The sequence below is a fragment of the Pipistrellus kuhlii genome, unplaced genomic scaffold, assembly GCF_014108245.1.
Source record: "Pipistrellus kuhlii isolate mPipKuh1 unplaced genomic scaffold, mPipKuh1.p scaffold_m20_p_14, whole genome shotgun sequence".
Taxonomy (NCBI): domain Eukaryota; kingdom Metazoa; phylum Chordata; class Mammalia; order Chiroptera; family Vespertilionidae; genus Pipistrellus; species Pipistrellus kuhlii.
In genome coordinates, this window is record NW_023425449.1 from 23,867,651 (window position 1) to 23,939,739 (window position 72,089).

The 72,089-nt window shown below is 40.0% G+C and overlaps 2 pseudogenes; both read right to left on the reverse strand.

The window, feature by feature from the left end:
- Positions 1-22,171: 22,171 nt before the first annotated feature.
- Positions 22,172-22,808, reverse strand: LOC118718566 (annotated as a pseudogene).
- Positions 22,809-48,001: 25,193 nt separating this feature from the next.
- Positions 48,002-68,944, reverse strand: LOC118718567 (annotated as a pseudogene).
- Positions 68,945-72,089: the final 3,145 nt, after the last annotated feature.

Here is a 72,089-nt window from a genome sequence, read left to right on the forward strand (position 1 = left end):
CAGTAGAGATGATAAGAAGCAGGTATAAACAATAATGGCTGTGCAGATTTCTGGAAAGGGAAGACTCTGGTGTGGGTACCACATTTTGACAAGCCTATAGTGTAATAGATTGTAGGGTGCACCATGATTTTATGTGCCACTGACACACAAAATATTCCCAATCAAACTATGACCTGTTTTAGATTGTGGGGCACATCTCATCTCAGACATATCAAAAAGTAGAAATGTTAGCAGATTAGAATTGAAAAGAAAATGCAATATTTGTCCTTTTATTTATTTATTTTTAAATATATTTTTTTAGAGAGAGAAAGGGAGAGGGATAGAGAGTTAGAAACATTGATGAGAGAGAAACATCGATCAGCTGCCTCCTGCAACCCCCCACTGGGGATGTGCCCACAACCAAGGTACATGCCCTTGACCAGAATGGAACCTGGGATCTTTCAGTCCACAGGCCAACGCTCTATCCACTGAGCCAAACCAGTTTTGGCAGTATTTGTCCTTTTGAACCAGTTTAAGCCACCTACTCTGAGAAGTTTTCTTGCATCCCTAATATTGAAGGAGATGCCCTTCTGAGCACTTTCCTTGCAAGTGGTGTGCTTAGTCTTACTGTATTAGTTATCCTCTCATGTTATTTTGAACTTCATGAGCAAACATCCACACAAGCCTAACATGTACTGGCTCTCTTCTAAGGTCAAAGGTCCAGCAAATGGACTCAATTGGGGAAAAAAATCCTCCCGGACCCCACCCTGGTCGTTTTGTTGTCTTTTGCACAGTCAACTGTGGGTTCCTTGGCAGAGCACCATGGCTTCCCCAGCAGCTGGTGCAGGGCCTGGCACATGCTGAGCACAATGAATGAATTGTTATGAGAATGAAAGGGTATTTCTTTCGTGGTAACTGGTCCAAGCCCTTAGAACTCTATGCTTCGGTGATTGCAAAGAGCCTGCCTCGTTTCTCTGCTCACCCTGACCATTTTGAGCTTTGCTGCTGGACTAATTTGCCGAAGACATTGTTGTTATCTTGCCTTGTCACCCAATGAGAAAGTCCTCTGATCACTGACTCAACCTCAGTCGAGTTCCAGTTCTCTTTCTAAATACTTCTTTGAGGAATCATGATCTATTTACAATTTTTAAGTCACTTCTGATTATCTTAGCTTTGAATACCCACTCCTTTTCTCCTCCCAAATCCTAGCCACACACGAATACCCACTGCAGATCCTAGTTTATCCTGAAGCTTTTCTTAATTGCAATGGTTCTCAGTCGTGCCTTTCATGTCTTATCTCCTGCAACAGTTATAACCTGTACTATTTAATTTCTTATATCTCTCTTATTATACTTGAATCCTTCTTATCTGTCAGATGGAAATTCTTCATAGTGGGAATTTACTAATATATTTATATATTATTTTGCCTACCTGCAGCATATGGCAGATAGAAAATATTTAGGAATAGTTTAGTGAACCAGTGAATGGATGTTAACCACTGGGAAGGATTCCTAAGGCTTTTTTTTGAGTGGGGTAATTCAAAAGACATGAGGGAAAGTAAAAAAAGGCCATTTGTTGCTTTTAATTATTATGAAAGTAATGATCTACATAGTTTTAAAATGGTGCTCAAAAGGAGGGGCGTAAGGGGACTGGACAAAAGAAGTGAAGAAATTAACCAAAGGACATATATGCATAGCCCATGACACAGACAGTAGTGTGGTGAAGGCCAGGGGAGGAGAAGGTGGGGGCTGAGTGGAAGTGGGCAAAGGGAGGCAAAGGGAGACATTTGTAATAGTGTCAACAATAAAAAATTTTGGAAGAAAGAAGAAAAGGTTATATTGGAAAACAGGAGTCTCCTACCATTCTCCAAGGAGGCCAGTGGATGGAGCAGTCTTCAGCCCTCGTTCTGTTGAGAGAGACATTTAAATTCTTTGTGGTTTTAAGTACATGTCTTATAGACAATAATATTTATTATGATATATTGAATGTGTAATGTAGAAGAAGATGCTTTACCTATATTATCTCTAATAATTAAAACAACTATGGCCCTAGCCAGTTTGGCTCAGTGGATAGAGTGTTGACCTGTGGACTCCATGGTATTGGGTTCTATTCCGGTCAAGGGCACATGCCCGGGGTTGTGGGCTCAATCCCCAGTAGGGGGTGTGCAGGAGGCAGTCAGTCAATGATTCTCTCTCACATTGATATTTCTCTATCTCCCTCTAAGAAATCAATAAATTTTTTTTAAAAAAAAAACCAACTATGAAAGATAGATAGGTTCCATTTGGTATTTATAGTATAATAAACTTATAGTATGATGTATTAATGCATTTTTCATAACCCCAAAACAATCCTTCAATAAACATATGGGCCGAAACCGGTTTGGCTCAGTGCATAGAGCGTCAGCCTGCAGACTGAAAGGATCCCAGGTTTGATTCTGGTCAAGGGCATGTACCTTGGTTGCAGGCAGATCCCCAGTAGGAGGTGTGCAGGAGGCAGCAGATCGATGGTTCTCTCTCATCGATGTTTCTAACTCTCTATCCCTCTCTCTTCCTCTGCAAAGAATCAATAAAATATATTTTAAAAAATCCCAAGAAATCTACAATAAATAAATAAATAAATAAACATATGGGACTACATCAAACTAAAAAGTTTCCCATAGCAAAAGAAACCATCAACAAATCAACAAAATGAAAAGAAAACCTACAATGGGAGAACATATTAGCCAATATATTTGATAAGTTGCTAATATCAAAAATTGATAAGAAGCTTATAAAACTCAACACCAATAAAACAAACAATCCAACTTAAAAAAATAGGCAAAGAACTGGAATAGACATTTCTCCAGAGGACATGCAGATGGCCAGTAGACATGAAAAATGTTCCACACCACTAATCAGAGACATGCAAATTGAAACCACAATGAGATATCATAAAAAATTCTCCAAATCATATTTCACATTGTTTATGTATGAAAACAATGGTCACAGTATAAAAACATGAGTGAAGAAGCTACACAATTTCCAAATTCAGTTTAGTAGTCATCTTTGGGGAGAAAGGTGAAAGGATGGGGTGAAGATGGATGAATGGAAAAATGGTGAGGTTTCAAATGGATCCATAATGCACTGTTTATTTTTTAAATTTACATAAACATTAAATTATATTACATAAACATTATAAAATACTTTAATTTTATTACATTTGCATATGTATATGTGTATATCACAAGTTAAGACTCAACTTAATTCGGTCTAACTTCAAACCAGTGCTCATTTTATGCTCTGTTTCCTTAAAATGAAGTGTCTCCACCAAGGAAAAAGCTCTCAATAATAGTGCCCACCCAACCATTACTCCCAGTGCTCAGCAAAGTGCACAGTGGAAATGACTTCCCAGGTCTCATTTACGGGAGAATTCTCTTCCTCCTGAACCAGTTTGAGCTCTGAAAACTGAGTCCGATTCTCATGATGTGTCAGTGTCGCTGTCATGAATGAAGGGTTTGCATTGCAAGTGAGCTCCTAAGCTGAGGACATTCATGGCTGTCATGGAGAGGGAGTCAGCCAGTTTCCAGTAAAGGCTGGGAAGCAGGCTGAGAGGAGGGTGTGGAGGGGATGAAGTTCTTGAGACAGCAGCAGTGACCATGACCTGCTATTGTTAATGGGAAGTGAGCGTGCCAGGTGCCCTAAGGACCTTGAGGGCAGCATGGCTCACACGAGAGCTGCTATCTTCCATTCAAACCACTGCCTAGAAATTAGACTGCAATATCAACCTCTGTGCCTTGTACTCTAAATGGGCTGAAGTGATTACATGGTATCTTGGATTTTTATAAGCAAGGTGGTAGATTTGATGTGGTTTCTAAAAGAAACTTCAAGGTGTCAGAATACTATTAAAAGTTATTGCTGGTCGAGAGAGGAGATGGCAGGATAGACATTTTATTTTAAAAGTTCTCTTTTGCTTGAATTTTTATAAAAACGATTATTTTTCTCTACAAATAGCTTTGGAAAGAGTGAGTGAATCTCTTTTAGTAGTAGAGAGTAACACAAACCTTATGGTCACTTAAGCCTTTAATTTTTAAAACCATTTTTAATTCCCAGAATTACAATACTTTATCACATGTATTTTATCTCCATAATTGTTAAAATTTTCTTCTGTATTTTCAAAGCCAGTCTCAGCTGCCATTTACCATTACCAATATTTAAAAGCAAGAAGAATTTTAGGTCTTCAAGTTTTGTTTTGTTTTAAATAAAAGAATAAAAAAGGCAAAGCAAAATACAAAATTTCATAAGTAAACCTTATTGAATCCATATGTATTTTGGAATAATTTGGAGGATAAACATTTTATGCTGATCCATGGAATGCAGATTTCTGGTTGTACACTGAGTGGCCAGATTATTATGATCTCTAAAACACATAATAATCTGGCCACTCCGTGTATATCCTATACAATAAAAGTCTAATATGCAAATTGTCCCCTTGACCAGGAGTTCAACCAGCAGGCAGGCTGGCCAACTGCCCATGTCCCCTCCCCCTGGCCAGGCTGGCCGGACCCCACCCGTGTACGAATTCATGCACCAGACCTCTAAAACACACACACACACACACACACACACACACACACACACACACACCCCGAGTGGCCAAATTTTATTCATTCAGAGATCATAATAATCTGACCACTCTGTGTAGGTATGTGCTGAGTCATTGTACTATCTGAGACACATGCATATGGTGTATCTCTGTCATATGTTGATTGTGTAGGTAGTCAAAAGCCACAAACTAAGAAATTAGAAATAATAATATCTAACTGGCTTGCCTCCTGCACATGCCCCACCAGGGGAAGGGGGTTGAGAAATCGATCCCTGCAACTGAGGAATGAGCCTGTGACCAGAATCAAACCTACGACCCCTTAGTCTGCAGGCCAGTGCTTCAACCACTGAGCCAAACTGGCCAGGGCAAGTCAAATCTTTATAAGTTTGTTTAGTTGGTGCTTGGTCTCTTTATGATCTGAAAATTCTAAAGAAAAAATTATTAGAGTTGCAACCAAAGTGATTAATTTACCCTTTATTAGACATTTTTATGGAAATGGATAAAAATTATAGAAATTCTTATCATCCAAGTTTATAACTTTATATGTATGTACATATATATTTATAACTTTTATTGTAAGAAATTGGAACAACCTTTAAAAATGATTTTGATAAGTTAAGGGAGAAGATACATTTTTGTTAGAAATTATGAGGAAAAACTTATTTGGCCGTGTATAACTTTTTAAAAAATCACGATTGGCATGAAAGGATATCAATTTTTGTATTCCACTTTATATTCTTAAAATAACAGAATATTTAATTCAACAAAAACATTCTGGTAGTGGGACATTTGGACTGTTCTGGACTCCTGCCCTCTCTGCCCTTTATCATTGCCTGAATTCCTGCGGTAAGGCCAGGTTAATCTTTGCTACTCCGGCAAAGAGCCGCGAGGGGCGGGGGACGGACTCATCTATCTTTGATTGTACAAGTAGGTAATTCCTTAGTCCTCCCAGGGATTTGGGTTGGGTTGGAATGATTTATGCTGGTAGGTAATTTTCTTCACATTTCTTCATTGTTTTGGGAGGCTGAAGTTGAGTAATGATGTCACCTTTCACACCAGCAGGCCTATTTAACTCTACATTTGGTTTACTTAAGTTAATACCATCCGGTAGTTCCTATTTAGATTTTCCCAAATCTTTGAACTTTGCTCCCTCTTTATTCTTGATAAATCTGGGGTCTGCCCTTACCATCCTGCTTGGTCTCTAGGGATTTGCAAATTACAGGTCTGATTTGGTTTAGAAAAGACATTCCACTGCATTAAAACACACACACACACACACACACACACACACACACACACACACACAGTAAAAACCTCCACCCAGCAATTATGGATACAATCAGGGAATAGACTTGAAATGCCAGTTACAGGATAAAGAAAAGATAAATTACTGGGAGTTGTGTCTCCCTGTCATGAAATCTAGTTTTTGACCCGGATGGTAAGGAAGCTTTGTACTGTGCTCGGTCTTTAATTCCTCATGTTGAGGGTCAGCTCCCTCTCTGTTCCCAAGGAGCAGCCAGCTCGCGTGGGCCCAGAGCTGCACCACAGTAACACTGAGCTTCCAGGTATTCATGTGGGTGGTGTGGAGAACTGGAATTGTTCCCAAATCATTCTTAGTGCTCCGTAATCACTTCAGATCTGCCTCATTTGTGGCTGTCATGCAGTGAGGCTAGAGTCATGGAGTTGAGGCAAAAATCCACAGACCTCAGAAGCCAAACTGTCATTTCTGTCTGTCTGGAAGCCAATAAAATCTGAGAGCAAGCTTCAACTTTAGATCCTTGGGGGAGAGAACAGTGAGCTATCTGCATTGCACCAATTCACAATAACTTTTTATTGCAACATAAACAGCATGTGGTGATCAGTGTAAAAAAAAATTGGGAAGAAGAGCAAAAACAAAATTAAAAGCTATTACATTCCCTTCACTTAAACTCACTACTGTAACATGTGTGTGTGTTCTGGATATTCTCATATGTGCTATATTGCATGTGGTTGTTATGACTTATACATAAAGAAAACTTTCCATTCCTATCAGCACTTGCCTAGACCGTGTTCAGCAAACTGCGGCTCTTTGGCCCCTTGAGGGTGGCTCTTCCACAAAATACCTCAGCCTGGGCGAGTCTATTTTGAAGAAGTGGCATTAGAAGAAGTTTAAGTTTCGCAGAAACCGGTTTGGCTCAATGGATAGAGCATCAGCTTGGGGACTGAAAGGTCCTGGGTTCGATTCCAGTCAAGGGCATGTACCTTGGTTGCGGGCATATCCCCAGTAGGGGGTGTGCAAGAGGCAGCTGATCAATGACTCTCTCTCATCGATATTTCTAACTCTCTATCCCTCTTCTTATCTGTACAAAATCAATAAAATATTTTTTTTTAAAAGAAGAAGTTTTAAAAAATTTGGCTCTCAAAAGAAATTTCAATCTTTGTACTATTGATATTTCGCTCTGTTGTCTAATGAGTTTGCTGACCACTGACCTAGGAGATACCAAAAAACTAAATATTGTATTTCATCAGAACTGATTTTAACCAACTGACACTAATTGAGGCTAAACCCAGACTTTTTCTTGGCAATGGGGCCTGTGTTTTAACCAATCTTTTACTGTGGCCTCTGCCTTATTTAGAGTGCTGGTTTTTATTTCCCAAACCACCACACCTTCCCTTTCATCCCCCGACTTTTTCCTCTGAGTGAACTATTCAGTGACTTTCTTTATTGATGTTCATGGCCAGGAAATCATAATTTGACTTTTTATTGTATTTGAAACCTACAATACTTCAGAGGCTAATCAGTAGGCTCTCAATGGTGGTATCCAAATTATTAGGCACAATGAACTGATCACTGCAAAGGTACATTAAGTTGGGCCATTGGATACTTGACTTGGAAAAGGTGGCTTAGGACATGCTCCTGGCTTCCTCATTTCAGGGCTCACCTGGCATTGGCTGGCCTATTGGTTTCTTCCTAGGGGCTGTGAGTTCCCTGTGTCCCTACCAATTTTACCACATTTTCAACTGGGGGATTCTAAATCTATTTCCTTCTGTGTTTTTATAGAGTTATATTTGGAACAATTCTCCTGAAGTTTGTTTATTTTCCCTGCAGATTTGCCTGGATTTCTTAGACAAATAGCTGCTTTTTTTGACAATGTGTAGAATTCACAAGGCCTTGATTTATAATTTTCAGAACATATCAAAGTCTAGAATCTCAAATTTTGTTGTATAAGCACTTCATTTTAGTTTGACTAATCAATATCTTTAATTTTAGCTTTGATATAAAAATTATATTTATTTCTAATTTTTAAGTACATATTATAAATAGTAGAGCTATGAGCCTGAGGGGTTGAGTGTTGTCTATTTCTTCATGTAACATGCTATATCCCACTGGACAAAGTATTTTGTTGTTGGTTTATTTGGTGGGTGTGGGGAGTAAATTGAGTATTTTTTAACATGGTAATTGTCTGTGATATGTGCACACATGCTTGCACACTCAGAATGATCTGCCTGGGGAGGGATATACTAAGTATGTCTAAGGGGAAAATAAAAAAAATTTTGAAATTTCTGTAGATTTTCATTATTGTAGGTAATTATGTCCTCATTACTTACAAAACTATTATCAAACCTGGCCAAGAAAGCAGTTTGAGAGGGGAAGAAAAAAAATCTTGAGAAAAATTCAACAGTGGCACAGCCGAGTTCGCACGCAATATGAAGAAGGTGCCATTATGTGGACATTTGCTGTGCATTTTTTCTTTGTAAAATATTGGGAGAGATTTGTCAATGGGCAGAAAGTGAGAGAAGGTGGTGTGAAGTAGGCTTTTGCAGCCAGTTTCCCTCACAGTATTGTGCAGGGTCATCAAGATAATGCTCAGTCTTTCCCTGGCACCAGGTTCAGAATATTTCCAACGGCAGTGGTCTTACCCTCATCTCTAAAGGAAATTGACCCACCTGAGGGAAGTCTTTAAACTGTAGGGGTGTCGAACTCAATCAGAGAAGGGGCCAAAATCTAAAATCCAGCCTAAATCTCGGGCCGAATGGTTTACTGAACAGTCATAAACTGTCATTGTGATGGAAACGCAGCGGAGTGCAGTGATGACAGCGCGGTGCGGGCCACATTGCAAGGCCTGGCGGGACGGATTTGGCCCGCGGGCCTTGTGTTTGACACATGTGCTTTAAAGGTTGCAAGACAGCCTGGAGAGGCTCAGTTGGTTGAGTGCTGTTCTGTGCACCAAAATGTTGCTGATTCGGGGAATGTGAGCAAGGCAGCCATCTATGTTTCCCTCTTCCTCCCTTCCTCTCTCTAAGCATGTCCTCAGGTGAGGATTAATAAAATAAAACAAAAACAAAATAAAATAAAATAAAATAAAACTAACTTTAAAATAAATGAATAGAAATTAAGGTCTTGAGGCCGACAGTTTCTGCTGTCCTTAAAGGATCTTGTTTCACAAAATAGGGTCGACTCTTACTTTCTTCCTCCTGATTTTTTATCTACCAAGCTAATTGATGCTATTTTGGCTGTCTCAGTACACGTATGACTATGCAGCACCACATGATAACCTGGGCAGATTGTACTCTCCAATCACTATCTGGGTTTATACTCTCCAATCACTATCTGGGCACAAGATGTGCATCCAGAATAAGAGATTATTAAGATCACGAAGTATGGATCCTGGAAAAGTCTCCTCTTCCTCCTTTCAGGCCACTTAAAAGCATTTATCTGTGGGTACTGAGTACATGTTTTATGGACTGAAAATAATTTATGGTAACTTGTGCTTTCTGTTATCATTAAAAGTGAGTTATTATAAATAATCCCAAGAAATAGTTGGCCTGGCTTCAGATGTAGGGGAGATGAAAGTTTATGTACAACTTGCTCTAGTTTGGGACTCTTTAATTCAAGTTCTGCTAGGCATGGACAAACCTTGGAGTCTACCCTCTAACAGGGCAAATGAGTTTCCCTTGAGAAAGTGAAAGTGCCAGAGAGCCATCTATTGAGATCACTTTTCATTACACCAGGAAAACTTTGTATTTCAAATAGCCAAGCTCTAGAAGAAAACATATCGGGAAGAGATAATATTATAATAATAATGATTATGAAAGTAATGGCTAATTTTTTTGGTATGTACTAACTATAGCATCAGGCACTGTTCTGAGGGCTTTACGTAATGAATATTTATTGTAAAATTACTAAGTGTGCCATTTATTTTCCCAAATCTTTGCACAATCACCTTTAATAACTGCAAGGTTCAGTAAAGTAAGTAATGTTATCTGCATTTCATATATTGACATCTTAACTCATTTAGAGAATTTAAACAACTTTTTGGAGGTGAAAAAATATGACAGTATTTCTTTGTACTAAATGGAGTTCTTTTCTTTTGAGCTTTGCTTTTCGTGTTTATATCTCAGTAAGACCATTGTCTTCTTTGGTTGATCCCCTTAGGGGATTGTTCTGTGTGTGTGGGTCCTCTGCTCAAAGCATGTTAATATTTGGGATTTGTCTTCAGAGCCAGTTTGTCACAGAAAAATAAGTCTCTGTGCTTTTTTGACAGTTTGGTTGTTCTTTTGGTATCTTTGCTTGCTTTTCCATTTTATTGGTGTTCTTTTTCTGAGTTAGAGGAGATACACTTATTTTTCCATATAAATTGCAAAATATCCTTTTCTTGGTTTATCATTTGTTTTTTATTTATAGGGTTCCCGTCATGTAACATTTAAAAAATAGCACAATTATTTCAATGCATTTTTGTTTGTTTTTATGGCTCTGGCTTTTGTGATAATTGAATTGAATTTAATTGTTATATTTAACTTGATCATCCTCATTTAAGGGGTTTTCAACAACAATTATCCCATTGCTTTTTTTGTACTTTTTCTTTTTTTCAGAATTTTATCTTTGAGTAACTTATTTTGGTGTAAAAGCTAAGGTAGAGATATGTTACAGGGAGAATTGTGTGCCCCTGAAATTCATATGCTGAAATCCTAACCCCAATACCTCAGAATCTGACCTTATTTGGGAATAGGATTGTTGCAGATGTAATTAGTGAAGATGAGATCATACTGGAGTAGGAAAGGCTCCTAATCCAATATGACTGGTGTCTTTATAACAAATGGAAATGTAGACACACACATGCATGCACACACACATGATCATACATGCAAGGAGAATGTCATGTGAAGACTGGAATTTTGGTGCCACAAGCCAAGGAACTACCAGAAGATAGGAGAGAGAGAGCAGAAATAGATCCTTCCCTAGAGCCTTCAGAGGGAGCATGGCTTTGCCAACACCTTGATTTTGGACTTCCAGCCTCCAGAATATGAGAAAATAAATTGCTGTTGTTTAAGCCATTCAGTTTGTGGTACTTTATTATGGCAACCCTAGCAAACTAATAATACAGGACATAACTCCTCCCACTGGTTATCCCACTATCCAAAACCAATAACCTTCATAAGCCTTGATTTGTTAAAGTGACTTCTGCAATATATTAAGTTCTTTATGTATACAAGTTGATGTCTATAATTTCTAGTCTGTGCCACTGTCTATTCACACAGATAACCCAGTGTTTCAAGCATGCCTGCTTTATGATGTGCTTGGGCATCTGGTAGGACAAATACACCCCACCACTCTATTTTTAAACTCTTTTGGCTCTTCTTGTTTGATAATTTTTCCATACACATTTTAGAATTTTCTTTTTCTTCATTGTTTTTAAATATTACTAAAGGGTTTCTAGATGTGTGCTATTTTTCCATTTACATTTCCTCTTTGGCAAATTATGGGGTCTTAATAATTCTTTAATTATGGGATATTTGTCTCTATTGTTTTTTTCCTCTTCAATATTATATTTTACAACAAATCAACAAATGACAAGTGCTGGCAAGGATGCGGAGAAAAAGAAACCCTCGTTCTCTGCTGGTGGGAATGCAGATTGGCGCAGCCACTATGGAGAACAGTATGGAATTTCCTCAAAAAACTAATAATGGAACTCCCATTTGACCCAGTGATCCCACTCCTAGGAATATATCCCAAGAAACTAGAAACACCAATCAGAAAGGATATATGCACCCCTATGTTCATAACAGCATAGTTTACCGAAATCTTATGTTATTCATTCTCTTGTATAATGATATAGAGGCCTGGTGCATGAAATTCATGCACTTGGGAGGTGGTCCCTCAGCCTGGCCTAAGCTCTCTCGCAGTCTGGGAGAGCGCTTGGGGGATGTCTGACTGACAGCTCCTGTGGGGAGTGAGCCTAAGCCAGCAGTTAGACACCCTTAGTGTTGCCATGGAGGCAGGAGAGGCTCCCACCACTGCTGCTGTGCTCGCCAGCTGTAAGCCCGGTTTCTGGCTGAGCAGCACTCCCCCTGTGGGAGCACACTGACCACCAGGGGGCAGCTCCTGTAGTGAGCATTTCCCCCTGGTGGTCAGTGCGCATCATAGTGACTGACCCTTCTGCCATTCAGTCAATTTGCATATTAGCCTTTTATTATGTAGGATATTTTTTAAATTTGTATTTTTTTTGTAACTTTCAAAAAGAGTATCATGCTTTATGTAATTACTGGGAACTTATTTTCTTCATCCATTATATTGCTAAGTTTCTTCCATATTGATGTCTCCTGTAGTTTATTTATTTTGGCTCCTGTATAATATTCCTTTGTATAAACACACTACATTACTCTTCATGCATGTTTTCTTTGATGGACATTTGTGTTACTTCCAAGCTTTTTTCTGTTGTGTGAAATGGTTCTTTGAACATTTCTTAACTTATTCAATTCATATTTTGCAGGTAGCTTTGAAACATTTATTTATTTTCATTATAGTATTCTATTGTATGGATATTCTACAATTTATTATTTATTCTATTTTTATTTACATTTTAAGTTGTTTCTCATCTTGACTATTATGAATGGTACTTCTGTAAATATTCTTGCACATTTCTCAATTCACCTCTGTTGCATCAAGGTGCATTTGTTGGGTAAAGTCCTAGGAATACACTAGCTGGGTCAAAGGCTTTGTTCAAATTTGGTAGATCAGTAGTTCTTAGAGAGTGGTCCATAGATCCTGAGGTCCTGAAACACTTTCAGGGAGTCCATAGTGTAGAAACTATTTTCATAATAACACTAAGACATATTCACCCTTTGCACCTTGCTGCCATTTGCACTAATGTGGCAAAAGTCATGGTAGGCACAACTACTAGTTTCTTAGGCTGTCTCAAGTCAATGGCTCCAAACGTCAGTGTGAGTCATTGTTCATGGCTTCAGAGCTATGCTCAGGCAGAAAAGATAACAGTTTCATTTGAGAATGTGAGGAAGTAGTAAAAACTACTAATTTTACTAATTCTTAATCCTTGAGTACATGTCTTTTATTTTATTTTATTTTTTTATTTTTTATTTTAACATTTTCTGTGACGAAGAAAGAAGTATGCAAAGAGCTATATACCAATGTATAAGGGTTCACTCAAGGAAGAGTTTATCAAAATCTTGAAAACTTGTATCATTACTTCCCCTTCTAAAACACAAAATAATAGCCTGGCTGGCATGGCTCAGTAGTTGAATGTTGACCTATGAACCAGGAGGTCACAGTTTGATTCCTGGTCAGGGCACATGCTGGGTTGCAGGCTCAATCCCCAGTAGGGGGTGTGCAGGAGACAGCCAATGATTCTCATCATTGATGTTTCTATCTCTCTCTCTTTCTCCCTTCCGCTCTGAAATCAATAAAAAAATATATACATATGAATAAAAAAGAAGAATCTCCTTAAAAAAACAACAACACCCCACAAAACTATTTTTGGGGAAGTGTATCTCTGTAGTCCTATTATTTCATTTGTATCTATATCAGTATTAACTGAATTTATTAATTCTAAAATGTATATGTAAATCCCTTTGGGTTTTCATCACACGAAATCATTATTTGTAAATAACATTTGTATTTCTTACTTTCTACCTCATATAAATTTTACTTATTTTTTCTTCTTGCTTTGCCATCCAGGTTAGACCACCATTACAGCAGAAGTAGTGATAGCAGGTAGCCAGATCTCATTCCAATCCCGAGTTAAGCGTTCAATATTTCACTTTTACCTATGATATTTGTTGTAGGTTTTTTATAAATACCCTTTGGTTGGTAAAAGAAGTTCTTCCCTATTTTTGGTTTGCTAAGAGTTTTTATCAAGAATAGAGTTGAGCCCCGGCCAGTGTGGCTCTGTTGTGCACCGTCCCACGCACCACAAGGTCACCCAGTTAGATTCCTGGTTTGGACATATGCCCAGGTTGCAGGCTCAATCCTCAGCAGAGGATGTGCCAACAGTTTTTCTCTTTCATAGAAGTTTCACTCTCTCCTTCTCCCTTCCACTTTCTACCCAAAACACGCAAACAAAAAACAAAAAAATTTTCACTTGAAAGAAAAGGTATATAAATGTCAAATTGCTATTTTTTTTAAAGAAAAGGAATAGACGTTGAATTTTATCAACTGCTTTTTTCTGCATGTACTGAGATGTTCATATGATTTTACTCCTTTATTCTGTTAATTTTAAAATTAAATAATTTAGTGATGAATTGGTTGGCTAATTGCTTTTGAAATACTAAACCAATCTTGCATTCTTGGAATATACTTAATTAAGTGCAAAGTACTTCTAGAATGAGTGTATTGTTATTTGGTTTGGAAAGTTCTGAGTAAGAAGGCTCCATAATTTTCCTTTTTTTGTAATGTCCCTGTCATTTTTTTGGAATTGAAGTTATACCTGCTTTCTAAAAAGAGTTCAAGGAATGGAAGAGTTTGTGTTTAGAAGAATTTTTTAAGATATAAAAGAACACAACTAAAAGAATTTTCATTTTTTTCTGAAAAGCTACTAGGTGCAGTGTGGATAGGCAAAATAAGTTTTTGTTCTGTTTTTTTTACATCAAACCTTAAGAGTTAATGGCTGACTGTGTCATCCTATGAATAGTCTCTTAGGAAAGCTCTAAAATCTTTAGAAAAATAGATCTGCAAAACTCCTAATGCAATTGTTCTATATTCACTTTAAAGCTCAGGCTAATGATAATAATAGTTTGAATATAGCCATTGTTGTTAGTTAAACCTAGAGTGCACACACTAGGAAAGACTTCTGCATAATTTAGTATTTTCTCTCCTTTAGTCAGGGCTGAATATATATCTATTAGATGCTTCAATATTTATCCTTTAAAAGAACTGCGGTAAACTACACATAACAGAATTTTTCATCTTTATCATTCTTTTTTTTTTTTTTAAAGATATTTTATTGAGTTTTCACAGAGAGGAAGAGAAAGGGATAGAAAGTTAGAAACATCGATGAGAGAGAAAAATTGATCAGCTGCCTCTTCCACACCCCCTACTGGGGATGTGCCCGCAAGCAAGGTACATGCCTTTGATGGGAATTGAACCTGGGACCCTTCAGTCCCCAAGCCGACACTCTATCCATTGAGCCAAACCAGTTTCGGCAATCTTTATCATTCTTAAATGCGCAGTTCAGTAGCATTAGGTATATTCACATTGTTGTGCAACCATAATCACCATCCATCACCAGAACATTTTTATCTCCCAAAACTAAACCTCTGTACCTTTAAACACAGACTCCCCATTCTCCCTCCCCCAGCCCCAGGGCAACATGCTTCTCTTTTCTGTCTGTATGAATGTGATATCTAGGTACTTCATTTAAGTGAAATCATAACAGTATTTGTGTGTGTGTGACTATTTTACTGAGCATAATGTCCATAAAGTTTTACTCACATCATAGCACGTGTCAGAATTTCTTTCCTTTTTAAGGCTGCATAATATTGCATTGTATGCATGTATTATATTTTGGTTTTCTCATTCATCCATCCATCCACTTATTGTAGATTGCTTTCTTGCTTTGGCTGTGAACATAGGTGGACCATGTCAAGTCATGTGGAAAGCACCAGTGAAAAATAGAACAGATTCTGGTTTGGGGAGGTTTACAAGTTTGATGAAGAAGTGTTATTAGAAACAACAACAACAACAATAAATTTCACGTTCTTTTTAAATTATTTATGCCAGTAGTTTGCATTAATGATTTGTAACATATTATCTAGGGAAATGGGTTCATCAATAGCATGCATTCTGACTTCTCATTTTTCTTACAGGCAAAAATGAAAGTAGGAAGTATGACACTGTTGAGAATTAATGTACCGTATTTTTCGGACCATTAGACGCTCCGGACCATAAGACGCACCAGTTTTTAGAGAAGGGAAATGAAGAAAAAAAGATTCTGAAACAAATAGTGTCCTAAAATATTTTATGTGCATTAAAACCCAACATCACAGTCATAAACACATGTAATCAACCCTGTAAAGTAAACAGTAGCATTTAGAACCATTTTAGAGCTGGGCAAGCACACAGAGACCACACAGAGCCGGGCAAGTAAAAAAACTTTTTTTTTAAGTATATGTGTAGGCTATATTTGGACCATAAGACGCAGGGACTTTTCCCCCCCACTTCTGGGGGGGAAAAAGTGCGTCTTATGGTCCGAAAAATACTGTAGCTCTGTTGCTCACTCCCTGTGTTACTTGAAGCCATGTACCGGAATCTCTGTAAAATGGGCTTGAGGCTGTAGTGTTTAAGTCTTGTGGTGTCAGTGTGGAAGCTGAAAAGGGCCTCTGGCAGTGCCCTGCACAGGTGACCTCAGAAGGAACAACCTGATGCCCCTCACCCCCCATTCACTGTGCCACCATGGATGCTCCCGAGTTTCAGCATTCCTGCCGCACCTCCCCCTGGAGCCAGAGATGGGGACCCGCTGGGGCTGGCTTGGAGTGGAGAGACCAGCCTTTCTCGGTATCAGCCCTCGACAAGGGTTGTTATTTTTCCTGTCATGTTTGTTGGGGTCCAGCTCAAGTTTGTTTTTCTTGCAGAAAGGCAGGAAGGCCAATTTGGAACACACACAACTCACATGTCATCGATGATGACTTGGCCCAGCACTTGGCATTGGCTCCTTGACAGTTAAAAGGCACAGGGTGGGCGAGCCCCTGCTGCTGCACCGAGGAACAAGGAAAAGGAGGGAGAATGTGAGATGCTTATCTGTGCAGGCCTCGCAGGCCCCTCCATTCTTTCCCCCTGCGCACGCCTCCCTCAGGGGACTTCTGGCTTCGGCTCACACAATCTCCCGCCTCGAGGGCCCTGCTGTTCGGTGGCCGCCTCCACTCTCTGTCCACCTCTTCCTCTTACTGAATGCGTGAGGAAGCATCCCACCCCAAGGAGAGGAAAGTCTGGATCAGCAGAGATCCATGCAGCAGCCTTGTGGGAGGCAGAAGCAGGAAGAGGGAGAAAGAGCACTTTCCATTTTGGACCCAAGACAATGGTGTGGCTCTTTGAGAAAAGCTTGGTGTTTTTCCACTCAGACTCCAGCAGTGTTGGTAATCACAAGTTTTCACTGGCTTTAAATATTAGGGCACTTTGTGGGATGGCATGTTCTTGAAGTATGTGTGTGGATGTGTGATGAGTTTGGTCCGATCCTTTCCTGGAAAGGCCTTGGACCTTCTCAAGACCGAATCACAGTTGGGGAGGGAGCACTCTTATTCCAGGGAAACTTGCCTGGGTAAAACTATAAATTAAAAATAATACAAACAGCCCAGCCAGCGTGGCTCAGTGGTTGAGCATTAACCTATGAACCAGGAGGTCACGGTTTGATTCCTGGTCAGGGCACATGCCCAGATGTGGGCTTGATCCCCAGTATGGGGCATGCAGGAGGCAGCCAATCAATGATTCTTTCTCGTCATTGATGGTTTCTATTTCTCTCTCCATCTCCCTTCCTTTCTGAAATCAATAAAAATATATTTAAAAAAGAATACAAACAATAACATTTCTAAAATATGATTAATAAACAATAAGAATAAACTCTGTGTATGGGTACTTACAACTGTAAATATACATTTGCCCCACTCTGTATAGCTCAATGGAACAGAATGGAGAAACCAGAAATAGACTCATGTCTACATGATCAATTAACATTTGACAAAGGCGGCAAAAATATACAAAGGGGTAAAGACAGCCTATTCGATAAATGGCATTGAGCCCTGACTGGTTTGGCTCAGTGGATAGAGCATTGGCCTGCAGACTGAAGGGTCCCAGGTTCGATTCCAGCCAAGGGCATGTACCTTGGTTGCAGGCACATACCCAGTAGGGATATGCAGGAGGCAGCCGATTGATGTTTCTCTCTCATCGATGTTTCTACCTCTCTTTCCCTCTCACTTTCTCTCTGTACAATAAATAAATAAATAAATAAATAAATAAATAAATAAATAAATGAAAAGGGTAAAAATAATTTAAAAAAATAAATGGTGTTGGGAAATTTGAGATAGATACATGCAAAAAAAATAAAACTAGACCACCTTCTTACACAATATAAAAAAACCAACTCAAAATGGATTAAAAATTTAAATGTAAGACTTAAAACCATAAAATTCCTAGAAAACAACATAGACAGTAAAATCTCATACATGTCTCTTAGCAATATTTTTCTGATATACCTTCTTGGGTAAGGGAAACAAAAGAACAAATAGGACTACATCAAACTAAAAAGCTTTTGCACAGCAAAGGAAACCATCAACAAAACAAAGAGAGAACATACTGAGTAGAAGATACTTACCAATTATACATCTAATAAGGGGTTAATATCTAAAATGTATAAAGAACTCAGACAACTTAATACCAGAAAAACAAATATCCCAATTAAAAACTGGGTAGAAATCTCAATAAGATAGTTCTCCAAGGAAGACATACTGATTGCCAATAGATATACTCTATAAAAAGTTGCTCAGCATCACTAATCATCAGAGAAATGCAAATCAAAACCACAATGAGATACCACCTCTCACGTGTCAGAATAGCTATCAGTAAGTCAGCAACAATAAGTGTTGGTATGGATGTGCAGAAAAGGGAACTCTCATGTACGGTTGATGGGAATGAAGATTGGTGTGGAGATTCCTCAAAAATTAAAAATAAAACTGTTGCCTTACCCAGTTTGACTCCGGGATAAAGGGTCAGCCTGTGGACTGAAGGGTCCCAGATTCATTCTGGTTAAGGGCACATGCCTGGGTTGTGGGTTTGATCTCCAGTGGGGGGCATGTGGTGGCAGCTGACCGATGATTCTCTCTCATCATTGATGTTTCTATCTCTCCCTCTCCCTTCCTCTATGGGAGTGTTAGATTATGCCATCTGCTTTTAAAGGATGTTGAGTTTTATTCTGGCAAGCAGTTAAATTATTAGTGGGTTCTCTTGATCTTACCAGATGGGTTTATTTCTGTCCGTCTCTTAGTCATTTTGTCCTTAGTCCTAAAGAACATGCCCTTTTCCAGGGCATGCGCTTCACTCCAAAAGCATGGCCTTCTCAGGTCTGAGTTGAATGCCTGCAGTGCTAGCAAAGTCTCTCCACTCTGAGTGGTAGGAATCCAACATCTCCCAGCCTGAGTGACCCGAGGACCCCTGTGGAGCTCTCAGCCTACCACTGCTCTTGTCTGCAGGGCCCATTAGGATGTTCTCTGCACTGTTGCAGTCTAGCCTTCAGCCCAGGACCATGGGGCAAACCCACTCAGACGTCTGCCATCCCTTCTCCCTTTCCCTATAAATTCCAGCTGCTTCACCCGAACTCCAGTATCTGCTTCTACACGTCACAGAGTTCAGAGCTCTCTGCTCCCTGTGCTGCAGTTCGAGTTGTCCCTGGGCTGGAAGCCAGGCTAAATTGGGGCTCATTTCGAGTATTTCCCTTTTCTCTAGGATTACCACATTCTGTTTCCTGTTGTCCAATGCTTGGAAACATGTGCTTAATATATTGAGTGCAGGAAAGCTAGGGCTGGTACCAGTTACTCTGTCAAGGTTGGAAACTGAAGTCTGAATTTTGGAAGAAGTAGCAACGTTTTCAGAATTGTACACGATTTTTAAAATATTTTATATGGTTTTGTGGTCTTGTTTACATAAAATGATAGCCTTATAGCCTGAAGGAACTGTGAACATATTTTCAATTATTACTTTTACAGATGAGAAAACGGAGACCCAAAAACGTAGAGATTTGTCAAGGTGAAAAGCTAGGGGAATAGCAGAACTAATTTTATCTGGTCCTCTTCATTTTTAAATATAGTGCTTCCTGTGGAAGGCAGAGTTGATAGCTCCATCTTCTTAACTTCCACTTTCTTGTCTTCGATTCTCATTGTTTGCAGAGTCTCATCCAGTCTCAGAATCACAGAGCAGTATGGCAATTATGCTTGTTATTGATTAATGTCTCTCAGCTCCAAGCCCTATTTCTCAATACTCTGCTCTGTAATGTTTTTCTTTTAATTGTGGTAAAATAGACTTAACATAAAAGGTACGATCTTAACATTTTCAAGTGTGCAACTATCACCATGCGCCACCTTCAAAACTTTTTCATCATCCCAACTAAAACACTGCACACAGCAAACACAAAATCCCCGCTCCCTCCCAGCTCCTGGTAACCACTATTCTACTTTCAGTCTCTATACATTTGAGTCTTCTAGGTCAGCGTTTTTCAACCGCTGTTCTGCGGCACAGATGTTGCCTGGTGTGCCGTAGGTGCAGACAAGACAAGAATTTTATAATTTTTCACTATTTTGTTTACTTAATATTTCATAATAAAGTAATTATAAAATACTTTCTTTGTGTTTATTTGATTCCTATTCAAGAGAATTACTTTATATATAGTCAATATAGGCACAGAGTTAAATTTTTTAACATTTTCTAATGGTGGTGTGCCTCGTGATTTTTTTCATGAAACAAGTATGCCTTTGCCCAAAAAAGGTTGAAAAACACTGTTCTAGGTGCTTCATAGCAGTGGAATTATACAGTATTTGTCCTTTTAACACAAATTCCTAAGGTTCATCCATGTTATAGCATGTGCCAGAACAATATTCCACTGTGTGTAGATATCACAATTTGTTTATCTATTTGTCTATCACTAGACACTTGGGTCGTTTCCACCTTTTGGCTATTGTGAATAATGCTGCTGTGACCATGGGTGTTCAAGTATCTGTTCAAATCCCTGCTTTTGATTCTTTTGGAACGTACACAAAAGTGGAATTGCTAGATCAGGATAAGTTTGGCCTGATGGAGGAGTCATCATTCAATGATCCTGTTCCCAAGGCGGTGAAAGTGACTCCGGGTCAGAAGGTTCCCTGTGAGGAGCAGTTAAATGGTCATAGCTTGATTCTCTTCTTTCTTTTTTTTTTCTTTCTTTCTTTTTTTTTTTTTTTAAATATATTTTATTGATTTTTTTACAGAGAAGAAGAGAGAGAGATAGAGAGTTAGAAACATCAATGAGAGTCTTCGATCAACTGCCTCTTGCATGCCCCCACTGGGGATGTGCCCGCAACCAAGGTATATGCCCTTGACCGGAATCGAACCAGGGACCCTTCAGTCCGAAGGCCAACGCTCTAGCCACTGAGCCAAACCTGTTTCGGCATTGATTCTCCTCTTTCATTAGAAATCTGATGGTCCTGATGATTCCCTGGGACTCTTGAACCTCTTCTCCCTCTTCCTGGAAGCAAGGAGTCTGAGTGGATCCTCCAACAAAGATGGAGGAGAAAGAATAGCTCTCCTTTCAGATTAAGATCTACTCAATGGTGAGGGACAGTATGAGGAATGCTCTCTGCCAAATGCTGTATCTGGAACATCAAGTGCATAAGGATCTTTTCCTAAAAGTTTAAATTTAAGTGCTGTTTTAGTTAATTTTTGTCTGATGTAAGAATTTTCTTTCTTTAAAAAAAAACTTTTATTTTTATTTTTTATTTTTTATTAATCCTCACCCAAGGACACTTTTCCCATTGATTTTTAGAGAGAGTGGAAGGGAGAGGGAGAGGCAAAGAAAGAGAAACATCGATGAGAAAGAGACATCCCTTGGTTGCCTTCAGCATGCACCTCGGGGGCTAGGGATCAAACCTGCAACCGAGGCATGTTCCCTTGACCAGAATCAAACCTACAAACCTTCAATCTGCAGGCTATTCACTAAGCCAAACTGGCTAGGGAAGAATTTTCTTTCTTTAAATCATTGAGGTTTTTTTTTTTAGTAGTCTGAGCTGTCAACCACTTATCATGTGAATTTTTTCTCATGGGAAATAATCTGCCCTTGATAAGAATGAATGGTTCTTTCCAATTCTTCAAGATCTTTGGCTCACTTTCTATTGGTCTCCAGCACTTCAGCTAAAGGCTGACCTAGCTTTTCATCTGCTTTAGAAAGTTTTTCCTCTTTCTTTAACCAGTTATTTTCTTCTACTGTCAACTTCCTGTGAAATATCATTTCATTTCCTAGACACAGCTCAGTCATTACTGTAAGTTTGTGCTGAAGCTTTTGATTCTCATTTCCAAGATGTTCATTTTCTCACTGCAGAGATGCTGTTCAGTCTGGAGGTTTTGTTTTTGAAATATACATTTATTTCAGAGAGAGAGAAAGAGAGAGAGAAACATCAATAAGGAGAGAGAATCATTGATTGGCTGTCTCCTGCATGCCTCACATTGAGGATTGAGCCTGAAACCCAGGCATGTGCCCTGACCAGAAATTGAACCGTGACCTCCTGGTTCATAAGTCAACGCTCAACCACTGAGCCATGCTGGCAGGCAAGTCTGGAGATTTTTAATACACTCTGTAAGCCCTTTTTTTTTTTTTATCTACTTCAGTTACATAGTGTATATTTGACTTTGTTTTTCTTCTAGGGTTTTTAAAGAAGTCTTAAAAACACTAGCAGCATGACTCAACTTCTTCAAAGTTCTTTTTTTTGGGGGGGTGGGGTGGGGGGTTGATACCCTAAGAGTGCACTATTTTCTGAATCATTCTTCAGTTCCATTCCAGTTTTCATCCGTTAAGTCTTCTCCAAGCACAGCAGTCCAATATTGCATCTTTAGCAAGTATTCATTCAGAAATTTGATCTGATTTTATCACATAGAACTTGTTTTACAGATATTTTGGAGTCTTCAGATGTTATTTTCTGTTTATTAAATTCACTCACTTGTTTGTTCCATTCTTCAGTTTCTTGTAAAAGCTGTTTCTGGCTTTCCTGAAGATGGAATTTTCATTTAAAACATCTTTTTAGCTATCTTAAGTCAATCTTTATTCATTTGAAACAATTTAAAGGTCGTTTGGCTTCCGTTACTTGAGAAATGAGGATTTTGGTTCATCTTCTAAGGACTATATCCTTTTTGAAATATCCACCATTGATTCTTTTTCATAATGTTTAGATTTCTCTTCATTTTTTTTTCTTTCTAGAAAGAGTATTTCATTCTCGAATTCAGGTTTGGAACTGTTCTCAACTCCCATCTTCTGAGCATTACAGTAGGGCCCAAAGACTATTCCAAACTACATTTTTATTGAAAGCAACTTCTGTAAGAAGCCTGGGGAAATTACAAGGGGAATGTTTGCCATCTGCCTTTGCTATTTCCTTTCCAACTCTTTCATTTTACCACTCTTAAGAAGCTAAGTCATCTTTCATAAAGCCTTTCCCTTAGCTGATTGCCTACACTCCCTTTTATTTCCCATTTCCTAAACTTAGCTGGGTTTCTGTTACAGTTTTGCAAACACCATTCTCCTCTAGGTGCCAAGAGAAATTGGCCAGAGGGTTAATGTGTTAATGGTGCTAGTGGGTATGTGGTTAACCTTCTCAATCATTTACAGTCAGTAGCCATAGGACCCATGTCTCACTCCTTCCCCTCCCCACAAAGTACTTACTGCCAAAAAAACCTGTTGTTTTCCTTAGAGGTTGAGGGGAGGTGAGAAACCAGGAAGCTGAGATTTCTGAGAGGATCTGGAAAAAAAGCAAAGATCATCTATATGCTGTGAAGTGGTTTTCACACACAACTGATAAGTCATGCTGTTCTTGAAATTAAGATGTTGGCATTGAACAAGCACAAAAGCAGACTAAATATATGATTGTCTCAGCCTGATTAACATCCCAATGGCCTGAACAATAGATCCGCATAGTGAGAAGGGCTACGGTATGCTTGGTCTTGTCTTGCTTGGGAATATTGTGAGACCTAGTCAATCAGTATAAGAAAAATAACTTGAAGGTGAAGTCTATCTGAGAGTACTTAAAGAATTCTTCCAAAACATACAGATTTAATGAAAAGAGGAAAAATTGAGTACAGATAACACCAACATTGAAAAACAAAAACTGTTTCTAGGGAAGCAGCAATATTTTCCTTTTTAATACAAGCAGAAGGTAACAGTGAACTTTGAGAATTCCAATCCTTGAACTCAAGAGTCAGGAGTTGAGTAAATTCTCTTATTTTTGTAGATTTAACAAATTAACTCTGAAGTCTGTTTTTGGGGAAGCTTGCACATTCTGAAATAACAGATATTTGCAGCTCAAAATTTTGCATTTCCTAATTACTTTTCTATAAAAGTCTTCTTTGTTTTTCATTATTATTATTACAGAAAAAAAATGCTCATGCCTCATAATTTCAGAGAGCATTGATAAACAAAAATAAAAGCAAAAAGACAGATAACTGCATCCCCTTAGTACATAGGCTGACTGTTTCAGTTATCATGTTGGTATTTGTCCTTTGAGATTTCTTTTCAGAGAACATTTTCCTCTACAAAATAGAATAATGCCATAAATTCTATGTGGAAACATGCCTTTCTCACTGCCCAATGCATCTTGAGCATGTTTGCAGGTCAGCAATGTACTGCCAGTGCTATGCAGTATTAGGGGCTGCATTCTCAGCCAAGCACTGAGCAAGACTGGCAGAATTCCTGCCATGATGAAGCTGATAGTTTGGTGAGAAAGAAACAAGAAACTGTAATGCACCACACAGCGATATAGAACAGGTGTATGATAGAACCATGCATGCATGGCTTTTTGGAAGGAGGAGTACTGAAGCTGAAACTTGAAAGTTAAGTCAGAATTAACCAGACCAGGATAGCAGGAGGGTGTTGCAGGCAGAGGGGGTCATACTGGCATTAAGGTTTTGTGAGGAAAAAAGCATTCTGGGCTCAGAAAATCAAGCGGAGGACAGTATGCATGTGACCAATGAGTTAGGGAGGAGGGTAACCAACTACCCAGTCCGGTCAAATGTGAGATAAGCACTGTAATATATGACCAGGTGCTCCGATTATACCCTAGATGCTTTGAGAAGCTGTGAAAGGTTTGAGCAGGAGAATGACCTTCAGATTTGGGTTTTGGGAAGATGACCAGGATTAGAACTGACGTGTAGAAAGGGACTTGGTTGGGCCCAGAGTATGACAATGACACCAGGGAAGATGCCTCTATAGAATTTGAAAAGTAGAGATACTTCCCCATTCCCTCCTTCTCAATTATTTCAGAAAATCATTTGCATGTCGTTGGAAGGAATTTTGAGTCTTATTGCCATTTCATTCAACAATGGGAATGTTAACTCTTAAAACTTCTGATTCTGCATTAGGCCAATTACTGGGAAAATGGGTGAACAGTTATATATCTATGTGCCAAAGAATGAAGCTTTGAGAATATAATATTCAGGCCTATAATGCCATAGAATAGCTAGGCCTTAAGGTTTTGGAGACCCAGAAGAGCATCCTTTTGAAATATTTAAGAGTTTTTCAACCAAGCTGAGGATTTTTCACCTAGTAATCCTATATAATAAAAGGCTAAAATGCAAATTGTCCCCTCCACCCAGAGTTTGATCAGGAGTTCAACCAGGAGGCGTGTTGGCTGGCCACCACCGGGGCTCCTCCTCCCAGCTGGCCTGGCCCAATGGCCTTGATTGGGGCAGGCCAGCTGAATCCCACTCAGGCACAAATTCATGCACTGGGCCTCTAGTATAAAATAAGCAAAGACTAACATATTTGGGATTTTTGGAAGTTTATCCTAAACTAGAAATTATCATGATATAGAGGAGTTTTTTTTGTTTTTACAGGTGCATTTTACAATCCTAAGTATTGATGAGGAGTGGTTTACATAAGTGGTAGCAATTTTAAGAAAAATAAGAAGGAACATTTCATCTTTGCTTTGAAATGATTTCCTAGAAACAAAAGATTGGATTAATTTTAAAAAAATTTCTATGGCAACTTCTGGGGTGCTTTTATGAAAAGTCAGAATAACCAAGAATGAGACACCATGAGATGGAGAGGACCATATATTTAGACTTGATAGGAATCCTGAGGTAAGGGTATGTCTGGATACCCACTTAAAACAATGGCAGCTTGCAGCTCTGCTAATTACTGGCTCTTGCCTATCTGTTTCTGTTAGAATTACTAAGCAAAAAGGTATTGTATTGAACCTCTGCATAACAGGAGGGAGAATTTATGGAGGATTAACTTTCTTTCATCTTTTTTACCTTTAAGTAGAGGAACAAGTCTAACAAAGCGAATAAAAGGGAGGTACTTTCTTAAAGGCTTTGAAGTTTTCTTTGCAAACAGAGTTGAATTGATTTGAGCATTTTCCCTTCAAAGTAAGAGCCCTGAAAGCAAGTTTTCTTTATACATTCCTTGCTCTTTGTGAATCAGCAGAGGTTATACAGTAAAAAAGAGGATCTGATAAGGAGTGGGAGCAAGCTAACCCTTTAGAATATTGGTAAATGCTGAGGAGCTTATAAAATGACAGTTTCTATAACAATTAAAAAGTCCTCCTTTTGCACCCTGAAAGTATGAAAACCTTGGGATGGTGATAAGGTTAACAAAAAACAACAAAATCCAAGTAGTAATACAACCCTAAATGTCTGCATCCCATTGCTATTTATTTTTTAAAATATATTTTTATTGATTTCTGAGAAGAAGGGAAAGGGAGAGATAGAACATCAATGATGCATGAGAATCATTGATCGGGTGCCTCCTGCATACCCCACATTGGGGATTGAGCCCACAACCTGGGCACATGCCCTGACCAGGAATTGCACTGTGACCTCCTGGTTCATAGGTTGATGCTCAACCACTGAATCACACTGGCCAGTCCATCTCAATGCTATTTAAATTCAGCTAAATGCTGTCCAACCGTGGGGCTTTCTATGTTTTAGTATCTGAAGAGGGACACACAACAAAATCATGTGTAAGATGTTTTAAAATGACCAATATTGATGTCTTATGTAAGTCACCAGTTTTGATGACCACTCCACATTCAGGATACTCTCCTAATTGAGTGTGTACCCTGTAGTGGGATTAAAGCAGCCTTGGGGCCACTGCAGCTCAGCCACTTATCAGCTTTCGTACTGGACAGGCTTTCTGGGACTCAGTTTCCTCATCTGTGCAATGGAGGTATCAATGGGAAACAATTCAGGAAGCTACTTGGTGTAGGGAGTTAATGAAGAGATACACTTTACTTTCTGTGCCTTTGAGATACTTTGCCTGCATTTTATTTTACTAAGTAGGAAAAGAGAATATTTGGATTCAATGAGACCATGTATGGAAACAGCCCAGCTCACATCTCTGGGAGGGCTTTGGAAGTGCTCTTACCTGGACAGCTGCTGGCCTAGGTGCCGGCATAACCACAGGACCTGCCTGGGCTCACCTTCTCTTGGGGTAAATTGAGAGGTGTCAGGCCCAGATTTTTTACAGACTCTGATGTTCGAATCTTAAAAGCAAGCAGGTACTTTACTCAGAGTTGAGCTCTGGAGAACCAGAAAGGATTGGGAGCTTTTCCTGCTGGCTGGAATCAGAACGGGAATCCAACACACGTGAGACAGTAAGCTTTGCCTGTGGTCCCCTCGGCGCTCCTATGGGAGGACACCCTTTGCTGGGGAAACCAAAGCAGCAATCGTTCTGGCTGAGCTTGGTGGCCTCATCTCTGCTGGTCCTTCAGTGCGTAAGGCTTTCAAGCTCCAGATTTTCTTCTCACTTTTATCATCCCGCCTCTCCTCCTATGTATACATATGCATGCAAAATTTAATGTAATGCCCTGACTGGTTTGGCTCAGTGGATAGAGCGTCAGCCTGTGGACTGAAAGCTCCCAGGTTTGATTCCAGTCAAGGCATGTACCTTGGTTGTGGGCACATCCCTAGTGTGGGGTGTGCAGGAGGCAGTTGATCAGTGTTTCTCTCTCATTGCTGTTTCTAACTCTCTATCCCTCTCCTTTCCTTTCTGTAAAAATCAATAAAATATATTTTAAAAAATTTTAATGTAACGCCCTTTCGTTCTACCATTGATGAGATGGCATAGCAACTTAATACTTGTTTAGATTATTAGCCTATGGTAAAATTGGTTTCTCTTTCTTCTTTTGAATCCTCACTTTAGGATATGTTCATTGATTTTGGAAAGGGAGGGAAGGGGAGAGAAAGAGAGAGAAACATCAATGTGAAAGAGAAATATCCATCGGTTGCCTCCCATATGTGCCCCGACCAGGAATCGAACCCTAAACATTTTGGGTTCACTCCAGCCAGCTGAACCACCCAGGCAGGGCTGAAACTAATTTCTTTTTACTCGTTTTGACTCAGGTCATTGTGACCAGAGTCTCAGGAGAACCTTACTGTATGTCCCCAAGGAGCAATGATAATATCCGCTAATTCATTGCTCACAGTGACTTTTTAGGACACAACTACTGAGCATAATGAGAATTGACATGCATGTGTGCATGTGTGTACACAAACTTATGTACAGAATACACACACATAAAACCATCTTCAATGAAAATAAACCTAATTGAGAAGGTAAAATATAGAAATAAATAAGGCAATACAGATGGAAGCATTTGAGAGACGACTTCAAGAGACTGTAACAGCTGAAGCTGGATAGAGTGTCGGCCAGGGGACTGGAAGGTCCCGGGTTCGATTCCGGTCAAGGGCATGTACCTTGGTTGCGGGCACATTCCTAGTGGGCAGCTGATCGATGATTCTCTCTCATCAGTGTTTCTAACTCTCCATCTCTCTCTCTTCTTCTCTGTAAAAAAATCAATAAAATATATTAAAAAAAAAAAAAAAGAGAGAGAGACTGTTACAAACTGACAGCTGACTGGAGAATGAGTTAACCTTGATATCTGAGTAAAGCTTTCCCCTGCGATGAAATGGAACAATGACACCCACTGCTTGGCTAATTTCTCCTTACTTTTCAGTACAAACAAAGCTGTGTTCAAAATAAGGATAAACATATCCATGTTAATTTTATGTAAGAATAATTTCCCTAATAGCAGAGAGCGTGTTTCTTTGATCTCTGCCTGCCATCTAGGCCCCCAAACTGCTGCTTAATGTCCGTTGTAGGGCTTTATGTTCCCTGAAAGTGACAGATCATCCTGTTTGTACTCCACATCGAATCTCTATGTCTGCCAAATTGCAACTTTTTTATTTTATTTTATTTTATTTTATGTTATGTTATGTTATTTTATTTTATTTTATTTTATTTTATTTTATTTTATTTTATTTTATTTTATTTTATTTTATTTTATTTTATTTTATTTTATTTTATTTTCCTATTTAGCAATGGACCAAAGTATTGATGTGAAGAGTTTAAAGCCAAAATTTGAACTTCAGAAATTCTGGCAGAAGCTCAGCCAACTGCCAGTTTTCCCCAACTTCTTCCTTGATTTTAACACCTGGGGCTTGTAGAAGAGAGAACGCACAGCCACACGATGAAGCACTGAGTCCATTCATTCGAAGTGTCTTGGACCTGATCAGTGATCCATAGGCTTTGTTTATGGCGGGGTGGGGGGCGGGGTGGGGGGCTAAATCAGCGATTTCCCATCTCTTTCATCTCATGGCACACAGAGACTAATTACAGTGATACCAACCTCTAGAATTGCTAATATTAAAATAATGATCTATCTGTGGAAACAAATGGACCTGCCAATGCCACGTGTGGGATAGGATATAGAGGCACTGGCCCTGGCCAGTGTGGCTCAGTTGCTTGGGCGTCATCCCATGTACTAAAAGCTTGGATTCCTGGTTAGGGCACGTGCCCAGGTTGTGGTCTTGACCCCCGGTAGCGGGCGTGCAGGAGGCAGCTGATCAATGTTATACTCTTGAATGAATGTTTCCCTCTCTCTCTCCCTTCCCCTTCCTCTTGCTAGATATTAATTTTAAAATCTTAAATATAGAGAGAAGATGGAACTCTCATACATTGCTGGTGGGAATGCAAAATTGTATAGGCACTTTATTTTTTTTACTTTTTTGTTTTTTTATTTTTTAAATATATTTTATTGATTTTTCACAGAGAGGAAGGGAGAGAGATAGAGAGCTAGAAACATCGATGAGAGAGAAACATCAATCAGCTGCCTCTTGCACACCCCCTACTGGGAATGTGCCCGCAACCAATGTACATGCCCCTGACCGGAATCGAACCTGGGACCTTTCAGTCCGCAGACCGACGCTCTACCATTGAGCCAAACCGGTTTCAGCTGTATAGGCACTTTAGAAAAACACAATGTATGGTTTAATTTATATGAAATCTTAGAAATGGCAAAAAACTATTGTGCCAGTCTGTGCCTGGTAGTTGTACAAGTGTATACCATTGCCAAAATTCATCCAACTTTACACTAAAAAGGGGGGAGCTTTATTGTATGTAAATTATACCTTAAAAAATAGGGGGGAAAGTAAATTGGTGATATTTACATTGGAACAGTAAATGTTGAGCAACTATTTTCTGCAGTAAATGGTGTAGCAGTGCAGCTGACCTGCCATCTAATTGGACTCTTAGGCTTCTTTGCCCCCCATTAAAAAAAATCTTTATTGTTGAAAGCATTACATATGTCCCTTTGTCCCCCATTGACCTCACCTACCTCCGCCCCCTGCCCTAGGCCTTCACCACCCTAGGCACCCATTTTTATGGTGGTGGTGGTGTTTTTCAGGCATGTTTTAAAGAAAATAATATAAATCTTTGAAGTATCTTTATATAATATAAATATTATATAAATCCCTATGAACAGTCTATACATCCACACCAGTTTGCTAATATGTGATTAACGATTTAAGTTGGAAAATAAAGACAGACTAATGACTCCATATATTTTACTTTCTTTGCTTTAAATATGTGTGCTGTTGGCTAAAGCACTGAAAATACACTGAAAGAAAGAACACTGATAAAATATTGTACTTGCTTCACTGAGGAATATGAAAATCAAAGCTTAATTTGACAGATTAAATATTGTTCGTCCAACAATAAATAGTGGTGTGTTCAAATTGTGACCTTTTTCTCTTGGGTCTTTGAAACTTGAGATCCACTTTGATTTTTTGAGCCAAAATGTCAGTGCATGAGAATATTGCCAGAATTAAACACCAGTAGGACTAAGGAAGTCTATACATCAATAGGGGCCCAAATTGTAAATCTCAGTGGGCAGAGACGGTTTTCAAAACACAATTTCTGAAAAATACTTTGTATTCCTGATGTACAGTGTGGTGCATTAGGCAGGGCTTAGGAATCTGATATCCAGTAATGATCTATCTGTGGAAACAAATGGACCTGTGAATTTAAATGTCAAAGCACTCCCTTCCCCCACTCCCCGGCCTTCTCTCCCCCTCCCCCCTCCCCTTTCTCTTCTTATGGCTTCAGGATCTCTTGTCCTCTGATTTCACTGATGTTAATTTCCCCCAAATCTGATATATTCTTATTTATATATTCCATTAAATGATAATAAAAATTTTGGTAAAATAAGTTTGCAGATGGAAGTATGACATGGTGGGACCCTATAGCATTTGCAGGTTATAGTTCTAAGGGGCCTGTGGGAGATGGATTCTTGGGAACATTGAGCCTTGGAAGTCACACTGGGTTTGAATATTAGCTCTGCTGTTGCTCTGTCCTTGACTGTGAGCTAGTGTCTTAACTTTCCCAGGCCTTAGTTTCCTCATCTGTAAAATGGGATTAATGTTTAAAGATTGTGGAGAGGATTAAAGAAAATATTGTACCTAAAGTCCAAATGTCCCTGAAGTTTGCTACTAAGTCTATAACATCCTAGTCTCCCATCTGCCAAATGAAAAGACCATCACCCCATCTTTCTCTAGAGTTCCTAGGAACCCTGTTTCACATATAAGCTGAGCAGTGGACTGCACATCTGCAGCCAGCTCTGCCCGGCTGTCCTCGGCCATGTCCTCAGCCACCCTGCTCAACTAGGTTGAGGCTGAGCTGGGCTAGATGCCCAGAAGTGATGCCCTGTGCAAGCCTCTGGAGTGGTACCTGGAGCTTCTGTTCCACGTGCCTCCACTTCTCGGATGCTCTGCATGGCATCAGCAGAGAGGAGAGTGTCTTCTGTTTGTGTCTCTCCCCTCCACTCCATTCCTTCGCCCATGTCACAGGAATACTTGTACCCTGGTACTAAAGGTGTCCTGGGATGCCCAGCCTTTCCTCCTTTGTGACAATTAGGCTCTCAAAAGCTTTGTTATAGGGGGATGAGGACAATTATGTGATACCATAACCAATAAAAATTTTTTTTTTTTAAAAAAAGCTTTGTTGTTCCTATCACTATATCCTCTTTTCCAGGTCCTCTGGTCTAGGAGGCTGGCCTGTACATCCATGCCTGGACCCAACATGTGGACAGTGTCTATGTAGGTTTGTTACCAAGGGGCTCCTGGGTCTTGTAAAGATCAGGAGATGAAACTAGATAGTTTCATTTATTAGTCGTTCGAAAAATGCTGATCACTACCCTAAGAGCTGAGAATCAGTGGTGGACAAGATAGAGTTGGTAAATATCCTTACAGAACTTTCAGTTTCATGGCAATAAATGCAATGAATGTGCAGCTTGCCAGGCAAATAAAATAATGTACTGAAGGGAGATTGAACAAGGAGCTATAATGCCCAAGTGGACTGATGGATGTGAGGGAAGCTTCCTGCAGAAATGATATTGGCCCCGGTCAGCCGAGAAAAACCAATGCCTTTAATGAAGGAGAAAAATATTGGAGTAAAGGCAAGGGAGACAGGGCTGTCCTCCCAAATCATGCAAAGGGAGTATCCCATAAAGGAAGTATCCCCTAATAGGGAGAGCAGGGTATAAAAAGAAGGAGCTGGGGGTCAGGGATGGAGAGCCCTAATGGAACAGAGCAAGTTATAGCCCAGCCTGCATCAGAGAGAAGTTGCTGGATTTGGGGCTTCCGGTAGCTCTCAGAGGCTCAGCCTGAGCAGAGGCTACTGGGTGAGGTGAGCACCCAACCTAGAAAGGCAACAGACTGGGCCAGCTTATGGTGACCGCATGAACTGTGGCCCCTGCTTTCTGTAACTCCCCTCGGCAAAGCCCGCATTCCTATGTAAACCCCATGCACCAAGGGATCTCTTCACAATATTTTGACGAGATTCAAAATAATGAATACAGTGACTACACTAATGAGCAAGTAAACTTTTCTATGTGCTCAAATTCAGTGGTTTTTCCCATTTCTCTCTGGAAACATGGTGGATGGAGATGTTTTTCTCCCTTCCCTGGCTCTCTGCTGCGCTTCCTCTCCCCTCAGACATCTCTGCTATACGGTTATAAGGAAAGGGACACTTTCTGACAGCATTTTGCATTTCCTGTGGCAGGTCAACAGGATGTTTTTGAATGTAGAAGCTTTGACCTCAAACAATAAGATGAGCAGCTTTAAGTGAAGAGATGACTAAGACTACCTGCCTGGCTCTCTTGTTTATTCAGGGACGTATGACACACATATGTGTGGATCTGGACAGATTCCTTGACATCGTATTTTTGGTTTTTGACCTGTAGGGTGATTGCCTCTTCATTTTGAATCCTCTCATTTAAAAAAACAACAACAAAAACCCTAGTGTCCTATTTTTTAAAAAAACATTTAAATTATAAAATAAAACAAATATTAAAGTACAAAAAACATCTACATGTAGCTTGACAAGTAATTATACAAGACCACCCAGGCTGAGATATAGAACATTGTTCTGTTGCCAGTATCCTGACGTGGAGAGGTGAAGACTGGGATGTACGGTCCTTGTTTTTCTGTATAATTTTTACTACCTCTGATGGTAGCCTGGGAACACACTTCCCTTCTGTTCTTGCTTTTCTTCCCACCTCCTTTGGGAAATACCCTGGAATGTCTCTTGGTCCCACCCCATTCGTGAGCCTGGTTGGATTAGGACCCCCTCATCAGTCTTTCTGTTGGGCCCATTTCATACCATTATCACTGCCCTGGCACAATGCACGCCAAGTATTAGTATCTTTAAAAAGGAGTAACAGGCTGAAACCAGTTTGGCTCAGTGGATGTAGTGTCGGCCTGCAGACTGAGGGGTCCCAGGTTTGATTCCGGACAAGGGCATGTACCTTGGTTGCCTGCGCATCCCCAGTGGGGGGTGTGCAAGAGGCAGCTGATCGATGTTTCTCTCTCTTCGATGTTTCTGGCTTTCTGTCCCTCTCTCTTCCTCTCTGTAAAAAATCAATAAAATATGTTTAAGAAAAAAAAAAAGGAGTAACAGTCTATACAGTATACTCCATGAGGGCCAGGGCAGCAGATTCATCTTTGGGAACCCAATGTCCAGCACAATGCTTAGCAAGTGATGAGCACCCAGGAAATGCTTGTTGATTTGGAAATGAACTCTGAAAAGCACTGTCAAGGTCTTCAGCCTAGTGAGTTCTGTTGACTGACTGTTTTAGACATGTCTGTAGACTCATTATCAAGGTGAGAATTTTCTCTTACTATTGTTAATTACTAAATGATTGTTAATTTGGGATGCCACATCCTTTGCTGAGGATTTTTTTTTCTCAGCAAAGAGGTGCTGGTAGTGGGTTGAGAATGGGTGGGAGGAAAGGGGTGACACTTGGAGATTGGCTAGGATACCCAGAGGTTCTCAGAGCCGGCTGTGAATACTGGCTAAAAGGCCATAACCAAATCCTCAGAAGCATCTCTAGCCCAGTGTCCTAGAAGAAACAGTTATTTCGCCTATTTGGGGGAATATGCAAAGCCTGGCAAAGGTGAAGAGGGAGCCTTTTGTGTGGTTTGGATGAAGCTGGAGTAGCCGCCATACGGATTTTGTGCTATTCCTGCTGTTTATCTTTTAAAAATAGGGCAGTGGTTACACAGCTGAGGCTCGGAGCCGGCCCAGCTCCCTGCACGACTCTGCCCGCTCCCAAGCTTGACAGCACTTCCTTCCTGACCTCGAGTGGCTTCCTGCTCTGGCCTTATCGCGCACAAAACTTGACACTGCACTGGATGGAATGCACTTAAAGTCCATACATGGAAATCTTTTGCTTTCTACATTTACAAACAATTGTCATCGACAAAACGCTTTTTTTTTCCCTCTTCTTTTTTTCTAGACTCTCTTGACTCTAGTAGCGTAGGATTAATACAGTTGCAAAAGAGCAAGGCAAAGAAAGCACTTTCCATCTTCAGCGCTCGTTTTCCCCTGAAATTTCAAAATTTTGTTTTATGAGCCAAAGAAATAAATAAATAGCATATATATATATGTACATCAGCAAGAGAGAGGTGGTGGGAAGACCCAGTGTTTGCAGGGAGCTTTGGGGAATAGCTTCCCACACAGAGTGAGTGATACAATTATGCAAATCACTTTATATGATTTTCATTTTATTACGTCTCCACCTTGTAGAAGAATGGTGGGTATTTTGGTTGTGAATATTGTTATATAAAGCAAACAATCTTTTAGTACTGACATCTTTGGCTTCCTTTGCAAATTTTAAGTGTTTCGGTAATTCTGAAAGCTCTTTTGTTTCCCTTCATCTGAGATCTCCTGATGTACTTTCTCCCATAAAATTTCAATGTATATATCACATGGAAAATTAGCGTAGCTTAGAGAAAGTTCCTGGGAGTGTCTTGGCTTTCTAAATTTAATCACTGTTCATGAGCTCATCAACCTTCTTAAGATATTATGATCTTTTACCCAGGCTAGGGGAATTTCCTCAGAAGTGATTAAAGAGTGGGCTGGGCCATGTCCTCAGAAGTCAGAGTGCTTAGTTTTGGAAGCATGAACTCTCTTGGAATCTGTCCCGATTTTATTTCAGAGAAATCCCCCCTTGAAGAACACCTCCCAAGATGGAAGGCAAGGGACAGAGGAAGCCTTCTGAAAGGGATTTATTTTTTAATTTGAAAGTTGAAAAGTCTCCCCTCACCTCTTTGAAAACAACTTAAGAGCCAGGGAAAAGAGTTTGAAGTCTCTTTCTTAGGGTGAGTAGATTAAACAAGTGATGAGAATTCAAAAATACTCAGGAAAGTACACACTCATCCTGAGTTGTTATTGCCAACATCTATGACTTAATTACTTCAGGAAGCCTGGTGGACCCCGTGGCTGAGGGTAGCCTAGGTTTTTCGTTGATTCCTAAGGAATAAGGCTGCCTTAATGAAGTTACTACATGTGACTATAAACTCCCCTGTGACATGTAATGAAGTTGAAGCATGTGACAGAGAAGGTAGGGGACTGAAGGTTGGAGTGGGAGGGGAAGTATCTGTGCAGATGGTAGTTGAGCTGCCACCAGCTGAGGTACAAAGGCCTGTGGGTTCAGCGAGCCCTCCCAGTGCATGGCGGGTAGGAATATTAAGCGGGCAAGTCGGAGAGGTAGGCCGGGGCTAGATCATGCAAGGCTTCCTAAGTCATGGTAAGAGTTTTGGACGTTTAAGTGTTGTGATGTACATAACATATAATTTGCCATTTTAACCATTCTTAAGTATACAGTCCAATGGCATTACATTCACGTTTTTGTGGCAGCCATCATTGTCCTCCTTCTCAATAATTTTTATCTTTTGAAATTGAAATTTTAAATCCACCAAACTATAACTCCCCACTCGTCCCCACCACAGTGCTTGGCCACCACCATTGTATCTTTTCTCTCTCCTAATGTAACTATTCTATGCACAAGACATGTAAGTAAAATCACACAGTACTTGTCTGATTTATTTTACCTGGCATAATATCCTCCAGGTTTATCTTTGTTCTTGCTAATAGTATTTGCTTCCTTTTAAAACACACAGGAAAACATAAAGAGAGAGAGAAAAAGAGAGATGTGAGAGAGAAACCTCAACCCTTGCTTCCTGTATGCACCCTGACTAGGAATCAAACCCACCACCTTTTGGTGTGGAGGACACTGCTCGAACCAACTGAGCTACCTGGCCAGGCCAGGATTTACTTTTTTTTTTTTTTTTTTTTTTTTTTTTTTAAGGCTGAATAATATTTGATTGTATGTATTTATCACATTTCCTTTAACCATTCATTTGTCAATAGACAGTTATTGTGAATAGTGCGTTAAATATACCCCAACAAGGCGCAAATATCTTTTTTGATTCTCTACTTTAAATTCTTTTGGGAATATCCTTAGGAGCAGAATTACTGATCACATGACAATTTTCTTTTTAATTCTGTTTTTCCACAACTGCACCTTTTTACATTCCCATCAGCAATGCAAAGGGGTTACAGTTATTTCACATCTTTGCTAACACTTGTTATTTTTCCCCATTTTATTTTAAATAAGAGTTGTCCTAATGGATCTTTAAGTTAGAATCCATTAAATGATTTTAAAGGTAGTCACACGATCTTCTCTCTTTTTTTATTTTATTTTGTTTTATTTTTATTTTTTTAAATATATTTTATTGATTTTGTACAGAGAGGAAGGGAGAGAGATAGAGAGTTAGAAACATCTATGAGAGAGAGTCATCGATCAGCTGCCTTTTGCACACCCCCTACTGGGGATATGCCCACAACCAAGGTACATGCTCTTGACTGGAATCGAACCCAGGACCTTTCAGTCCCCAAGCCGACGCTCTATCCATTGAGCCAAACGGGTCTCGGCCTTTCTCTTTTTTTAAAACAGTCATTCTGGCTGCTTCATGGGGAATGAATTGAAGGGGGAGAAGAGAGCAACAGGGAAGATTAATTATGAGAGTACGTTAGTGTCCAGGAAAAGGTTGATGGTGGCATGGACCAGGTGAGTCATTTTAAAGAAGAGAAGTATAGAGATTCAAGCTATACTTTAGAAGGGAAATCATTGGTCTTAAAGATGGGTTGGATGTGGGCTTCTGAGAGAGAAAGAGAGAAAAATCAATGAGGTTTCTGGAATAGACAACTGGGTGTTGTTACTATTGGATATTTTCAGAGATGAAGAAGACTGAATGAAGGGTGGGGGAAGTACCAGGATTAGACATGAAAGGCTCATAATGTATTGAGTGGAAGCACCAAGGGATGGAAAATTGGATTGGTAACATGGGGCTGGGAAAACTGCTAAAAGCTAGAAAAGTTAAGTCAGTAACTTAAGGTCACAGAGCACAGTATGCAAGTGGCAGAACCAAGGAGCAAACCCAGGATGGTATGACTCCGAAGCCTGGTCTTATCTATTCTGTGTCACTGTCTTCCAGTCAGAGCAGGTCATTCTCCAGGAATTTTGATCACTGACTACATTTATCTACTTTGGAAAATCTCTAGTAATAAAAAGGAATCAGTGTGGAGTGACCTCTGAGGCACAGTGGGAAACCTTGTCATTGTGATAGTCTTTCAAAAGCAAACCCATTAAAGAGCTGAGGAAATCACAGCTCAGTGTTTGAGCATCAATCGACCTATGAACCAGGAGGTTGTGGTTCAATTCCCAGACAGAGCACATGACTGGGTTGCAGGCTCAATCCCCAGTAGGGGGCATGCAGGAGGCAGCTGATCAATGATTCTCTTCTCATTGATGTTTCTATCTCTCCCTCTCCCTTTCTCTTTGAAATCAATAAAAATATATTAAAAGGAAACAAAACAAAACAAAACAAACAAACAAACAAACAAAAAACAACAAAAACAAAACAGGAAAGCCAAGAAAGAAAATTAGGAAAACACTCTACGTATTTTTCTACTCACATTGCCCACATAATCAATGGCTCCTGAAGCATCACTAATAACTTTATAGTCTTAAAAGCATAGAATGCTTTAGTAAGGATGAATGGGTTGGAGAAGTACAGGCAAAAAAAAGTAGTGGATTTGGCCCCAGGTATTCCTTGGTTTGAATCCTAGTTCTGCTTCTTGGTTGGCTGTGTGACCCTGGGGATATTACTTAACTTCTCTGTGCCTTTTTTTAAAATTTGTAAAATGGGGACAGTCATTTCTTTCTCAGGGGATCCTGTAAGGCATGCAAAGTGGTTAGTTACAGCTCAGTTCATCTTAGGCTATGTATAAATGATAGCTATTATCAATAATAACCATCTTTAAAGTTTCTTCTTTTTCTCTTTTCCTCTTGTTCTGTACAATACGTTTTCTCACCGAGACTGGTTTGGCTCAATGGATAGAGCGTCTGCTTGGGGACCGAAAGGTCCTGGGTTCGATTCCGGTCAAGGGCATGTACCTTGGTTGCGGGCACATCCCCAGTAGGGGGTGTGCAAGAGGCAGCTGATTGATGACTCTCTCTCGTCGATGTTTCTATCTCTCTATCTCTCTCTCTTCCTCTCTGTACAAAATCAATAAAAAATGTATTAAAAAACAACAACAACAATATGCCTTTCTCTTAAGGTAAAGTATACAGAAAAACAACAAAACAAAACAAAACAAAACAAAAAACACACACAACAGAACAGTAAAGAACACAGACCATCGAGGTCCCATGAAATTATTGAGAAATCAGGGACGTCCTTCTCCCTATTGAGTCCATTTCCTAAAATAACTCCTTGCCTATCTGTGACCCTGGTCCCTGACAAAAGCTACAGATAGAAGCGAGTGAGGAGTTCAGCTCATTTGTTACCAGCACTTGTCTGGTCGCTTTCTTGGCCGTCCTCAGCTTTTTAACTGCTTTTGCTTCTGGAAGACAATCAACAACGAGGTCTCCCACTGCTCCCGCAGAGGTCACTCTGCGCGCATCAAGACTTACAGAGAAAAGCACGCACGTTCTTTTGCTCACCGGGTAGCAGCTTGACCTTTTCTGACTCTCTCTCGCCTGGGTCCCAGTGCAGACCTGACTTTTTAAACCAAAGGGCAGAGGCACATAAAGCAGGAGCTGGCATGGTTTGGGCACTGGTGGAGTGCGGCTGATTAGGAGGGAAAGGTCAACACTGCCTTGTGGATCCATGGCTGAGAAGGTCCGAACTGGCCTGTAAGATAAGCAACAGGTTTACAGTCACTGAGCCATCATCAGGGGGTTAGAAGTAGGGACTGGGGCTTGTGGAAGGCTCCAGAATTGGGATACATCCTGGTGGTCTTTTGCATGGAAGTGGAAGGTGGACAGAGGGTGGTTGGATCACCCACGAGGAAGCAGAGTATGGGCAGAGAATGCTGTGGGGGTCATAATTTGAAACTGATTATACTGTGGAGTAGGAAAAGAAAAAGGAGCCAAAGGTACAGTCATGATGTAGAAATCCTACATCTCAGAATGTAAAACAGAGCCCAGGGTTACCCTATCTAAGAGGTGCCAAGCCTGGAGATACTGGGAGGTTAGGAATGGAAGGCAGGCCATGGCACTTGGTAGCTACCAGTAGCTGGTGACTCTAGTACCCGTTTCAGAGACAGAAAGAGAAGTTTCATCCTCACATTAAAGGGAAATGGGTCACCTGGCCAGTGTGGCTCAGTGATTGAGCTTTGACCTTTGAACCAAGAGGTCACAGTTCAATTCCCAGTCAGGGCATGCAGGAGGCAGCCCATCAGTGATTCTCTCTTGTCCATCTTCTTCGAAATAATTTTTAAAAAATATTTAAAAATATATATTTTATTGATTTTTTTACAGGGAGGAATGGAGAGGGATAGAGAATTAGTGACCCTCCTTGACAGAAGTTACAGATAGAAACCCCAAAAGGGGATGTGCAAGAGGCAGCTGATCAGTGTGAGAGAAACACTGATCAGAGAAAAACATCTATCAGCTGCCTTCTGCACACTCCCTACTGGGTATGTGCCTGCAACCAAGATACATGCCCTAGACTGGAGTCAAACCTGGGACCCTTGAGTTCGAAGGTTGATGCTCTATCCATTGAGTCAAACCAGTTAGGGCAAAAGATATTTTTTAAAAGGGGAGATGGGTCATTAACTTGAGGGGCTGGCGGATGAAGGAAACCTTTCACAATAGTCTTTTGAGAAGGATCTACGGTAAATTAAATTTGCTCAAATTATTTTTGAAATTACAACAAATTTTAATCACTGTTTTGAGCAGATTACCTAATACAGACTTTTAATAAATTACAAACATAGGCATAGTGCTGCTTATAACAAGCAGGTTTTAAAAGTACTGAAGTGTTTAAGAAACAACATTAAATTTTCTCCTTATGTTTTAACTTGACCCAACACACCCAAACTAAATTCATTTCAACTATTTTCCACCAATTTTTGAGGCCTTTTTTTGTACTTACTATTTTGAAACTTATTTTAGTTTTTATTTTAAAATAACACTTATGATTTGTTTCCTAAGATTTCTTTACTGAACGTCTTAACTTTGCTGCATTTGGTGGGTGTTCGTTTCCCTACATACTAACAGTTGCCCTAACAGGCGTCTTCAAACTACGGCCCGCAGGCCACATGCGGCCCGCAGAGGAGTCTGATCCGGCCCGCCAGGTTTTTTGGGCAGTGAGCGCAGCCGAGGTGTTACAGTAGGAATTAGTAGTTCAAATAGTCCGGCCCTCCAGCTCTCTGAGGGACCGTGATCTGGCCCCCACTTTAAAAAGTTTGAGGACGCCTGCAAAAGCACTTTCCAGTTACCTTTACATGAGTACACTTCAGGGCGGAAAGGCCAGACCTTTGCTGTACCTTAGTCCCCCTCCTTTGAGAAAAATGACACATTACAGAAACTATTAGTTCTTAAGAGGGGAGTGGTTATTTCCAAGATTGAAGAAGAGATAGACCATTTCAAAAGATTCACCCCTTTCCCTTTTATGTCTCCTTGTTTATAGAGATGGGAAGGTTCATATAAGGAAACCTAGCCTCGCGGCGCTTTCCTTTTGAGGCTGTTTGTAATGTTTCCGTGTGCCAGAGTGCCCCGAGTTTATTAATATGCACTACACATTGTGTTTATTTCTGTTTCATCAAGGTTTTGCCAGATCATGGCCTGTCTGTGTCTGATAGTAGCTGTGTTTGTGTATGAGCACAGGGTCATCTGATAAGGAATTGTCGCATCATGCGATTAAGCGATGTTTAACATGGGTGTGAGCCAGAAGAGTTTGACTCCCAGCACACTTTTAGAAGGTCTGATCAACTAAAGAAAGTTCAAGGCAACTTGAGAGAGGTCATTGATTACAACCAGTGTCTTGATCATTCTTCCTTCCTGCAGAGACACAATTAAAATAGTGTTGTACAGTAGAAATGTTTCATTGTTGGAGGAAAGACACTTTTTTCCACCCCCCAGAGATAAATCAATGTAAAAATCTATCTCCTGTTCAAGAAGATAAAAACAAATAGTTTTACAAGTTCACTCAGTGAATTGTAGAAGAGTAGATGCTTTATGACATGCATCCATTCCCAAATGTTGACTTAAATGACTTTCTCAGCATATCCACGGCCCCAGGGGCATAATGGGAGAATTGTGTGGGTAAGAATTCTGTATTATTTATTTTTGCATCCCTGGCTTGGTTTTGTGGTACCCTGTAAGTGCCTCATGAGTTTCAGTCGAAAGACTGGATGATGCTTGAAGCAAGTCCAGTAACTAGGCTGGAATGAATCTTAACTAAAACAAACCAACTTGGAATAGTTTAATGATATTTTTGCATTGCTACATAACCTCTGATTTATCAGTGCTATCATCAGCTATAAAACTGAGTTAGTATCACCGAAACCGGTTTGACTCAGTGGATAGAGCATCAGTCTGCAGACTGAAGGGTCCCAGGTTCGATTCCTGTCAAGGGTATGTACATTGGTTGCGGGCACATTCCCAGTAGGGGGTGCAGGAGGCAGCTGGTTGATATTTCTCTCTCATTGACGTTTCTAGCTCTCTATCCCTCTCCCTTCCTCTCTGTGGAAAATCAATAAAATATATTTAAAAAAATAGACACTGTTTATTTATTTTATTTTATTGATTTTACACAGAGAGGAATTGAGAGGGACAGAGAGTTAGAAACGTTGATGAGAGAGAAACATCGACCAGCTGCCTCTTGCACACCCCCCACAGGGGGTGTGCCCGCAACCAAGGTACATGCCCTTGACCGGAATTGAACCCGGGACCTTTCAGTCTGCAGGCCGATGCTCTATCCACTGAGCCAAACCGGTCCTGGCAAAAAAAAAAATAGACACTGTTTAAAAAAAAAAACTGAGTTAGTATGGAAAATACTGGAAGAAAGTTTTGTCTGATAACTAGCTAAAGCTCAGGAGCAATGCCACCCTCATCACTATTTGTTTTTTGTGCACCAGGGAAATTTTAAAATGAAAGTTTTTCCTCATTATTTTTTTGGCCTTGGATTCGTCTCCTAAATACTATGGGTATATCACCTTGTTGAAACTTAAGAAAACAAAAAAAAAAAAAAAAAAAAAAAAAGAAAGAAAGAAAGAAAGAAAAATGTGTGTTCTCTTCCGTAAAGTCTGGTAATTTTAGTAATCCGTTGCCCTATGAGATACCAGGCAACTCTGCTTCCTCTGTAGCCTGTTTTTTCTTCCTTTCTTTCAAAATAACCTGCCATCTTTCCAAAATAAACATGAAGGGGAAATACATTAGTGGATAAGTAATCACCCAGCTATCTGGAGCAGCATGCCTCTAAAAAAGTTGCAAAAATAAAAGTCATCAGAAATTTATTCTGGTTTTGCAAGAGTTGTTAGTGTTCTTGTCTTCTCTTTATATGATTTTTCAAGAGAAACATTTATATTTATGTAAAAAGTTTGCTAAAGTGAAAATTAAATAGTTATCCACCCAGAACTTATTTTCTCAGATTACAATTTTGGTAAATGTCATCAAAATTATTTACCTTACAAATTTTTAGCATTCTAGAATTATAATATCATGTTATATTGAATATAATTATTCAATAATTATAAAACCTGATTCTGATGAACTTATCTAATACCTTTGCTAACGATATAATTATGTTATATACATTAATCATAAAATGTCTACTTAACATTCATTTTTAGACACCTTAAGTTTAAGGATACTTTTAGGATTTCTTTTAATCCTGAGGGGTCTTTGATATTTAGGAAACATTTAGAAAGCTGACTTGCTCGAAATACTGGTGAATAATTTTACTACCTTCAATTTATATTTTGGAAAATACAATGATCACTCTACTTTTCCTTTCTCCTGTTCTTCTTTTTCTCCTCCTTCCCTTCTTCATCTTCATTCTTTTTATTATCATCAAGTGATTTATTTAGCAACTACTCTGATACTGTGCAACAAAAATCCAAAGTTTTCAATTACTCTCCTTAGATCTCGGAGCAAAAAGCGGATCTAAGAGTCAAATCCTGACCCGTTCTATATCATCACCACATCCAGTAGCAGAATGTTAGAAATGGAATACAGATTTGTTAATAAAGATCCTGCTCTTTTGGAGTCTATGATAATTTGTAGAAAGCTAAGCAAAACTCTCTGTGTACAGCCTACCAATCTAGAAGACAGGATTTGCCAAACAATTTAACAGCCTCATGGGATAACAATGTTTACTCCTCGGAGGCAAGTCAACGGCTTTTGCCCAGACACATGCTTATGCGACCTGAGGATCCTTATCTTGTCACAAAAGTCACAAGAAGGTTTACTTGCAAGCAGACCTTAGTACCCATGGGGATCTTAAAGCCAAATAAACACATTACAAAGATGATTCTTCAGTATAGACTGGCTGCACCCTTAAATTCCAAACTACAGTGACAATCATACCTGGTATGTATAGACCTTCCCTTGCCTTTGAAGGTTTATGTGTTACAATTCTACCTGCTGAAAAGGGCCCATTGTTCACTTTCCTGTAACCTAGCCTCCAGCCAGGACTCTGGAAGGAGAACCTGAGTGTGAGCTCACAGCTCAGCCCCTCTTTGGGTCAGGAGGGTCAGCTCTGAGGCTAGAGGTCTTGGGAAGGATGGGGAGAGCCATGCCTCCCTGTGTCTCTCTCTCTGAAATGGACACTTCTCACTGTGGGACTGGGGCATGACTGTGGCTACAGATGGGAAAGGAAAGACAAACATCCTCTGCCAGGACCCAGGGAGCCCACATCACAGTCCTTTCTCTGAATGTCTTCACTAGCTCACCTCGCCCAGTCAGTGGGGATAGCGCAACAGTTGCTTAATTCATAAAAGAAAAGGGAGAATAAAGAAAGAGCAACAGTGCTTGCTGGCAGTTTGTTTTTGTCTGGGTACCTGTGCTGACCAGTCTGGCAGGTTTCCTGTTGATGGATGACCAGCTGGCTTCCAGTCACTGTGCTGGGGCTCCTTAGCGGCCGGAGTCATCAGATTCAATCCCCAGGAAACGAGCTCATCCACAGTCATCGTAGTGTTAGTCTGTGGATTATAATAAAAGCTCTTGGAGATAAGGAGGAAGAATTCAATTAAAATGTGCAGCCACGCTTCCTCAGGGCAGAACTATGGAGTATTTCTGACTGTCTCAGAACTAGGCAAACTAAAAGGCTCCGTTTAATTAGAGAAAGAGGGGTTGGCATCAATGGAGCTAATTCTTTTACCCCAAAATTACCCAGGAGGAAAGTTCAGTGTTGGAAATCCCAGGCTAAAGAGTCAGCCTGCCTACATCAGTCCAGCTCTATGACTTTGGGCAGGTTACTAAGCCTGTCACCTCAGTTTTAATGTACAGTTGTCCCCAATTATCCATAGAGGATATCTTCCTAGATACCCAGTAGATAGTACTGAACCCTATTTACACTATGTTTTCTTCTGAACACACATACCTATGGTAAAGTTTAATTTATGAATTAGACACAGTAAGAAATTAGCAACAGTAACTACTAATAAAATAGAACAATTATAATAATATGCTGAAATAAAAGTTTTGTGAATCGCTTTGGGGCCACTATTAAATAAAATAAGAGTTACCTGGACACAAACACTGCGATACTGCTACAGTTGATCTGCTAACCCAGATGGCTACTCGGTGATCACCAGGCAGGCAGCATCTACAGCTTGAATATGCTGGATGGAGTGGGACAGCATGAGGTTTCATCATGCTATTCAGAACAGCCTGCAATTCTTTAATTTATGAATTACCGTAATTTTCGGACCATAAGACGCACTTTTTCCCCCCCACTTCTGGGGGGGAAAAGTCCCTGCGTCTTATGGTCCAAATATAGCCTACACATATACTTTAAAAAAAAAGTTTTTTTACTTGCCCGGCTCTGTTTGGTCTCTGTGTGCTTGCCCGCCTCTAAAATGGTTCTAAATGCTGCTGTTTACTTTACAGGGTTGATTACATGTGTTTATGACTGTGATGTTGGGTTTTAATGCACATAAAATATTTTAGGACACTATTTGTTTCAGAATCTTTTTTTCTTCATTTCCCTTCTCTAAAAACTGGTGTGTCTTATGGTCCGGAGCGTTTTATGGTCCGAAAAATACGGTACTTATTTCTAAAATTTCCATTTAATATTTTCAGACTGAGGTTGATTGCAAGTATAATAACTGAAACCACAGAGAGCAAAATCGTGGATAAGGGGAATTACTGTATCTATAAGAATGGGAATGAGAATGGTGATGTTTCAAAATGTTCTTAGGAGTTTCCTTTGCAGATTTAAATGAGTTAATATCTAGAGACACAACCAATGGATAGAGAGCAGGCCGACAGCTGTGTGTGTGTGTGTGTGTGTGTGTGTGTCAGGGGCGGAGGGGCAGTGGGTGGGGAAAGAGTTTGGGGAGTCATTGAGAGGTTGAGCAAAAAAAAAAAAAAAAAAAAAAAAAGAATTCACTGACCTGGACAACAGTGTGGTGATTGCAGGGATGGTGGAGGTGGAAGAGGGCAGAGAGGAGATAAATGGTGATAGAAAAAATGAAATAAAATAAATGAGTTGAAATAAAATAAGTGAGTAAAGTGCTTTTAACAGTGCTATCACAGAGTCAGCACTAAATATGTTTATTTACGTAAACTCAGGTTGTTTTATTACCATTTCATAAAATTCACCAACTATGGATGAACAAAAAAGAGGAGAAAAAAGAAAGAGAAAAGCAGAGAGAAAAAAACAAACTTTTCTGGCAAGGAATAAAGATAACTTTATATATATTATGTCACATAGTATTTCCTTTAATTCTCATAATAACTTTGAAATAAGTAAAGAGCTACTATTTTAAGAGAGCTGGGAAGAGAAGTAATTTTTTTCCAGCTTTATTGAGGTATGATTGATATGTCAAGGTTGTATATATTTAGTTGTACAATGTGATTTTTAAGCTGCAAAATAAGATGATTTAATCACATGTACATGTGAAATGATTGCCACAATCAAGTTAATTAACACATTCATGACCTCACATAGTTACCATTTTTGTGTGTGGTAAGAACACTTAAGATCTACTCTCTTAACACATTTTAAGTATAACAATATGGTGTTATTAACTATTGTTGCCATTAGGTCCCCAGACCTTATTCATCTTGGAACTGAGGTTTATATCCTTTGACCACTGCTGGCTCCAAAAATGATCTAGGACTGCCTGTTCAAGTGCATATTGGTTTCCTGTGGGCAGTAAGGACCCAGGATAGGTTTGACAAAGAGTGACATGACCATTGCTCCTGCTGCCTAGCCACACAGCCTCTCTGGTAGCAGAGACCTGAGAAGGCCTGGGACACAGTCCAGAGATGGGTCTCAAAGGGGAAGGAACATATGGGGATGGAGAGATGCAGTCAGAGTTGAGACATAGAGTGTTAGGATTTCGTGACCAGCTGTGGGGACAAGAGGAAGGAATTGAGGGCTGACACCATGGGTTACTGAACTTGGTAATAGTGACTCTACACATTTTGGTTTAATTGTGGAATTTAAGCTTAGTCAAATCATTGAATTAACTTATTTTCTACAGTATCACATTGCAAGCTAATCCCACTTTGCTTCTGTCATTTATTACTAGTATTATGTCATTTTGGACAAATCAGTCACATCCTGAGCTCCTACTCTTTTATTGATAAAATTTGGATAATATCTACTCCTATTTAATTCAGTTTATACTTTATGTGCATAATCCAGTCATGACCCAAGAAATAGTTGGGTTAGTATGTTCCCTTTGAAGGAAAGAATTCGGTCAGTGGGTGACTAGGGTGCCTGTTCTCCTTTCTCCTCCTTGGCTCTTCCTCTTCCTGCCTTCCTCTCTCTCAGCCTCACTGCTTTTCCCCACCTCTCCTGCCTTTCTTCCTTCCCCCTTTCTTTCTCTCCCTCTTCACCTTTACTCCTTTTCCTAGCTAGATTCTATAATTCAGAGAAGCTAACTATTTCTTTCTTGTAAATAAAATGAGACAAGTAAGCCATTTCTGGACTTTTACTTGTGGGTCTAGAATTTAGCTCACTGTGTTACATGTTGATATTTAAATCTTAATATTTAAATCACCCTTACACTGGTCCTTTGCCTTAATTGATCTAAGTGTTTTTAATTTCTGTCTTCTTTTAGATAATTGGTTCTCATTGTTTGAAAAGTGATGTCCACGTGGCCGAGAGGACTCAAGTGTAAGCATGGGTGAAGGGATGCTACACTGTCTGCTCACACTGAACTTGGGCAGGGCCCTGGCCTGCTCCTCCAGACCTTTCCTGCTCACCTTGCTTTAGCCCACACACGATTCCATTCCAAATCAGGTAGAAACAGAATCCCCACAAACCTCTTTCCATGTGCTAAGCATGGAGGGAGGTAGTCCAACTCTCCTAGGCTCTTTGGGCTTCTGTGTACTTCCGGATCATAGTCCTCCAAATCGCAATATCACTTAGAACCTGTTTGTTTCTCCTCTCCCTTACTAAACCCTGAACCTCAAAAGCTGCATCTTGTTCTATTCGTGGATTTATTCCAGCACCTAACACAAGAGTGGGCATAAAGCACTTAGTGAATGACTGAAGAGCATGTAGGTGTATGTCTTATGGGTGTGGGTAGAGATGTCTACTGCTACATTACTTTGAGAGAAGACTTTGGACCACGTTGAAGTGGTGTTATTTATCAGACATGTGTATGCAGCAGACCAAGCCCTCGGGGGCATTTGTTGTAGCATTAGGCACTGGATGGGGAGGATAAGCTATGGGGCTTCTGGTCTTTCTAGGTTAGTCTCTCAAGTCCTTTCTAGTAAAACTTCTGCATAGATGCTCCATTACAAGAAAAAGGTCTTTTAAGGCAGAAGGAGCATTAAGCTTCTGGATGGTTCTCCATAGTTTATCTGGACACAGCAGCATCCTATTCTTTGCCTACTTGATGGAGTCCAAGGTGTTGGCACTTTAAAAACAATAGATTATTGTATTTAAGAGGTGCTTACTGAAGAAAGGTTTAGGAAGAGAGATTGGACCCTTCTTGCATTTGTGTCTTCTCATTCCATGGAGGCCAGAATCTGACAATTTCTGGCCCTTTGGCCAAGGCTCAGCAATGCTCCACCGCTTTTCTGTTGGCCTCTCAGCCAGATTATTCTCTGGGAGACAGGAGAAAGGAGAGCATCACTGCGCTAGCTGGGAAAGGCTTTATCTCTGTCTTTCTAGCACGTAGGCTTTGTAAATAAACCGGAGTCCCGACTTCCCTGCTTTGTTAGCGTGTGCTATCATCGGGACCTGGAGCCACTTGGCCTTTCTGTCAAAGACACTTGTTTATGTGTCGTCTAGAAAGCCAACCGCTGCCCAGAGGGAGGGCCGGTTTGCCGGGGAAAGTGTGTCGGGAGTGCAGGCCAGAGTGTATCTTGTGTCCCTTTTAGACTGATGGGAGCTCAGTGTTATAAACAAAGTGAATATTATAAGCCAGATTTCCACAAATAGAGAGATGCTAAATTGCCGATAGCCTTCTGATAAAGTACCATGTTTCCTGTTCCTCTTGAAATCATCTCCTAAACTACGTTCTATAATTATTATTTAAATTAGGTGTTATCCACCTCTGATCAGATACTACTATCAGAGGGAAAGAAGGAAGATAAACATTAAAAAATAAATAAAAGAGATACTGTTAGGCAAGAAAGAATAAAATACCCTGTCCTTTTTTTTTTTTTTTTTTTTTGTAGCAAACTACATAAACTTGAAAATTCATTTAAATTATTTTAAAGTGACACTTAGTAAATTCACAATGTTTTGCAACCATCACCACTATCTGCAACATTCTGATCTGGCCTTCTCCTTTTAAAAAGCCAAAATCCAAAATCCTATCTGCCTGATAAATGAACCAGAACAATTTTTAAAAATATATACTTTCATGGATTTCAGAGAGAAAAGGAAAGGGAGAGATGGAAACACCAATGATGAGAAAGAATCACTGATCAGCTGCTTCCTGAATGTCCTCTACAGAGCATGTGCCCTGATGGGGAATTGAACCTCATAGGTCAATGCTCAACCATTGAGCCACACTGGCCAGGCTAAACCAGAACAATTTTAATCAACCACTGACTGCAGCAATCAAGTCATAAAATATAATATCTATATTATATACCTACTATCCACAAAAAAACTAAATTTGATTTAATTCTTTGATATCGACTGTTATGAAGAAATTTTCCAAAGTACATACTGCATAGATATACCAGGCAAAAAATTTGACATGTAGAATATTTGAAGAAATATAATTTTATTAATTTTGTGTCTGTAGATATTTCTACCAACAGAAAAGAGAAGGTAAAAGCATATTTAGTAAATTTTACTTAATAAATATAAAGATGCAGATAGGTTCCCAGATAGGGCGGCTCAGTGGTTAAGTGTCAATCTATGAACCAGGAGGTCATGGTTCAACTTTTGTTCAGGGCACATCCCCGGTGTTGTGGGCTCTTTTCCCAGTGTGAGGTGTGCAGGTGGCAGCCGATCATTGATTCTCTCTCATTATTGATGTTTCTCTCTCTCTCTCCCCGTTCCTCTCTAAAAAAAAAAAAAAATAAAAAATATATATATATATATATATATGTGTGTGTGTGTGTGTGTGTGTGTGTAGGTAGGTGATGTCAATATACAGTAATATTTTATGATTATTATTACCTAATAATAAGGTAGAAATCACTAGTGATTATCACATTAACAGTATGTGGTTTAATAGCAATATTTGTATATGTTGATTTTCTATGAGTTCATGCTTATTAAGTCCATTTTAAAGCAGGCTATCCTTTCCTTCGGTTACTTAAAAAATTTTCCCTAGCAAATACTCTCAGAGAAAATACAAAGTTAAATTTCAGTGAGTCATGACAAACTCTATGTTATCAGAGCTCCAGCAAGTACTCTTCAACTCTTTTCATTCACTAGTAGCTTTGTCGGCAAGATGATCTTACTTTCCTCTTTATAGGCTAGTTCCAGAGTTCTAGTTATAATGTGAGTAAATACTTCTAACAAGTGGCATATTAGGAACTACTGGCAGCCATATTGGATGGTGGCTCTCAGCTCCAACCTGTGGGATTTTAATGCCACTTCAGGTGAGAGGCTTTGGCAGCAATGATGCTGAAGCTAAGCATGCGCTACCTCACTTGGAGACAAAATATTCCATCTCTTCTTTGGTGGAAGTAGTTAGGATGGTCTAAAGATAGAGCAGGTGGCACATGTTAGGGAAGCTAGATAGACAGAATATTTCTCAGCAATGATGTAGAGGCCCAGACAAAATCTACAGAAGAACCTGTATTTAGGTGGAAAGAAGAGTTCACATTGGCAAGGCACAAGGCAACTGGATCTGGAGAGACAAACTCTAATGGAAAGAAAAGTTAAAATTCTTTAATTGTGAGAACAGAAAGTTGATTCTTCCTTTCTTAGGATCACTGCTAGGTCTGCATTTCTTAGAATAATTAATAGAGAACAGACATCTCTACATAGAGAAATAGAGGTGATAATAACCTACATTGTATGTCTAAGCAGAACATTGTAGACTTGGCAAAGAAAAATGTAAGTTTCCAGTGCAAATTTTGTCTGATTTTTGTTATTATTTTCTTTTTATTTTTTTAAAATATAGTTTTATTGATTTTAAAAGGAAAGGAGAAGGGGAGAGAGAGAGAAACATCAATGATGAGAGAGAATCATTGATTGGCTGCCTCCTGTATGATCCTCACTAGGGATCAAGCCCACAGCCAGGGCATACATTCTAACCAGGATCAAACTATGACCTCTTAGTTCATATGTTGTTGCTCAACCACTAAGCCATGCCAACTAGGTTTTGTTATTGTTTGTTTTTTAAAAATATTTTTATTTACTTCAGAGAGGAAGGGATAGAGAAAGATATATATGAAAATATAAATGATGAGAGAGAATCATTGATTGGCTACTTCCTGCATGAATGTCACTGGGGATCCAGCCACAACCCAGGCATGTGCTCTGACTGAGAATCAAACCATGATCTCCTGGTTCATAGGTCGATGCTTAACCACCGAGCGATAATTGGCCGGACTTGTTATTGAGTTTTATTTTGTTTTATTTCTATCTAGAACAAGCACGTAGTATTTTTCTTTAATGTGGGACTTGATCATTATTATATTTTATACTAGAAGCCCAGTGCACGAATTTGTGCACAGGTGGGGCCCTGCCAGCTCACCCCAATCAGGGCAAATCAGGCTGAGCTGGTTGGGGGTAAGGGATGTGGGAGGTTACTAGGCTGGTGCTGCCCCCAATGGGGGTGGGAGGAGCAATTGGGAGTAGGGCCGGCCAAGGCGGGGGTTGCAGGCAGTTGGCCAGCCAGTCTGCCCTCTGGTCAAACTCCTGGTGGAGGGGACAATTTGCATATTAGCTTTTTATTATATAGAAATATGCATATAAATATTTTTACATAAGTGAAACATAATTCTACATTCTAACTTATGTAATATTATGGAAAAGTGATATAGTACACTAAGAGAAATTTTCTTAGCAATGTCTTCAAGTTAAGTATGTTATTGATACACTCAGATTCACATATGCATTTGGACATATATGCATTTGCCTTCAGGCAAGAAACATATAATAACATCTCTATAATGTTTACTTTTTACCTCATATTTTGGAAGTGATGTGTCTTAAAGGGCCATTGTTTTCTACATTTTCCCTTTCTATTTAGAACAATAAAAGTACAAATATTTTTTACAAATATCTTTTAAGTAAGTTGAAGGAAGATTTTATTGTAGATTGTAGAAATTGAAACTGATTTGTTAAACCAAGGGATTTTTGGTTATTTGTGGGTTGTTTTTTTGTCTTTTTTTGTGTGTGTCTTTCAATCAGGATTTCTAACTTTAAAAGTTACCTGAACTTTGTTAAGAAAGATCACTACAAAGAATTTTTATGAAATTCCTGCAGGTACTTTAAGCAAACTTAATGCTCAGCCCTTGTAGATATGAAGCATACTTATGATAAGTTGAGGTCTCATTGACCCAATGGAAAACTACAGATTGATACTTCTTTTGTTAAACAGCCTGTGATTTCATTAATTTCATTGACAGTAATTCTGAGTGAAATTTATGAAGGCCACAAAGTAGAGTTAGTGAACCGCATGAAATGTCAGCATGTCCACTTTGGACTCTGCGATCTACATTTCTTTTCCACAATTCCCACCCTTACTGTTTGCTTTGCCAGATGGCCTTTTTTTCTTTTTTTCTTTTTCCTAATCTAATTTATAATGCTTCAACATTTAACCATAACCTTACTGGAGTCACATTCCTGACAGCCCTAGAAGGCCTTTCTAATTCAACCAAGCACCAGGGGGTGTTTTACTGTGGACATTTTATTCTCCATGTAGGCACTCTACTCACACACACATACCCCACATACCACATACCACACACATCACATACCACACAAGTGCACATCACACATACTACACAACACAGCACATACCACATACCATATACACCACACAACACACATGCATACCACACACCACATATACAATGTCTCAGAGGCAGCATCTACAAAACCACTTTCCTATATTTAATACCAGATGGATTCTTTTACACTTCATAATCATACTGAGCAATTTTTTTTTCTGCCTATGGTCTATTTTCCTGTTTTAATAAAACAGCATCCCATCTCAGTCCTGCTACATAGGCATAGTGTTTCTTTCTGGCCCCAGTGCTGTGTGTCTAGGTAAGTCATCAAAGCTAAGAAGCCCTAGCTGTTGACAGAAAGGCACATTGTCTTTCTTCAGCTGGATTTGTGATTCTGAGTTGTAATCCTGAAGTTGCTAGAAGGGATCGCTTATTTGAAAATGGAGCCACACCCTAGTTGGTTTGGCTCAGTGCATAGAGCACCAGCCTGCAGAATGAAAGGTCTCGGGTTTGATTGCAGTCAAGGACATATGCCTGGGTTGCAGGCTTGATCCCCAGTAGGGGGTATGCAGGAGGCAGTTAGTCAATGACTTTCTCTCATCATTGATGTTTCTCTCTCTCTCCCTTTCCCTTCCTCTCTGAAATCAATAATAATATATTGAAAAAGAAAAAAGAGAGAGAGAACAGAGCCAACAAAGAGGTGAAAAAGGCTGTGATGTGGTGTCCACGCCTGGATCCCCTGCCAGCTTCTCCTCCCCACAGTTCCCATTTATGACTAGCAAGTTTGTTTTCATTAATTTTAGTTGGATTTTCTGTCATTTGAAATCTGAAATGTCCTGACTAGTCAATTATTTTTAGAGAATATTAGTTTATTATCTTTCTGAGATAGTTTGAATAGAACCCCTCCATGGCTGATATGTTAATTTATGTGTTTATTAAACACCTTTTCCATCAGTAAAACACAGGCAAGAGGCATACATTTAAATTACAGAATTTATAACTCTGAGTTTATTATGATGTCTGGATATTAATAATAAATAGGGATATTTTTGTTTTGATGAATATAATTTTTTGGTTAGGAATTTTAGAAATTTTGTCTAGATATAAAGATAAACATATAGCCATGAGTTAAAATATTAAAGGTAATATATATTAAGTTAGAAAGGTCATTTACTAAAGAATAGACAACTGCCACCCAACTGTACATTAACAAGTCAGAGCTATTAACAGCATAGCGAAAATATGATAAAAGATAAATATTTTAATATATTTATTCTGTCAGAATTTTTAAAAGAACAATAATTACAATAAAGCACTACTGAGTACCTAATAAATACTTAATATTAGACTAGAGGCCTGGTGCATGAAATTTGTGCATGGGGGGAGTGTCTCTCAACATAGCCTACACCCTCTCCTGTGGGATTGGGCCTAAACCAGCAGTTGGACATCCCTCTCACAATCTGGGATTACTGGCTCCTAAACGCCTACCTGCCTGCTTGTCTGATTGCCCCTAACTGCTTCTGTCTGCCAACCTGATGGCCACCTAACCATTCCCCTGCTGTCCTGATTGCCTCCCACTGCCTTTCCCTGCCTGCCTGGTTGCCCCCAACTGCCCTCCCCTGCAAGCCTGGTCACTCCCAACTGCCCTCTTTTGCAGGTCTGGACCGTCCCAACTGCCCTGCCCTGCTGGCCATCTTGTGTTGGCCATCTTGTGTCCACATGGGGGCAGCCATCTTGTGTATTGAAGTAATGGTCAATCTGCATATTACTCTTTAATTAGATAGATGTGTACTCTCAGTATTTCAGTACTCTGTGTGTATAGGTGTGTTATGTATAAATATTTTTTAATTTCTTTATTGACTAAAGTATTACATATGTGTCCTCACTCCTCATTATCCTTCAATCTCCTCCCCCCACTCATTCCCTCATCCCCCTGTTGTCTGTGTCCATTAGTTAGGCTTATATGCATGTATATAAGTCCTCTGGTTGATCTCTCCCCCTTACTTTCCCCTTCCCCTACCTTCCCTCTGAGTTTTGACAGTTTTTAAAAATATATATATTTTATTGATTTTTTACAGAGAGGAAGGGAGAGAGAAAGAGAGTTAGAAACATCAATGAGAGAGAAGCATCGGCCAGCTGCCTCTTGCACACCCCCTACCAGGGATGTGCCCGCAACCAATGTACATGCCCTTGACCGGAATCGAACCTGGGACCTTTCAGTCCGCAGACTGATGCTCTACCACTGAGCCAAACTGGTTTCGGCATGAGTTTTGACAGTTTTAATGAAAAAAGAAGCACTACAAATTACAAATCTGTTAAAAAACTTAACAATGCATCACAAAAAGGCCATAAATAAAAAAATCTTCACAATATATTTTATTAACTAATTGTTTGACATATCTCTATAGCACTTTTCTTATGTTTTTTGGTAACAATATTTTTTAAGTCCTCTCTACTGACATTTAACACAGATTTTATAAGAGAATTTTTCTTAAAGAGAATATAAAGATAAATAACTCTTTCCTCTAGCATGGTTGGCAGATTTTTAAAAAGTTTTAAAAATTTTATTATTCAATTAGAGTTGACATTCAATATTATTTTGTTTTGGTTTCAGGTGTACAGCATAGTAGTTAGATAATCATATACTTCACAGAGTAATTTCCCAATATATTATGTATCCACCATTAATAGTTATTACAATATTATTGATTATATTGCCTATACATTTTTTTCCATTTCACAATTTGTTATTGGTAATATCATATAAATCTTAACAATTATTGTCAAATTTGGGAAAACTATCAAGTTTTTTTTTTGTTTTGTTTTTTGTTTTTTTACAAATTAGTATAAGAGGTTAGAGCATTTCAAACTTTTATTTATTTATTTTTTTTTTTGCAAAGTAACTGCTCTTAAATACTTTTGGAATTGCCAACAAACAATTAATTTGTCCTTGGCAGTCTTCTTGTGGTGCTGTCTTATGAATTGTGGATCATTTTCACTGACATCATAGCCAAATGCCTTAAAATAGTCCCTTCGGGTACCCAAAACAATGAGTGATGAGGGACCCATTTGTCAGAGGAGGAAGTTCAGGCTCTGAGGTCGGCCTTAATTCCCGAGCTGGGCAATACTATGGAAAATCAAAGGAAATATTCTGCCTGAGCTGAATCATCGACAGATCTTCCCCATGCAGAACCATCTGAGAGGGAACCCAGTGTCTGTGCTGCTGCAGCCTATCTATATTGGTGAGGTGTGTCAGCCAGGACACTGTAGGGGATCAGGGAGGAGTTGGTGGTGGAGGAAGCAGTAGCTGGCCCCATGGAGCCCTTGTGTTTGAGGGAGAACAGCCATGAGCTGGAGAATACATTAACCCACCTGCTAGTGGTGGTGAGCAATTTGGACTGCAAAACCATCAGAAAGCAGGCCTGGTGAAAATGAGAGGATAGAGCATTTTTGTCCATTTAAGCCACTTTGTTTCCTTTTGTCTTTGATTCAGACATTTGTCCGACACCTCCCTTAAAAGATCAATTTGTTTAAGATGAAGCCTCCATGTTCCTGTTAGACGAGAAAGCATGGTACATACTTAAATAAAGAATATTCTCCTATTAGAGCTCCCATCGCCAAATATGGAGAATATTAAAAGTGACTTTAGAATACTTTTCTGGAAAATATCCTGGGTTCTCCCTTCATTGGTGTTTGGTCCCCACAAACCTCTCTGTAAAGCTGCTTTTAGAGCAGCATACCGCTAGAAGGGCTGTCAATGCTTCTTCGTGGCTCTAGTGGAGTTATGAGGTGAGGAATATAACTATCTGCAAAGAGTGTCCTTGGGGCATTAGCAGTGCCTGATGTCAGCACTACCAGCAGTGGCCCCTGCAGCAGGAGCACTGTTGAATGTGTAGTGCTCCACAATGTCCTGTTCTACCAGATTATCCTTGATAGAAAACAATCACAGGGCAGTCAGATGTGTCTAAGTAGGTGTAGTTCAGCTTATCTGGGGCACGTCTGATTTTTTTAAATTAATTAAGGTATTACATATTTGTCCCTACCCTCCCTATTGCCCCCCTACCCCACTCCCATTCACGCCCTCACCCACCAGGTGTCTGTATCCATTGGTTATGCTCCTATGCATGCATACAAGTCCTTTGATTGATTTCTCCCTCTACCCCCCACCCTCCCTGCCTTCCCTCTGAGGTTTGAGCATCTGATCAATGTTTTTCTGTCTCTGGACCTGTTTTTGTTCTTCAGTTTATGTTGTTCATTATATTCCACAGATGAGTAAGATCATGTGATATTTATCTTTCTCTGACTGACTTATTTCACTTAGAATAATGCTCTCCAGCTCCATCCATACTGTTGCAAATGGTAGGAGTTCCTTCCTTTTTACAGCAGCATAGTATTCCATTGTATAGATATACCACGGTTTTCTAATCCATTCATCTGTTGTTTTGATTTGCATCTCTTGAGTGATTAGTGACATTGAGTATATTTTCATATGTCTCTTGGCTTTCCTTATGTCCTCTTTAAAAAAGTATCTATTTAGGTTTGTTGCCCATTTTTTGATTGGGTTGTTTATCTTTATTTTGTTAAATTGTATGAGTTCCCTGTAAATGTTGGAGATTAAACCCTTATCAGAGATAACACTGGCAAATATGTTCTCCCATGCAGTAGGCTTTTTTCTTGTTGTTTTGTGGATGGTTTCTTTTGCTGTGCAGAAGCTTTTTATTTTGATGTAGTCCCATTTGTTTATTTTCTCTTTAGTTTCCATTGTCCTATGAGCCGTATCAGTGAAGATATTGCTTCGGCATATGTCTGAGATTTTTCTGCCTGTGGATTCCTCTAATATTTTTATGGTTTCCCATCTTATACTTAAGTCCTTTATCCATTTTGAGTTTATTTTTGTGTATGGTGTAAGTTGGTGGTCTAGTTTCATTTTTTTTTGCATGTGTCGGTCCAATTTTCCCAACACCTTTATTGAAAGAGACCGTTTTGACTCCATTGTATGTTCATGCCTCCTTTGTCAAATATTAATTGAGCATAGTGGTTTGGGTAGATTTCTGGATTCTCTATTCTATTCCATTAGTCTACATGTCTGTTCTTGTGCCAGTACCAGACAGCTTTGAGAACAGTGGCTTTGTAATACAGCTTGATATCTGATATTATGTCTCATTTCTTAGGAGCTGTCAATTTGGATGTTCTTGGCTCATTAGGGCAACAATCTTCACAGCCAGAGAATCTATCACTTGCTCATCAAACACAAACCTCATCTTCAGTGCATATTATAGAGGTTTGGTCTCTCAAATTATATATTTACAACTTGGGAGGTTGTGGCCAATGATGTAATGGGTCTTTCACCCTCCAAAAAGAGGGAAACAAGGCCGGATCTCCATTTCTATGGAAACATCCAAAATAATCTTATTCCAGTAATAAACATCTTGGGCAGCAGCAAGAAGGATAGTCTTAAGAGAATGTACTATCTGGGTGTCTCTGGTAATTATAGTATGATAAAGGCCCCATAAACACAGCCCTTGTGTGCTCCAAGTCCATATTTTCTTCCACAGCAATATTATCCCATTGAGAGACCTAGATGATTTGGGTCATGTGTGATAGTAAGGAAAGGGCTGTTGTTCTCATAATGTACATTAAAAGTATCCTGACTATAGGTAGGGACATTTCAGAGATGTCCATAATCCAGGAGGTACTTAGATCGAATGGGGTTCTCCAACTTGGTATAGCTCTCCACATTTTGAGAGGCAAGCTTCTTATGCATAGTTTGTGTCTATTGGGTAAATAGAGTAGAAATAATGGTTGCCCTCAAACACCACAAACTGCTTCTCTGATTGAGTGATATGAGATGGATATGGCTGAAGAACATGAGTATGGACTGTTTCCAAAATGACTGAAATCTTTATCACAGGATCAAGAGCAACTGGGAGCTTGACCATGATGAGTCTGGTTTCTCTTACTTCCAGATTGTTTTCTTCCTCATCTTCTCCCTTCACTTGCACACTGAGGTGAGCCAGCTAGGCCTTAGCTCCAGCTCCAAAGCCAGAAGGAAGGAGATGGCTCAGAAAACAAAACTGCCTCTCGGGTGGGCCAGGACCACATTGACTGTCACTTGGCCAGGTGACTGCTCAGGTTCACTGTATGCTTCATGGCCTCATTGACCAATGGTGTTACATCAGGAGAGGCGTTGCCTGTTGCTGAGGCCCAGGCCCAGAGCAGAAGGAGCAAAAGGAGCCAGGAGGTAGGGACTCTCCATGGCAGGGACTAAGCTGAGCTGCCAGGCATTTTCTTCAAGTATAAATATTTTATTTTTTAATTACAGTTGACATGCAATATTATATTAGTTTCTAGTATACAACATAGTAATTAGACATTTATATAACTTATGAAGTGATCACCCCCATGAGCCTAGTGGCACCAAGCATAGTTATTACAATATTATTGAATACACTTCCTATGCTGTACTTTCCAGTAGGTGGGTGAATTAGTCATTTTATAGAGGAAGCCATAATATGAAGGGAAATATCCCTTGTCATTTAGTTTAACATGAAACTGTAGAAGGTTGCTACTGAACAACTGAAATAGAAGTGCCCCTGCACTTTATGTTGTCATAGCATAGGTGCTATTTAGAGCCAGGAAAAGTGAAGCTCAGTTGCCACACAAAAGACCTCCCCAATTGTGTATTGCTGATTTCCTCACATTGTGGGCCTCCAGGATCTGCTGGCAAACGTGGGGGTGAGTCAGGCTTGAGCCACTGATTCCAGGGCCTAGATAAGGCATCTGGAAATCTCTCCATGAGCCCACAGAAATGGTCACCCACTTTATCAAGGTTGCTTAGGGTGGTGTCAAGGGCATGGTCCTACTAGGTCCCACGGCGCCTATGTGAAGGCAGGTTTGGGCCATTGTATCTGCACAGTCCAACACCCAGGCCGTGTGCTGGAGGGTAAAAGAACTCAGTTTCAGGAAGGAGCGTTTATCCACAGAGGGAAATACCCAAGGCAATTCCCAGCACTGAGAAGGAACTAATAAATTTTCTGTGTTTGAATTCCTTCAAAGCAGTCTTAAAGATATATCTCCAAAGGTTACAACCCAGACAACACTATTATTTCCCTTTGGAATATGCAAGTAGGGAATACATGAACCAAGCACCCCAGCGAGCCTGTGGCATGAATCTGTTGCCCGATTGGTTCATCCTGACCTCTTTGTGAATTCTTCCCTCTCAGGTGTTCTCCTTACCTGAGGTCCAGTTGATGGAGAACCAGTGCCTACTGGGCAATTGAAATGGTCACAGGCACCTTTAAATCCATGCCAAAAATATACTCCTGCATCTCAGCTAGCCTCCTGACCTCTATTTTCAGCCATCCTCCATTTCTTCAAGTCCAAAAACGCAGAACTATCTTCCATCTCTCACTTTTCTCTGTCCCATATCTAATTGTTTGTTTGTTTAGTTACAGTAAAATATAAAAAACATAAAATTTACCAATTTAACAATTTTTAAGTGGACAGATTGGTGCTATTAAGTGTACTCACATTGTTGTGCAACCATTGCCACTATCCATCTCCAGAACTTTTTGTCACCCCAAACTGAAACTCAATTTAATAATTGAGTTTAACAATAGGCCTGGCAACCTCTATTCTATTTTCTGTATTTCTGAATTTGAATACTCTAGGAACCTCATATAAGCTGAATTGTGCAGTAATTGTCCTTTTGTGTCTGGCTTATTGCATTTAGCATAATGTCTGCCAGGCTCATGCATGTTATAGCATATTAGAATTTCCTTCCTTTTTAAGGCTGAATGTTATCTGTTGTATGTATATACTATATTCATTCATTCACCTGCTGATGGGTGTTTCTAATAGTTTGTTAATCTTATTAATTACTAGTTTATCATTGCTCCATTACTCTAATTGATACAGAATTTCCTACTTTGTCTTAAATTTCTTCTTTCTAATATTCTCTATGTACCATCTGAATAATTTACTTAAAATTTCTAATAATTGCCCTATCCTCCTATGTATTCCATATTCTTGCCTCTCAATGGCTTGAGCTCAACCAACTCTTTCAACCTCATCTCATTTCTTTTATTAGTATTCCTGTAGTCACCCTACTTATCAGGTCAAGTAACATTTGTTGGATGAGTAGTGTTGCTCACCTGAGCAAGACCTAAGGAAGGGGAGGTGTCAGTCCTGAGCAGACCTGCAGGAAGAAAAATCCAGGCAGAGGAAACATCCAAGAACCAGAATCAGGACTGGGCTTGGTGTCCTTGGGTAAAGTTTGTAAAACAGGGGGAACGTGGTAGGAAGTGAAATCAGAGAGGTAGGTAGATCATGGACTTGTTGGTTCTTTTTAAAATATATTTTATTGATTTTTTACAGAGAGGAAGAGGGAGGGACAGAGAGTTAGAAACATCGATGAGAGAGAATCATCGATCAGCCACCTCCTGCACTCCCCCTCCCTACTGGGGATGTGCCTGCAACCAATGTACATGCCCTTGCCTGGAATCGAACCTGGGACCTTTCAGTCCGCAGGCTGACGCTCTATCCACTGAGCCAAACTGGTTTTGGCATGTTGGTTCTTAAAATGTGTGGCTATGGGAATTGTATTTTTATCCCAAGGGTAATGATAAGAAACTTAGAGGACAAGTGACATGATTAACTTAGCAAGTGACAGGAGCCAGTGTATATGAGAAGAAGCAGGAAGACCAGGTGGCTTCCACTGCATAACAGGCATAGCAGGTGTGCACTGAATGCCTGCTGAGCAGAGCATTTGCTGGTACAGACTGTAATAATGTAACTCTAACTGAGCACCCACCTCTGGCTTATGCCTTTTAATGTTTAAAAATCATATAAGTACTAAGTAGATGTTGTGTTGTCTGAATTAGATTTCCCAAATCTTAATCTTGTGCTAATTAGAAGGATCAATTGATTAAATTTCTAAGCTCAAAAGGAGACTATGTTGGGCAGTGGTGGTGGTAATAAAAAATATTTTAAAAATTTTAAACATATTTCTTACAAGAAATTTTACATAGTGGAGGTGGTAGACAAATTCAGTGCTGTCATCTCTCTGATACAACATGTGTTGATGTCATTTTAAATATCTTATGGGGTGAGTTTTTATTGTTTTTTTTAAAGGCAATTGTTTTCATATTTCAAACATCCTTCCATTAAGAATTTAAATTGTGATTTTTTTTTCTATTTTAAACTAACAAAGAGCCAGTGAATGTATGTATACTCAATATAAGAAGTAATAAGAGAGAGCTGACTGGGGGACAAAAGGTTGTGACATAAATACTTTTTGAATTAATTTGTTAGATCTATTCCATTATGTTGGCCAATTTGAAAGGAATTCCTGTCTCATCTGTGAAATTATTCATTTTAGGTATTTGTAGGTTACTAATCTTAATCTTTTACTCTTCTCCTGTTCCCTAATCCATTCCCCAAAGGAAAAAAAGAATCATTGATTAGCCCAGCTAAACATCAAAAGAATGATCTTCCCCATAAATCAACCCCTTCAGTCTCTTTATTGCTTTGTTGATTTCTCCCAAATGCCTCCATTTATCTATTGATGTACCTATTCGACTTGCTGTTAGAAATCCTTCTTTGCTTTTCTGTTACAGGTTATTGTCCAACTAGTGATGATGAGAAAAACAAGCATGGGGAACAGCACAGACAGTATCAAATCTGAGAAACTCAACCACATCTGATCTTGGGCATTAAACTGACTAAAACCCAAGACTCTCAGTTCCTCGCTTTTTTAGAAAGCACCTGCATGTCCTTGTCATCGCAAAGGTAATCGGTTTGCCTTTGTTGGCTTTTTTTTTTAGAAATGAAATTAATGTGACGATAACCTCCTCATCAGACCTGAGTATTGATTTCTGCTTCATTTTTAGATCCCTCTTCGAAGTTCTGAAAACACTACCAAAGGGGGATATTGATCAGCAGGCTTCCTGTCACTTCCTTGGGCACAAAGGAACAAACCCTGTCACCTCCATGCCCCAGAATAGAGCTAAAGGTAAAGGGTCAGAGATGAAAGGCTTCTGATTAGTTCTTCTTTGTAATCAGCCTCCCAGGAAGCTCTGAGCCTCTGTTTACACCTGTCCTTGGAGTTTAAGATGGAAAACTTTTACTCCCAGGCCCATGCACGGATGTAGGTGAAGCAGAACCCTTATCTTTTTCAGTTTCTTATTGGGAGAGATGGATTGTTTGTTGTGAAGGCGGTTTGTCTTTTTAGGTGAAAAGCGTATGCTTCCTGGGCCTTCATTTGTCGCCTACACTGCCAGGACTCCTTCTGCTACAGGAATCTCAACACTTAAGGCATTGACTAAAGAACACCCAAATTAATTTCCTCTGAGAAAAAAAGCGTGCGGTCCCCGAGGGACTCCTTTTCCTCTCCTCAAGTTGCAGTGATGCCATTGATTTCATTGTTAAACCAGAGCAGAGAGGGTCAAGGGAGTTTCACGTAGTGAAGAGAAAGAATGCAAGAAAAAAGTCATTCCTTATCCATGTTCACGGAATGGCCAATTAAAATTCGGGTTGGTGGGTGGGTGGGGGTGGGGCGCAACTCTGAACCATCGCCTGGAGAACAAAAGTCTGCTAAGGTGTCCTTGGCTTAATCCATCCCCCTTAGAGTTAAGTCAGTGACTAACCTTTAAAAACAGGTCATGTCATAAAATTCTGGTACTTCTTGTTACTCTTTGATATATATTCTCTCTTTTTCGTCCCAGATAATTGCTTTAAAGCAGACATACATTTCTCATTTGAATCTGCCGATCACCTACTCTCGTTGCCCTCACCATGTTCTAGTCAATTACTTATCACTTAACAATAAGGAAAGTTATTTTAATGTAAATCTCCTAAATTGTCTCTAGTTTCTAGAGCTGTGTACATATGACTAGGTGATATGTCTGATAAGCTACAAAGAAGGAAGGAATGTGCAGGATTTAGTTTAATAATCAAAGCGACTTTTCATGCTTCATGTAATTGTTAGAGTACAGCATGATAGGTGGGCATAACACCTTGAAGGTTTGGCCCCCAAAGAGCCCTCTTCACCTCTACTTACTCCTCCTCTCTGCTCTTTCCTGTTCCTTTTACTCTGAAAGGGGACAAAGAGAAGCAGTTTACTCTGATCTCAGAGCAATAGATTTCAGTCACCTTCTCTTTCCAGACCTGTCAAATGATCTCTCAGATCTAGCAAACTACTTCCTGACCCCATGAGGAGCTCCATCTCCCAGTCCTCTCAAATCCCAACACAGAAGCCAGAGGGCAGTTGTATGTGGGCTGTGTGTAATCATACCTGCACCCAGTTTACTAGGGGAATGCTTACTGTATTGCTTTTGCACCCAGATACTTATTATATTTAATAAGTTATATAATTATATTTCCCTTGTGTGCAGGAAATAAACTGGAAATTATTTTCACAACTGGCTGAGTATAACTAACTATAAATATGAGGTACATTTTTTTTTGTCAAGGCTCAGTGATCATCTTGGACTAAGGTAACCATCACATAGTTCTGGTGGGGAATGATAATTCTGATTGCTTGAGAAGCAAATTCACATTAGCTAAATTTCCTGGAAAATATTTTCAGGTGTACATCCATCTTTCCTGAATATTTCAATCATGAATAAAATGTAAATAATTTTTTTGAAAAATCCATATAGACAGGTTGACTGTCCATATTTTACTTATTTATTTAATTATATTAATCTTCAGCTGACGTTGCGTTTTTCCTCAATTTAAGAGAGAAAGGTAGAGGGAGAGAAACATCAATGGAAGAGAAGAAACATCTATTGGTTGCTCCCAGTATGTCCCCCAACCTGGGATCGAACCCATAACCTGGGTATGTGTCCTGATCAGGAATCAAACCAATAAGCCTTCTGTGCTCACAGGACAAAACTCCAACCAACTGAACCACACCAGCCAGGGCATGTCCATATTTTAGATTGTGGTAATCAAACTTAGCCTAACATAAGCACAACGAAAGTCCACAGACACCTGACTTACAAAGGCAGTGTCAATTTAATTCTGTCATAAAATAAATAGCATGGTTTTTCAGAAGCCTATCTACAAAAGCTAATTTTATCATGATAAGCAAGAAATCTCAGTACTATTTGTTTTAGAGTATTTTCCATCCACATCAAGCCCCGCTGGTAACTCAGTTTGGTTCATAAAACAATTCACATAGATACTGGGATTAGTAGATCTTTGAAGACAGTGTCAATCAAGATAGGGTCACTTTATACTCTGCTGCTCCTAAATTCTGCTGAAGTTTGGCTCCTCCTTGTTGTCTGGCAATTCTGGATCACTAGTTAACAACACTTGGGCATATGAACATTACTTACCCAATGAATATATGATGAAATTTAAACTCACTCCATTAAACCATGTGACCAGCAAGTAATAGGTGCCCTTCAGAATTAACCTGATGTGACTGGGTTAAGTCAACATGATGTTTACTGTTTGCCTTTTTAATTCTTGTTTGGTTTCACTATAGATGAGACTTTGGTCAGTTCCTCATAATTGCACGCCCAAGGACTTGAAGGCTAGCAAGGAAGACATCTTTGAGGAAACTGAAACAAGAAATAGAGAAATTGGCTCTAAAAGACATTGGAAGAAGATCCATCTACCAAAAGAATTTAGAGCTAATCCTACTCTCTCATTAACTATTTATGCGATATAGACAAGTAGTTGCCCTAGGCATGTTTGCCTTCTAACTTAATGATGAGTTGAACTAGTTATATTCTTTAGGTTCCTTCCATTAATTAATCAAAATATTAATTAATCAACTGGCCTTCTGGCTGTTCCTTCAGCCCTGACCTCTTTCTTGCTCAGTTAACACTACACACACTATTCTCCCATGCTGGGTGCTCAACCTGGGTCTTCACACAGCTATCTTTTCACCAACAGGACTCGCTCTGATGGCAGTGCAATCAGAGGCCTTCCCGACAGCCCAGCCTCTTGCAGAGGATCCCCTTGCCTCCTCTCTGCTCAGTTAGGCAGCATGCATCACCATCTGAACTCAGTGATCACAATATAGATCTTGCAGACTTGTGCTTGTCCCTCCCTTTCTTGTTCATAGCCACATCCCCCCATCAGAGAAGAACCTGACTCTCCCTGGAGTTCAGTAATTGGTTGAATGGATGTTCAAAAAGAAAAGAATTTCTCTGCATCCTTTGGATTATTCACAGATGCTATGACTATCTAACTGTCTTGGTGGTTTTTCACAACCCATGGATGTGCTCTTTTTTGAAGTGCTAGCTTTTTATTTTTAAACAAGATTTTTATTGAAAAATATCAAACTTACAGAAAGTTTTTAAGTATAGCACAAAGAACTTTTGTCTATCCTTTACCCAAATCCATCAGAAGTCACTTACTATAAACTAATACTGTTATATCCGGACAAGCTTAATGTGCCTAAAGAGGGCAAGTAATTCCCATATGTGTGCTGAAAATGCAGTGTCTCTGCATGCTGTACGCTGAGACTATTGACCCAATCTGAATGGGATAGTGGGACAGAAAGATGAAGAGTTAATCAAGGAAAGCATACTTTCTCCCTTTTTCAGTAGTAAAGTTTCTCTTCTGTGTCAGACCATTTGGGGGCAGTTTCCTTGCCATTGTATTGTATACTTGTTAGCATTTGCCAGCAGTCTAGTGCTGCCACTTCCTAGCATATTTGCTTCTTTATCATATCAACATATCTTCTCGCCACTCTTCTTTCTCTTCTTTAGCTGAGAATTGCCGGACAGAAGTTGTGGACAGACTGAGAATAAAAAGCAAGCAATGGACACATTTCATTCTTAAATCCTTTGGGGGAAAATTGAATAGTCCCTGTAGTGATTTCTAAGGTCATCTCCTCTAGGGGGTGGAGAGCATCATGATGAAGTAAAGAGCTGACAATAAGATGGAACACAGCCTGCCCCGAGCAGGTTGCTGCGAAGGCACAGAATGGAGCCTGGAGGTCATGGCCATCGGCAGCCCCCTCCTCTGAACCTAACAGATAGTGTGCCATCCCTGCACATCGCCGTTGTTTGTTTCGCACTGTTGACACAGAGCAATGAGCTGTCTCGTCACCCACCCTGTGCAGAAAGTGCCATTTCCTCTCTCCTGCGCAGGTAAATATTTACTGGTTCTGTGGACTTCCAGGAACGTCCACATTAAGGGTGACGTGTGGCCGAGTCAGCCTGGGGTCAGACGCCAAGGGGCACAGAGGCTGAGCTTCTCGCAGCAGGCAACAGGAGCAGGGAGGGAGAAGGGCTTTAAGTCTTTGGGACTCCAATATTACTTAAATTGGCACTGAAATCCTGTTGTCATTTGAACCCCCAGATCATTCGTCTTGAAAATAAGCTTGGTCTCAGGTACATAGACTTTGTGAATTTTCTCATTGTGGACATCAAGGCCTAGGAATTAAAAAGAGGAAGAAAGGAGATGAAGACAAGAAAAAGAAAGGGAAGGAAGGTCCTTGCAGTGGCTGACTGGCTGAGGGACACATAGACTTCCTTTTTGTGGACATTCCTGGGCCTCAGGACTGTGGCTTGCTTTCCCAATCCTAACTAAAACATGGGAATGGTGGTGTCTCATGGACAGAATCGGTTGCCTAACAAAGCTCATTATTGGACTGTTTCTGGAAGCCTAAACATATCTTCCAAAAGTGATCTAGTTCCCAGATAAAACCCAGAGCTAGAAAAGATGTGAGATCAGAAGTTAGGGGGGGGGGGGGAAATCAAACCTTTATTGAACCATGACTTAAGCTGACCTTGATGTTTAGTCCTCAGCGCCATCATGAAAGGATGATATTTGGATCTCCATTGGATCAGAGAGGCTGTCTCAGTCAGAAAGGGCCAGTGACCCACCTACGTCCACCGAGAAGTAAATGACAGGACCAGACACCCATCATTGTTCTGACTCCAAATCCTACCTCAATTCTCCACAGAACCTTGGCTGCCACTTCACCCTAGGAAACTACAGATGTGGCTGGAAACACATCTAAAAGCAAACACGACGTGAAGCAAGCCAACCTCGGGGAGAGGCAGCCCTGGCTACAGGTGTGAGGGAGACGGGACCAGGACTGGGTGGGCGAGGAGGAAGGCTGGCCTGGGTGCTGGCAGGCCCGCTCCCACGCAGCCAGCCTGGTCCTGCGAGCAGATGGTGGCACACGCTTCCTCCGATTTCACAGCCATTGTTCTGCCTTTATTGCACGGTCTCACTGTCTATCACAGACGGAAATGAAATTGGTCTGGAATGGTTTCCTCTTCCCACAGTCTTCTTGGTTCCGTACTGACAGATGACTTGTAAATATCATATCCTTACAGATAGGAAAATGAAGCGGATCTATCCATTTAATGTGTGTGGGGTTTATTTTCTATTTCAACATGAAAGATAGCACATTTGCCTCCAAGATTTCCTTATTGTACTAGAGTCTAAAAAAAGGGATTTAATTTAGACTGAGTCATCTGACCGTGTCAGTTGGAGTCCTGTGATGTCAATGCTTGGCGCTAGGGAGCTTAGCCAGTCTTCTCCCCAGTCTCAGGCCTCTGGTCAAGAGACCACAGGTTTGCAGAGGACGGTGAAGAGGAGTGGGAACTTGCTTTCGCTGCCCATGGGCTTGCCTTCTCATGGGGCCCTGCTTTACCTGGCCTTCCTTGCTGGTTTTCTATAATCTACAGATCTTTTCCCTGCTACTTGCTATGTCTCTTAGGAGGCCCATTGTGTGTGTGTGTGTGTGTGTGTGTGTGTGTGTGTGTGTGTTTTATTATGATGTGCAAACCACATGCTTTTCTGATTTATCTGCAGCTGAAGGGTCTTTCCCACCCTGGACCTAGAAGGGGAGGGGGGTGGTCCAGGAAAGTCCCGTGGTTGGTGCTATGTCCTCATTCTCACCTTGAGAACCGCTGATCTCGTGGGTAGATTCCGCTACTTTTTCACTTGCTTCCATCATTAAAAGAATTCCTTTCCATTTGCAAAAATTAAATCTAGGCGCCCACTGGCCTGCCCTGCCCACTTCATCTCCTGTACTGAGAAATCACTTAGAAAAATGATTGGCCTGAAAGATGGCATTTGCTTCTCACCCTGAAGAACCTTTTCGCTGGAAGGATTTGCTAACCTGTGTCATATTGGGAACTTTCGAGTTGAAATAGAAGTTTTACCCTGTTTATCATTTGCTGAGGGTTTTAAGGGGAAAGTGTCAACATAAATTTGGGATTTCCTGATGTTTGCAGATTTGAGTTATAATCTTGACAAGACTAGAAAGGAAATCTGAAAAAAAAAATTTTTTTAGAGTGTTTTATTGTGGAAATGTCCCCAAACATTTTCATCCCACTTTCCCAGAGAAACCTGACAACTTGGAGTGGGACGAGGGCGGTGGGGGGAGAAGAACAAAACCCAATGGCCACATCCTTGAACTCTTTTGTGTATTTAGAACAATGTCCCGTTAAAATCAAACAATATTGCTGCTAAATCCGTCTAGAATAGTCCTTGGTAAGTGCTCCTGCCTGGTGGGACAGCTCTGTGGGAAGGCCGGGTGGTCGAAGTGATGAGTGCTAGGGCTTCTGTGAAGAGCAAGGATTTCATGCTGACAGTGGAGGCTGCTAGGCACGGTGAGATACAGTATCTTTCCAATAACCCTGTCAGCAGCTCCTTTCATGCTTGGGCCTTTAAATCCCTGATCAGAGTGCAGAGCGAATACCACCCCTGCAACCAAGTGGAAAACAAAAGCCCGGGCAAGGGCTGGGGGTGGGTGAGACTCATGAAGGAGAAGTCATGAAGTCTGGCTTTCTGGCCAGATTTCCTCTGGAAGGTGAGGTGTGGCCGGCACTGTGTGTGTGGAGCGCCTGGGAGGGGACGCACACCCCGCCTTCAGACGGCAGGGCCTCAGCCTGGCCCGCGGCCAAGGAGCCAGACGCCAGGCCCGGCTCTGGGCGGTGGGAGCGGTCGCTGCGCCTCGTTATACAATGGTATTATCTCAAGCCAACCACGGTTGCAGAACCTCGCAATGTTTCCTGTCCTTGCATTGCAGCACAAACTGTCCGATTTCCAACTGCTTTCGGACACACTCACTGGCACTCGGTCACCAAGCTCAGAATATACATGTCTAAAGCCACTTCTTCCTTGGGAATTGCAGACATGGCATGCTGTAATCCATTGTATTTTTATCCCCTCTAGAGGACCTGCAAGACCATGAGTCACATGAGGAAAGGGATTAACTCTCTCAACAGTTTATGTAACGTAGGCAAATGCCCAGAGCGTCTTCTACTCGGGGAACATGGAAACATCTTGAAAGCAATCTGACCATCACATACACTATGCGATTGATTCCTGTAGGCCCACCATCTCATTCTCATTCCCACTTTCCAATCCCTGGACTCTTTGTACAAAAAAACCAGGAGACTGCGGCAGGAGAGGCAAATCTGGGTGAATGGGAAGGAGGGAGCTTGCTTTTCATATGCAGTAATTGCCTTCAATATATTTTACATTTGATCTAAACCGTTATGGTACTTTCAAACACAGCCCTTAGAGTACATTATAGAAATTTTAAAAACCATTAAACCCCGGTTCTAGCAATGTGTCAAAAAGGACAAGAAAGACTAGGCTCTCCTTTAAAAAAAAATTTGTTTGGCGTTCTTGGCTTTGGAGTATTGCGATTAGGTTGTAAAATATCTGATTGAGTCTTGCCAAAAAGTTAAGTTCTAGCAACCTGCTCCCAGAAATCAAGGGTTTAATCTAGCAGTTACCAGAAATGCTCTTAAAACTTCTGCTTCCAGGTCAGGAAGTTTGTGGCCGGCCTTGGACTTTGCTACAAGCTGTGCCACTTCAGGGTGTTGGATCGGGCAAGATGGGGGTGTGGGGGGGAGATTCGAGGGGGAGGGGGAGCTGAGGGGGAGGCCCTCTGCTTTGTGTTCAATGGCAATTCCTGGTATTGCATGCAACTCTTCCAGTAGAACTGGATGACAATGGCTCCAAATAATGGGGCTCTTGGTGTACCTTTAAGGTGCCTAGATAGAGTTTCTCCCTCGTCATTGTGCCTAAAGATCCCTCTGGTCCTTGCGTCTGTGGCAATGGGAAGGCTTTTAAGCCTGAACTAAGCAGCATGCTGACAAACATTGAATGACCAGCAACAAACAGCTCCCATGGAAGGCATCGGTCATGGCCTTTAATGAGACAGACTTAGAAATGTAGAATTTTTTTTAAACTGTGAAGTATTTCAGGCATATAGTAAAGTATAGGGAGGCCTACAATAAGTGTTCATGTTCTCATAGGCCAACTTGGATGAAATCTGAACATTTTGCGATATTCACTTCAGAGTTTCTTTTTAAAGAAACAGTTGAAGACTTTTGCGTCCCCTCTCCGACACCCTTCCCTCTCCCTGCACAGAGGTGATTGCTGTCTGAACTTGGGCGCTAAACTTTCCCCTGCCCACAGGATGGATGTTCTTCAAGTACTCACAGCTGTGTAATGGTTGGTATCTATTCTGATGAGTCAGTATGCTTTTCAATATAGGAATACCACTATTGCCTATTTGTCCCCAAACACATGTTTTTATGTACACTATGTAATACTATTTTGCATGTTTTAAAACTTGAATATGTGGTATTATAATGCACATAACCTTTTGATGTTTACCGAGATATATTTCACATGCCATACAATTCACCTATTTAAAGTGTACAATTCAATAATTTTTAACATACAGAATTGCACAACCATCATCACAACAGACTTTAAAGCATTTTCATTATCTTCCTCCAAGAAACACCCCTTTCTCCCCCCAACCTCCCAGACCTAGACAATCACTCATCTGTTTTCTATCTCTATGGACTCACCTTTTCTGGTCATTTCATATAAATGGGACCATACAATATGTGACCTTTTGTGTCTGACTTCTTTCACTTAACAGCATTTTTATGATTCATTCGTGTTGTAGTAGTGGTGTATTCTGGTACTTCATTCCTTTTTATTCAATTATATGAAAGTATTCATTTGTTGATGGGTAATAGGGTGTTTTCTACCTTGGGGTGTTACGAATAATGGTGATGTAAACATTTCTGTACATGTTTTTGTGTGAACACATTTTAATTTTGGGG